Source organism: Oncorhynchus mykiss, chromosome 4 (assembly GCF_057628025.1).
Source record: "Oncorhynchus mykiss isolate SJ-2025 chromosome 4, ASM5762802v1, whole genome shotgun sequence".
NCBI lineage: Eukaryota > Metazoa > Chordata > Actinopteri > Salmoniformes > Salmonidae > Oncorhynchus > Oncorhynchus mykiss.
This window is the reverse complement of record NC_143025.1, coordinates 68260582-68332670: the sequence shown is the minus strand read 5'-3', so window position 1 is coordinate 68332670 and position 72089 is coordinate 68260582. Positions and strand designations below refer to the sequence as shown.

The following is a 72089-nucleotide window of genomic DNA, read 5'->3' as shown; positions in this document are numbered from 1 at the left end:
TTCACACTTTACAGTACCGTAGGCACAACAGGAGTCAATGCATACAAACCATGTACATGTATAGGGGCTGGATTCAAACCGTATCTCAGAAGATCCACATTAAAGTGTTAAAACCAAATGCATGCTTTTCAACCGTTCGCTGCCTGCACCCGCACGCCCGACTAGCATCACCACCCTGGATGGTTCCGACCTAGAATATGTGGACATCTATAAGTACCTAGGTGTCTGGCCAGACTGCAAACTCTCCTTCCAGACTCATATCAAACATCTCCAATCCAAAATCAAATCTAGAGTCGGCTTTCTATTTCACAACAAAGCCTCCTTCACTCACGCCGCAAAACTTACCCTAGTAAAACTGACTATCCTACCCATCCTCGACTTCGGCGATGTCATCTACAAAATAGCTTCCAATACTCTACTCAGCAAACTGGATGCAGTTTATCACAGTGCCATCCGTTTTGTTACTAAAGCACCTTATACCACCCACCACTGCGACCTGTATGCTCTAGTCGGCTGGCCCTCGCTACATGTTCGTTGCCAGACCCACTGGCTCCAGGTCATCTACAAGTCTATGCTAGGTAAAGCTCAGCCTTATCTCAGTTCACTGGTCAAAATGGCAACACCCACCCGTAGCACGCGCTCCAGCAGGTGTATCACACTGATCATCCCTAAAGCCAAAACCTCATTTGGCCGCCTTTCTTTCCAGTTCTCTGCTGCCTGCGACTGGAACGAATTGCAATAATCTCTGAAGTTGGAGACTTTTATCTCCCTCACCAACTTTAAACATCTGCTATCTGAGCAGCTAACCGATCGCTGCAGCTGTACATAGTCCACCGATATATAGCCCACCCAATTTACCTACCTCATCCCCATACTGTTTTTATTTTATTTACTTTTCTGCTCCTTTGCACACCAGTATCTCTACCTGCACATGTTCATCTGATCATTTATCACTCCAGTGTTAATCTGCTAAATTGTAATTATTCACTCCTATGGCCTATTTATTGCCTACCTCCTCATGCCTTTTGCACACAATGTATATAAATTCATTTTTTTCTGCTATGTTATTGACTTGTTTATTGTTTATTGTTTACTCCATGTGTAACTCTGTGTTGTTGTCTGTTCACACTGCTATGCTTTATCTTGGCCAGGTCGCAGTTGCAAATGAGAACGTGTTCTCAACTAGCCTACCTGGTTAAATAAAGGTTAAATAAAGGTGAAATAAAATAAATAAATAAATAAATAGAAATGTAAAGGTAATTTCCGATTGAGCCAACACATCGCGTTATGAATTGGATCTTCATCGCTATGGATTGAATAGAGCCCTAGGCCTTTGGATGGTATACACTTTATATATATACCTCTTATATAAAACCTTAAAGATCTCATCTCCAGCTGCTCATTTTTGGCTATCACTGCGTGTAGTTACTTCCCTTTGGTTTAAATCCACTCTGACACAACTAGGTTGGTTATTCTCACTAATGTGCTTGTCTTTCAGATCACTTTGAAAGATACTTTGATCTTGGAGTATTTTAAACCTGATGAGTTTACATGTTTCTACTTTGAATGTCATCTGTTTACGTAAATTCACATGGGAATTCTCCCTTTAGATCTTCAGTAACTCAGAGACCTATTTTGGATTGTCAGATTGTCATCCTCATGAACACTGCATCTGACAACTTGTTCTTACAGTATGTCGGTATTCAGGTAGAATATACAATACAGACAGCAAATGACTAGCCTATTGGTTATTTTGTATCCAGGCGTGTGGGTGCAGTGGCCTGGTGCTGTCACAGCTGTGAGTGAGCACGCTAGATGTATTATTTTCCTTACATCTCCATCAGGGTGGCAGGCAGGCAGTCGGTTGAGTGTCCTCCCCTAGGACATGGCTGTGTCACCCAGACACCTGCCACCCGTCTGGCCTTGTCCTGTCTTTTCATGTCCAACCCTCTCTGATGAACGGCTACCACAGACAGATCCGGACTGCAGGACGTGCTGCTGGAGCCAGCCTCTGAATATTAAGCACAGCCCAGAGATTTCTCCTGGCCGTAAAGATAGCCTACCAACTCTCTATTGTTCTCTTACAGACATTTACAGTTGTCGTTGGTTTAAGGGTGAGGCACGTATAGTAAATAAACATTTTGATTTGTTTGAAAAAAGGAGGAGTGGCCATCACTATAATGCCACAATCACCCACTTCACACTTTGTACTGAGTGGCTATTGTGAAATGTTATAGAGCAAGAGCAACATTAGTTATGGGTTTAGAGGGCGTGCTGTAGCATGCCACTAAGGATATAGTTACTGTACATTACAGCTCTTGGATGTCATTGATCATAACTTATTGCTGAAAAAACATTTGCATCCTCTGCCTTATTATGGGCAGCCGGCTAGGGACATTATTGTTCTCTGTTTTTACAAATTACCTTCCACTGCTCTTGAATAAAGCCTGTGTCTATGTACGCTGACGACTCAACAGTATACACATTGGCTGCAACATTAAAATAAATAACTGAGAAATGTAACATAGAGCTCCAGTCAGTTTCAGAATGGGTAACTAGCTGGTGCTAAATATCTCTAAAACTAAAAGCATAATTTGTGGGACAAATCACTCACTCTATTATTGAATAATGTGGCTATTGAGCAAGTTGAGGAGACTAAACTGCTTGGTGTAACCCTAGATAGCAAGCTGTCATGGTCAAAACATATAGACTCAATGGTTGCTAAAATGGGAAGAGGTCTGTCCATGATAGGGCGTTGCTCTGCCTTCTTGACATTTCAGTCGACCAGACAGGCCCAAATTTTTTGTCACCCGGACTACTGCCCAGCTGTGTGGTCATGTGCAGCAAAGAAGGACATAGATAAATTGCAGATGGACCAGAACAAAGAATTTATCGCACTTAGATGTACATGGGAAAGCGTCAGTAACATGCATGCCAGTCTCTCCTTTCTCAAAGTTGAGGAGAGATTGACTGCATCACTTTTGGTCTTTGTGCGAGGTATTGATGTGTTGAAGGTACCGAACTGTCTGTTGAACCAGTTGGCACACAGTTCGGACACTCATCGGTACAACACAAGACATGCAACCAGAGGTCTCCTCACAGTCCCCAGATCCAGAACAAAGGCTGGGAAACACACAGTACTAAATAGAGCCATGACTACATGGAACTCTCTGCCACCCCAGGTAACTCAAGCTAGCAATAAAAGCAGTTTTAAAAAACGGATAAAATAACAACTTACTGCACAAAGGGGACTGTGAAGAGACACAGCCATTTTATATATATTGTATTGTAATTTGCGCTGTACTATGTATTAGACCTAGATATTGTGTGTATGTACTGATATGTCGGCTATGTGTGACGTTTTAAATTGATGCATTTCAGTCCTTGACTGATATTGTTCTGTAATATGTATTATGTCAGGTTTTGTGTGGACCCCAGGAAGAATAGCTGATGCTTTTGCAGTGGCTAATGGGGATCCTAATAAACACCCACAATGACAGGAAATAATCTCTTTATGTTTTTGCTGTGCTGTGTATGCACTGTAATTGTGTATGATCAATGCATTATTTTTATTGAAGTGCCATCTTGGCCAGGTCGTAAATGATGAATGGGACTTTTCTGGATAAAGCAAATGCATGCTAGTTATAAATGATGACTCGTCAAGCCGTGCAGTTTGTTCAATGTGCAGTTAACAAGCTGTCTAAAAGCGGTCTTATTTTGCCAAATGAGTTACTTCTCTCATTTCAAATTGGTCATTTGGAATCACTAGGATGTAGTACTAGCATAATGGAAGACTGCAATTTGTCGTCAAGATTGAACTCACGTGTTCCAAGGAAGCAGTGAGTGTTTGGTTTGGGGGGTACCCTCACAGTGTGTGTGCCTGTTTTCCTCGAGAGGAATCTGTTTGGAGGAGGAGATAGTTGTCAATTTTTTGGTGTCAGGAAAATGTATCAATTAAAACCATAATGTTCTCTCTCATGTCCATATTTCCAAGATTGGGAAGGTTCATCTGAGCACTTGACAGGAAAAACTGGTGACGTTAACAAGCTCTGATGATATCCCTCAGACGGAAACCCACTTGCATGGGAAATCATTTAATGTAAATTATTTTTACTTAAAATTTGGGGCAGCAGGTAGCCTACTGTTGGACCAGTAACTTCAGTAACTGAAAGGTTGCTAGATTGAATCCCTGAGCTGACAAGGTAAAAATCTGCTGTTCTGCCCCTGAACAAGGCAGTTAACCCACTGTTCCTAGGCCGTCATTGTAAATTAGAATTTGTTCTTAACTGGCTTGCCTAGTTAAATAAAGGTTCAATAATTCAAATGTACTCTACCTATGCATGATGGCTTGACAAAAATTATATAGAGGAAGGTGTGTGCCAGGAACATTGGAATATGAACCAAAATTTGTGTTTACCAGAAAATTGTATTCTGTAAATGTCAATGAAATACACAGTAAGCATAAAGCGGTGTAGTGCACACAACAACCCATATGTCCTATATAAAGGCTGGGTAGACTGTACCCTAAGTAAAAGTCAGCACTGACCTAGAATATAATATATGAATGTAGATGCTTTTATTTTGCAATTTTTTTTGTATTTTTTTTGAGTCGAGCAGTCATTTTCATTTTTTATTTTTATTTTTTATTAACTAATATCCGCAAACAAAAGAGTAATAGTCACATGCAAACAAGCATACATACAAATTATTTAAATTGCCAGGAATCCAAAACAAAGAGATCATATTAATTAATAATACAACAAGTTCTAATTGCCTTTTTCCCCCTTCATTTTAGTTAAAGTAGTGCCATATTGTTTAAATTCATTAATAAAGTGAAAAAAGCTAGGTTTTGAATTCGACCATTTGCATTTGTGAATATGAAACTTACCTAGTATTATAAGCAGTTGAATTAAATATACTACGACTCTAGGCTAAACTGCTTCAAGAACATTCGTTGTAGACATGTCATAGAGATATACTGCCACCTGTAGGTAAAACATAGTAGTACAGCTGTGTTGAAAGCCTGTTGAAATGTGAACTGTATGCATGTAGACGAATGACTGTTCTGCATTAGTCGGCACCTCTCATGTATTTAGTTTTATCCACTTACTTTACACTTTCTGATTTTCATTTCATGAGACTTCGTCAAGCGTTTTAAATCATTTTTGCATCACTCCTAACTAGATTATAATCCCCCAAAATGACTGCAGTTTAATTACACATTTAAACAATGCATCCTTAATGTTGCTGTTCAAAACAGCCCAAGGCAAGACAATGTCTCAAGAGAAAAATCCCTCCCATGTCCCTGATAAGATAACAGCCACTGTACTTACATGAGCAGTCCTATTATATGTACAGTATTAATTCAGTCGGACTCTGGTTGGGATAAACTCTCTTTCTACAAAATAGGGAGGTGTTTTTATTGTCCAGGCTGGGTTTGGCTGCCTTCCGGATGGATGAAGTTCACTCTCTCTTTGGCCCCGAGATCCAGGCAAGCTAGCTTGGGGACTGGAGCCACATATGGTCGTCATGGGAACTCATAAACAGAACCAGATGTGAAGCAGATAACAACAGTCTCAGAGTCAGACTAATGTTATTGTTTACTGTAATCTCACATTGGTGTTGATTTGAGAGCCCAACGAAATTGATAAGCAATCAATATATGTAGACCAAGAGAGCAGTTTTGGGGGAATTATTGTAAAATCTGCAACATGTCCAAAAAAAGATTTGAACATGAAAGGTATTTCATGGAGACATGGTTACACCACGTTTGCCGGCTTCTGTTTCCTAAAAATGTGGTCCCCTGCGTATGATTACGGCAAATAGATCATATCTTTGGTTGTACATGTACTTCCTCAGATCCTGGCTAATTTATATGGTCCATATCAGCTACCCAATGTTTCCTATATAGGATAATGTATGTTCCTCTGTAAATATGTTTTAAATTTGTAACATATTTTTTTCACCTTTATATAACCAGGTAGGCAAGTTCTCATTTACAATTGCGACCTGGCCAAAATAAAGCAAAGCAGTTCGACACATACAACGACACAGAGTTACACATGGAGTAAAACAAACATACAGTCAATAATACAATAGAAAAATAAGTATATATACAATGTGAGCAAATGAGGTGAGATAAGGGAGGTAAAGGCAATAACTAGGCCATGGTGGCAAAGTAAATACAATATAGCAAGTAAAACACTGGAATGGTAGATTTGCAGTGGAAGAATGTGCAAAGTAGAAATAAAAATAATGGGGTGCAAAGGAGCTAAATAAATAAATACAGTAGGGGAAGAGGTAGTTGTTTGGGCTAAATTATAGATGGACTATGTACAGGTGCAGTAATATGTGAGCTGCTCTGATAGCTGGTGCTCAAAGCTAGTGAGGGAGGTGGCGGGCAGGTGCAGGCAGCGATCGGTTGAAGAGCATGCATTTAGTTTTACTTGTATTTAAGAGCAATTGGAGGCCACGGAAGGAGAGTTGTATGGCATTGAACTCGTCTGGAGGGTTGTTAACACAGTGTCCACAGAAGGGCCAGAGGTATACAGAATGGTGTCATCTGCGTAAAGGTGGATCAGAGATTCACCAGCAGCAAGAGCAACATCATTGATGTACACAGAGAAGAGAGTCGGCCCAAGAATCAGAGAAGTAGTTGGTGAACCAGGCGAGGCAATAATTTGAGAAACCAAGGCTATCTAGTCTGCCGATGATGATGTGGTGATTGACAGAGTCGAAAGCCTTGACCAGGTCAACGAATACGGCTGCACAGTATTGTTTCTTATCGATGGCAGTTAAGATATTGTTTAGGACCTTGAGCGTGGCTGAGGTGCACCCATTACCAGCTCTGAAACCAGATTGCATAGCGGAGAAGGTGCGGTGGGATTCGAAATGGTCGGTAATCTGTTTGTTGACTTGGCCTTCGAAGACCTTAGAAAGGCAGGGTAGGATAGATATAGGTCTGTAGCAGTTTGGGTCAAGAGTGTCCCCCACTTTGAAGAGGGGGATGACCACAGCTGCTTTCCAATCTTTGGGAATCTTAGACAACACGAAATAGAGGTTGAACAGGCTAGTAATAGGGGTTGCAACAATTTCGGCAGATAATTTTAGAAAGAAAGGGTCCAGATTGTCTTGCCTAGCTGATTTGTAGGGGTCCAGATTTTGCAGCTCTTTCAGAACATCAGCTGACTGGATTTGGGAGAAGGAGAAATGGGGAAGGCTTGGGCTAGTTGCTGTGGTACAGTGCAGTTGACCCGGGGTAGCCAGGTGGAAAGCATGGCCAGCCGTAGAAAAATACTTATTGAAATTCTCAATTATAGTGGATTTATCGGTGGTGACAATGTTTCCTATCCTCAGTGCAGTGGGCAGCTGGGAGGAGGTGTTCTTATTCTCCATGGACTTTAGAGTGTCACAGAACTTTTTTGAGTTAGTGTTGCAAGAAGCAAATTTCTGCTTGAAAAAGCTAGCCTTGGCTTTTCTAACTGCCTGTGTATATTGGTTTCTAACTTCCCTGAAAAGTTGCATATCACGGGGGCTGTTTGATGCTAATGCAGAACGCCATAGGATGTTTTTGTGTTGGTTAAGGGCAGTCAGGTCTGGAGAGAACCAAGGGCTATATCTGTTTGTGGTTCTAAATTTCTTGAATGGGGCATGCTTATTTGAGATGGTGAGGAAGGCAAAAAAAACAGGCATCCTCTACTGACGGGATGAGGTCAATATCCTTCCAGGATCCCCGGCCAGGTCGATTAGAAAGGCCTGCTCGCTGGAGTGTTTCAGGAAGCGTTTGACAGTGATGAATGGAGGTCGCTTGACCGCTGACCCATTACGGATGCAGGCAATGAGGCAGTGATCGCTGAGATCTTGGTTGAAAACAGGAGGTGTATTTAGAGGGCAAGTTGGTTAGGATGATATCTATGATGCTGTATGTTCCTCTGTAAATAGGATGCTGCACGTTCCTCTGTAAATAGGATGCTGTATGTTCCTCTGTATATGTCAATAATCAACTGACTGGCTATCTTGATGTCTATAGTATTGTCTGGTATGCAATCTAGTTTCTGCTCAGGTTATGGATGTGTCACTGCAACCTTAAAGGTACTCAATGATGTCACCATTGCGCTTGATTCTAAGCAATGTTGTGCTGCTATTTTTATTGACTTGGCCAAAGCTTTTGATACAGTAGTCCATTCCATTTATCTGGGCCAGCTAAGGCATATTGGTGTTCCTCTCAAAGAGTGCAGTGTATAAAGTCAGAAAATCTGCTGTCTCAGCCAGTGCCTGTCACCAAGGGAGTACCCCAAGTCTCAATCCTAGGCCCCACGCTCTTCTCAATTTACATCAACAACATAGCTTAGGCAGTAGGAAGCTCTCTCATCCATTTACAGTTGAAGTCGGAAGTACCTTCAGGTTTCATACACCTTAGCCAAATACACTTAAACTCAGTTTTTCACAATTCCTGACATTTAATCCTAGTTAAAAATCCCTGTCTTAGTTCAGTTAGGATCACCACTTTATTTTAAGAATGTGAAAAGTCAGAATAATAGTAGAGATAATGATTTATTTCAGCTTTTATTTCTTTCATCACATTCCCAGTGGGTCAGAAGTTTATATACACTCAATTAGTATTTGGTAATATTGCCTATTAATTGTTTAACTTGGGTCAAATGTTTCAGGTAGCCTTCCACAAGCTTCCCAAAATAAGTTGGGTGAATTTTGGCACATTCCTGGTGTAACTGAGTCAGGTTTGTAGGCCTCCTTGCTCGCTCACGCTTTTTCAGTTCTGCCCACACATTTTCTACAGGATTGAGCTCAGGGCTTTGTGATGGCCACACCAATACCATGACTTTGTTGTCCTCAAGCCATTTTGCCACAATTTTGGAAGTATGATTGGGGTCATTGTCCATTTGGAAGACCCATTTGCGACCAGGCTTTAACTGATGTCTTGAGATGTTGCTTAAATATATCCACAGAATTTTCCTTCCTCATATGATGCCATCGGTTTTGTGAAGTGCACCAGTCCCTCCTGCAGTAAAGCACCCCCACAACATGATGCTGCCACCCCGGTGCTTCACGGTTGGGATGGTGTTCTTCGGCTTGCAAGCCTCCTCCATTTTCCTCCAAACATAACGATGGTCATTATGGCCAAACAGTTATATTTTTGTTTCATCAGACCAGAGGACATTTCTCCAAAAAGTATGATCTTTGTCCCCATGTGCAGTTGCAAACCGTCTGGATTTTTTATGGCGGTTTTGGAGCAGTGGCCTCTTCCTTGCTGAGCGGCCTTTCAGGATATGTTGATATAGGACTTGTTTTACTGTGGATATAGATACTTTTGTACCTGTTTCCTCCAGCAACTTCACAGGGTCCTTTGCTGTTTTTCTGGGATTGATTTGCAATTCTCGCACCAAAGTACGTTAATCTCTAGAAGACAGAACGAGTCTCCTTCCTGAGCGGTATGACCGCTGCGTGGTCCCATGGTGTTTATACTTGTGTATTATTGTTTGTAGAGATGAACGTGGTACCTTCAGGCGTTTGGAAATTGCTCCCAGGATGAACCAGACTTGTGGGGGTCTACACATTTTTTTCTGAGGTCGTAGCTGATTTCTTTAGATTTTTTTCATGATGTCAAGCAAAGAAGCACTGAGTTTGGATGTATGCCTTGAAATACATCCACAGGTTCACCTCCAATTGACTCTATTGATGTCAGTTATCCTATCAGAAGCTTCTAAAGCCATGACATAATTTTCTGGAATTTTCCAAGCTTAATGTATGTAAACTTCTGACCCACTGGAATTGTGATACAGGGAATTGTAAGTGAAATAATCTGTCTGTGTTGCCCCCCCCTTGGGTTGTGCCGTGGCGGAGGTCTTTGTGGGCTATACTCAGCCTTTTCTCAGGATGGTAAGTTGGTGGTTGAAGATATCCCTCTAGTGGTGTGGGGGCTGTGCTTTGGCAAAGTGGGTGGGGTTATATCCTTCCTGTTTGGCCCTGTCCGGGGTGTCCTCGGAGTGGGCCACAGTGTCTCCTGACCCCTCCTGTCTCAGCCTCCAGTATTTATGCTGCAGTAGTTTATGTGTCGGGGGGCTGGGGTCAGTTTGTTATATCTGGAGTACTTCTCCTGTCCTATTCGGTGTCCTGTGTGAATCTAAGTGTGCGTTCTCTAATTCTCTCCTTCTCTCTTTCTCTCTCTCGGAGGACCTGAGCCCTAGGACCATGCCCCAGGACTACCTGACATGATGACTCCTTGCTGTCCCCAGTCCACCTGGCTGTGCTGCTGCTCCAGTTTCAACTGTTCTGCCTTATTATTATTCGACCATGCTGATCATTTATGAACATTTGAACATCTTGGCCATGTTCTGTTATAATCTCCACCCGGCACAGCCAGAAGAGGACTGGCCATCCCACATATGCTCTCTCTAATTCTCTCTTTCTTTCTCTCTCTCGGAGGACCTGAGCCCTAGGACCATGCCCCAGGAATACCTGACATGATGACTCCTTGCTGTCCCCAGTCCACCTGACTGTGCTGCTGCTCCAGTTTCAACTATTCTGCCTTATTATTATTCGACCATGCTGGTCATTTATGAACATTTGAACATCTTGACCATGTTTTGTTATAATCTCCACCCGGCACAGCCAGAAGAGGACTGGCCACCCCACATAGCCTGGTTCCTCTCTAGGTTTCTTCCTAGGTTTTGGCCTTTCTAGGGAGTTTTTCCTAGCCACCGTGCTTCTACACCTGCATTGCTTGCTGTTTGGGGTTTTAGGCTGGGTTTCTGTACAGCACTTTGAGATATCAGCTGATGTATGAAGGGCTATATAAATACATTTGATTTGATTTGATTTGATTTGTAAACAGTTGTTGGAAAAAGTAGATGTCCAAACTATAGTTTGTTAACAAGACATTTGTGGAGTGGTTGAAAAACAAGTATTAATGACTTCAACCTAAATGTATGTAAACTTCTGACTTCAACTGTATATGCAGATGACACTGTCTTATACTCAACTGTCCCCTCCCCGGATTTTGTGTTAAATGCTCTACAACAAAGCTTTCTTAGTATCCAACAAGCTTTCTCTACCCTTAACCCTGTTCTGAGCACCTCCACAACAAAAGTAATGTGGTTTGGTAAGAAGAATGCCCCTCTCCCCACAGGTGTGATTACTACCTCTGAGGGTTTAGAGCTTGAGGTAGTCACCTCATACAAGTACTTTTGAGTATGGCTAGACAGTACACTGTCCTTCTCTCAGCACATATCAAAGCTGAAGGCTAAAGTTAAATCTAGACTTGGTCTCCTCTATCGTAATCACTCCACTTTCACCCCAGTGGCCAAACTAACCCTGATTCAGGTAGACATCATTTATAGATCAGCAGGTAAGGGTGCTCTCGAGCGGCTAGATGTTCTTTACCATTCGGCCATTAGATTTGCCACCAATGCTCCTTATAGGACTCATCACTGCACTCTATACCTCTCTGTAAACTGGTCACCTCTGTATATCCGTTGCAAGACCCACTGGTTGCTTATTTATAAAAGGCCTCACTCCCCCCTATTTTAGGCCTCACTTCCCCCTATCTGAGATATCTACTGCAGCCCTCATCCTCCACATACAACACCCGTTCTGCCAGTCACATTCTGTTAAAGGTCCCCAAAGCACACACATGCCTGGGTCGCTCATCTTTTCAGTTCGCTGTAGCTAGCGACTTGGAACGAGCTGAAACAAACACTCAAACAGGAGAGTTTTATCTAAATATCTTCATTTAAAGACTCAATAATGGACACTCTTACTGACAGTTGTGGCTGCTTTGCGTGATGTATTGTTGTTTCTACCTTCTTGCCCTTTGTGCTGTTGTCTGTGCTCAATAACATTTGTACCATGTTTAGTGCTGCTACCATGTTGTGTTGTTACCATGTTGTTGTCATGTTGTGTTGCTACCATGCTGTGTTGTCATGTGTTGCTGCCTTGTTATGTTGTTGTCTTAGGTCTCTCTTTATGTAGTGTTGTCTCTCTTGTCGTGATGTGTGTTTTGTCCTATATTTATGTTATTTATTTATTTTTTATCCCAGCCTCAGTCTTTGCCTTTTGGTAGGCCATCATTGTAAATAATAATTTGTTCTTAACTGACTTGCCTAGTTAAATAAAATAATAGCAATTATGTCATACATTACAGTTGAGGAACAATGTTCCTCTGTATATAGGATGCTGTATGTTCCGCTGTATATAGGATGCTGTATGTTCCTCTGTAAATAGGATGCTGTATGTTCCTCTGTAAATAGGATGCTGTATGTTCCTCTCTATGTAGGATACTGTATGTTCCGCTGTATATAGGATGCTGTATGTTCTTCTGTAAATAGGATGCTGTATGTTCCTCTGTATATAGGATGCTGTATGTTCTTCTGTAAATAGGATGCTGTATGTTCCTCTGTATATAGGATGCTGTATGTTCCGCTGTACATAGGATGCTGTATGTTCTTCTGTAAACAGGATGCTGTATGTTCCTCTGTATCTCAACATTATTCAAACCTTATACAAACCCTCACAGATTATTCATTTCGTACCTACCAACTGTGTGTTTCGTCACGTGTTCCAGCACCTCGAACACACAGCCGTTGACGATCACTCCTCGAAAAAAAATGCTCCCTGAGAGCAAGGTATATACGTAGATTCCAACTTCCATAATGTGAATATTTTAGGTTCATTTGGGTATGGGATGGAGATATTTAATGGTTCTTTGGGAGAAGGAGAGCTGGTTTTTGGTCCCACTCGGTATTGTGGGACCCGGTTCTAGAGAAAATGCTGTGCGGTAATGAGTTAATTACTCTGTAATTAGGAAATGGTAGTACAGCGTAATGATGGGTTTGGAGTGATGGCCTCTCCCTTGGGCACAGGCTTGTAATGTTGAGTTTGTGCTCATCCTCTCCATACCCTGATATCCTCCAGTCACGCCAGATGACGTTCTCTCTCTCTGTCTCTGATAGTTACACCCCCCCCCCCCCCCCCCCCTCTTGGGCCTGGGAAGACTCCTTGGCTAGTACTTTGCCAGGCTGGCTTTTCACCATAACTCACCGCACTGACTAAGCACATGCAAAATATATTTAAGGACAACAAGATGGCCTAGAATGCCTTGAGTTTGAGTCAGGCCCTGTTAAATTGTGATTACAGCTGCCACCATTAGGAAGATTTATTTGGAAACATTGGGGGAAAGAACAACATCAATTCTGCCGTGATGGGCATGAGAAAGGGCAAGGGCATGCTGAACATACTGAGAGGTTACTTTTCCATCAGATGGAGGGAGGTTGTGGAGGACAGGGCTGTGTCTGCTCCATGCCGGGATGACCCTCTCTCCATTAATCCAGCCCTATAAATCAGTCATCAGCACCACACCATCACCATGCTGTCTGTCTCTCTCTCCCCCACAGCCACCGCTCCAGGTCACACATTAATGACACGGCTCTGAGGAAATCTGGGTAGTAAAACCTTTCCTTCTCTCCTGTGACAGGTCCATGCTGGGGGTGTTTATTTGGAAAATTGAATGTGTTTAAAAGTGAAAAGGGTGTTGCAGAAAAACTTGTATTTAGCAGACATTCTTATTCAGGGCAACTTACAGGAGCAATTAGGGTTAAGTGCTTTGCTCAAGGGCACATTGACATTAAAAAAAAAAAACCTAGATGGCTTGGGGATTCGAACCAGCGACCTTTCGGTTACTGGCCCAACGCTCTTAACCGCCTTTGCAAGACCTTATCTTCTACTCTTGTAGTCTGCTACAGTATTATGGGATGGGGTTCCTGGAGCTCTGTCAGTTGGGTCAGAAAGGAGGGAGGGGAGATCAGACCAGCGGTTAACCTCAAGAGAGGTGGCCAGAACACCACACATCTCTGGAGATAGACATAACACACAGGAAACAGTGCCAACACATAGATGGGCAAGTAATATGAGCTGCCCAGAGCGGGATGGAGGGAAAGGAGGAGAGGGAGAGGTGGGAGGAATGGCGGGATGGATGGAGGAGGAGGAGGGGGGTGCAGGCAAGAGATGAAGCAGCGGGAAAGATGGAGCTCAGTGAGACAGAGAGGACATATGGTTGAAAAATCTGTTCCTCAGGCCACTTTTGGCCGAAGTATTTCCAGCGAGCGAAGGAGGAGGGAGGGGGGTGTTAGAGAGAAAGGGAAAAAGACATGGTAGGTCTCATGTCATTGACGTGTGTTTGGGCTGGGGTACAGGGTGGACTTGGCCCGCGTCTGTTTGTTTGTTATTCTTAGAGCCACGTTGTCGTCATCCGCTCCACGTTTCTGGCGTTTTAAAATGTCACACTGTTGCAAACTGTAGACCGTCAGCATACTGACTGAGGCCACCTCCAAACAATGATCTGATCTCAATGAGAGAACTGGATAAAACAAGAATGAGAGGGTGCAATACATTGTGAATGAGGAATGGCGCTACGATTGTTAGCAATAACACAACATTTAAAACCATTTGCTTATTCTGACACATCAGTGAAACTGGGTGAAATAAAAACATTGTTTTATGCACTTGTGCCAATATCATTTTGATGTACAGTACCAGTCAAAAGTTTGGACAGCTGCTCATTCAAGGGTTTTACATATGGAATCATGTAGTAACCAAAAAAGTGTTAAACAAATCAAAATACATTTTATATTTGAGATTCTTCAAAGAAGCCACCCTTTGCTTGATGACAACTTTTCACACTCTTGGCATTCTCTCAATCATGAGGGGAATGCTTTTCCAACAGTCTTGAAGGAGTTCCCACATATTCTGAGCACTTGTTGGCTGCTTTTCCTTCACACTGCGGTCCAACTCATCCCAAACCATCTCAATTGGGTTGAGGTCGGGTGATTGTGGAGGCCAGGTCATCTGACACAGCACTCCATCACTCTCCTTCTTGGTCAAAAGGAATGGCTATTTAATAGCCCTTACACAGCCTGGAGGTGTGTTTTGGGTCATTGTATTGTTGAAAACAAATGATAGTCCCACTATGTTCAAACCAGATGGGATGGCTTATCGACCATGCTGGTTAAGTGTGCCTTGAATTCTGAATAAATCACAGACAGTGTAAGCAGCAAAGCACTCGCACACCATCACACCTCCTCCTCCATGCTTCACGGTGGGAACCACACATGCAGAAATTATCCGTTCACCTACTCTGTCTCACAAAGACACAGCGGTTAGAACCAAAAATCTCAAATTTGGACTCATCAGACCAAAGGACAGATTTCCACCGGTCTAATGTCCATTGATGTGTTTCTTGGCATAAGCAAGTCTCTTCTTATTATTGGTGTCCTTTAGTAAAGTTTTCTTTGCAGCAATTCGACCATGAAAGCCTGATTCATGAAGTCTCCTCCGAACATTTGATGTTGAGATGTGTCTGTTACTTGAACTCTTGTGAAGCTTTTATTTGGGCTGCAATCTGAGGTGCAGATAACTCTAATGAACTTATCCTCTGCAGCAGAGGTAACTCTGGGTCTTCCTTTCCTGTGGCGGTCCTCAAGAGAGCCAGTTTCATCATAGCACTTGATGGTTTTTACAAAGACACTTTGAAAGTTCTTGAAATGTTCCGTATTGACTGAGCTTCTTGTCTTAAAGTAATGATGGACTGTCGTGTCTCTTTGCTTATTTGAGTAGTTCTTGCCATAATATGGACTTTTACCAAATAGGGCTATCTTCTGTATACCACCCCTACCTTGTCACAACAAAACTGATTGGCTCAAAAGCATTAAGGAAGAAATTCCACAAATAAACTTTTAATAAGGCACACCTGTTAATTTCAATGCATTGCAGGTGACATGAAGCTGGTTGAGAGAATGCCAAGAGTGTGCAAAGCTGTCATCAAGGCAAAGGGTGGCTACTTTGAAGAATCTCAAATATAAAACATGTTTTGATCTGTTTAACTACTTGTTATTTCATAGTTTTGATGTCTTCACTGTCATTCTACAATGTAGGAAATAGTCAAAATAAAGTAAAACCCTTGAATGAGTAGGTGTGTCCAAACCTTTGACTGGTACTGTACATTATTACATAAACTCTATGGGCGAATGCTCATGGAAATGTTAAACGGCTTAATTGACATTTTGACTTGATTGATATTACAAAGCCAAACCAACGAGGGCAATTAGTGATTTTTGAATTGTATTCATTAAGGAAAAGTATCCTAAATGATAACCCGAACGACCAAATACGAGTATTTCTGTACATTTTTGGTGAATGATACAATTTAGCTTCAAAGCAATCATCCAAGAACTCCCAAGTGCTCTCCATGAATCCAAACCTCTAAATATAGTCCGAAAAGTTGTAAAACATTTTAAGTAGCAATTGAGAAACGTGTGTTTTTCTGGTTGCGTAATTGCATGATTCTACAAAGAAACAACATCACCAATCCTTTGCTTAACATATGCTTAGTACTGTTATTGTATCCCATTCATAAACGGTGGATGTGGTAAGTTTACTATGGATCCAGAAAACATCTGGACAAAAATCTGTTGTGCATAGGTTCAAATAGGTTAATCCCATGACACCGCAGAGCATTCTGCTGTGCAGACGCCAGGCAAGCAAATCATTACAGACAGTGGATTATTTGTTTCAGTATACACACAAGGTCTTTCTTGTTTTGTTGATCCTGAAAAAGAAAGTGTAAATATGCCATTGCTAAACCAATGCTTTTCATATCTATGAATTGTTTAAAAGTAATGTTTTTTTTAAATGTGTAGCTAACAAGATTGATCATGTTAGAGTTCAGTAAATCAAAACAGAAGTGTTCTAATGGTTATAACTTATGAGTAATGGCAAGCCTCTTCAGCTGACATTCAAAGATGTGTTTGTGTTACAGTTACCTAACTTGCTAAGAGTGCTCAACCAGACTAGATATGACCACGGATATGTGCTATGGCAATGTGGAGAATGCATATGTGCCAAAGTGTCATATGTGGACACCTCTTCAAATGAGTGGATTCAGCTATTTCAGCCACACTCTTTGTTGACAGGTGCATAAAATCGAGCACACAGCCATGCTGTAACGGCAGATTTCCTCCTCTTCGTCCACAAACCAACAGTGAAACCCAGGCTACCTATGGTTCTCAATCAGGGACAACGATAAACAGCTGCCTCTGATTGAGCACCATATCAGGCCAAACACAGAAATAGAAAAATCACAGAAACACAAACGTAGACTGCCCACCCCAACTCACGCCCTGACCATACTAAATAAAGTCAAAACAAAGGAAATAAAGGTCAGAACGTGACACATGCAATGGCACAGTCATAGGATGCCACGTATCCAACAAGTCAGTTCGTAAAATTTCTGCCCTGTTAGAACTGCCCCGGGTCAACTGTAAGTGCTGTTATTATGTAGTGGAAACATCTAGGAGCAACAACGGCTCAGCTGTGAAGTGGTAGGCCACACAAGCACACAGAACGGGATCGCCAAGTGCTGAAACATGTAGCGAGTAAAAATTGTCTGTCCTCGGTAGCAACACTCACTACCGAGTTCCAAACGGCCTCTGGAAGCAACGTCAGCACAATAACTGTTTGTCAGGAGCTTCATGAAATAGGTTTCCATGGCCGAGCAGCCGCACACAAGCCTAAGATCTCCATGCGCAATGCCAAGCGTCAGCTGGTGTGGTGTAAAGCTCGCCGCCATTGGACTCTGAAGCAGTGGAAACGCATTCCCTAGAGTGATGAATCACGCTTCACAATTTGGCAGTCCTAAAGATTAATCTGGGTTTGGTGGATGCCAGGAGAATGCTACCTGCATAGTGCATAGTGCCTATTGTAAAATTTGGTGGAGGAGGAATAATGGTCTGGGGCTGTTTTTCAGGGTTTGGGCTAGCCCCTTAGTTCCAGTGAAGGGAAATCTTAACGCTACAGCTAACAATGATATTGTAGATGATTCTGTGCTTCCACCTTTATGGCAACAATTTGGGTTTCAACACGACAATGCCCACGTGCACAAAGCGAGGTCCATACAGAAATTGTTTGTTGAGATCGGTGTGGAAGAACTTGACTGGCCTGCACAGAGCCCTGATCTCAACCCCATCTAACACCTTTGGGATGAATTGGAACGCCGACTGCGAGCCAGGCCTAATCGCCCAACATCAGTGACCGACCTCACTAACGTTCTTGTGGCATAATTGAAGCAAGTCCCTGCAGCAATGTTCCAACATCTAGTGGAAAGCCTTCCCAGAAGAGTGGAGGATGTTATTGCTGCAAAGGGGGGACCAACTCCATATTAATGCCCATGATTTTGGAATGAGATGTTTGACAAGCAGGTGTCCACATACTTTTGTCCATGTAGTGTACCTCTAACTTCCTTCATACTGGATGTAGAGACATAAAAATGGTATCCATGAGTTGATATGACACTTGGGGAAGTAGATAAAAGACCCAAATCCCTAAGTATCCATTTAAAAAAAGAAAACGATGCAAAATAAGAACAGCTAAAATTTACTTCAAAAACAAGGATCAAATTCAGCGCTGGAAATGCAAGAGAGGCTTGGAGAGGACTGAATTCGATGATGGCCAGGGCACAGAAACCAAGCATTCAATGTGAAGACCCCCTCAATTTTGCAAAAGAACTGAACATATTTTACTCCAGATTTGATCAAACAAATGTCCTTGCAGCCAACATTATAATAAATTGTTTCAAGCAGATTTGACAAATGTGACATCAGTGAGGAGTGCCACACTATCTTTCAGGCAATGTGACAATAGAGGAGAGGGATGTCACTTCTGTGTTCCGAGGGGTCAACCCACGCAAATCTCCTGGACCAGACGGCCTAAAGGGGAAGGTCCTGAAGGAATGCGCTTGTTTCCATCTGACTGTTCCAGCTGTTTCTGAACACAAGCTTTGTCCCGGAGGCCTGGAAGGTGTCTACTATAATTCCTGTACCTAAGATAACATATACCAAATCCCTCAATGATTTTAGACCCATTGCCCTGACCGCACTACTCAGCAAGGGCAAGGAAAGACTAGTTATCAAATAACTAACTGTGCAAATGGACCCTCTTCAGTTTGCTTATCGGCAAACCGGGGTGTAGAAGATGCATCACTGACTCTCCTGGACAAAGTCTACACCCATCTTCACAAAGCCAACACATATTTCAGGGTCTTACTCACCAGCCTTTAACACAGTGCAACCACACCTGCTACTAAAACGGCTTTGTGACCTAAATGTCAACTTGGGCCTGGTGCAGTGTATCCGAGAGTTCCTGAGGGAGCGACCCTAGAGTGTCAGTGTTAAAGGCACCCTATCTGATCACCTTGGTTGTGTCAATGACGGTGATTCTGATCTAACCATAAATTCATATATTGTGCCACTGGCCTGTGACGATCGAAGTTCAGTATGTAACCTAGTAGATTCACTTCAACCAGCTAGCTAACTTAGGTGGTCCATTGTTGCCTATGTGAGTAAGTTAGGCTAGCAAACATTTTAGCTAGGTAGCTTTTGAAAACGAAAGCTAAAAGAGTACAGAGCCATAGACCGTTTTGCCAACATAAAAGAGAGGAGGACGACATTGGCGTTTAACTAGTCTACAAGTAGATCAGTCCCCCAAAATTGTTTTACTTATACACACACACACACGCACAGACAGAAATCAGTCCCATGGATAGCCATATGACATTTAGCAACATTGATTGTAATAAATCATTTTTGGTATCTTTGTTTGGTTCAGAAATCAGTACCATGGACAGCCACATGATGTGGTGCCGGAGGAGTGGCTGCAGTTTTACAGGCTCCTAACCAATTGTGCTATTGTGTGTGTTTTTTTGAGTTATTTGTAACTTATTTTCTACATAATGTTTCTGCCACCGTCTCTTGTGACCAAAAAGAGCCTCTGGATATCAAGACAGAGATTACTCACCTCGTACTGGACCAGGATTTTTCTTTAAGGAGTCGGACGCAAAGGATTTAATTCAGACAAGGCCCAAATCCCTGTCATTCACACGAAGAAGAGACAGAGATTTTGGGGACGTAGCTCGGGGTGCCTTGTAAGGATCCGACAGCGAGTGGGTAATCCACCTCTACCATCAGTCCTATTAGCCAACGTGCAATCATTGGATAAAAAACTGTATGAGCTCCGATCAAGACTAGCCTACCAACGGGACATTAAAAACGGAAATATCTTATGTTTCACTGAGTCGTGGCTGAACGACGACATGGATAACATACAGCTGGCTGGGTTTTCGGTGCATCGGCAAGATAGAATAGCTGCCTCCGGTAAGACTAGGGGTGGCGGTCTGTGTCTATTTGTCAATAACAGCTGTTGCACGAAATCTAATATTAAGGAAAACTCAGAATTTTCCTCATATGAGGTAGAGTATCTCATGATAAGCTGTAGACCACACTATATACCAAGAGAGTTTTCATCTATAATTTTCGTAGCTGTTTATTTACCACCACAAACCGATGATGGCACTGAGACCGTACTCAATGAGCTGTATACGGCCATAAGCAAACGGCCATAAGCAAATGCTCATCCAGAGGCGGCGCTCCCAGTGGCTGGGGCCTTTAATGCAGGGAAACTTAAATCAGTTTTACCTCTTTTCTAGCAGAATGTTATATGGGCAACCAGAGGAAAAAAACTCTAGACCAGCTTTACTCCACACACAGACACATGTACAAAGCTCTCCCTCGCCTTCCATTTGGCAAATCTGACTATAACTATATCTTCCCGATGCCTGCTTACAAACAAAAACTAAAGCAGGAAGTACCAGTGACAAGCTCAATATGGAAGTGGTCAGATGACACCGATGCTAAGGTACAGGACTCCTTGGCTAGCACAGAGTGGAATATGTTTCAGGATTCTTCCGATGACATTGAGGAGTACACCACATCAGTCACTGGCTTCATCAATAAGTGCATCGATGAAGTCGTCCCCATAGTGACCGTACGTACCCCAACCAGAAACCATGAATTACAGGCAACATTCATACTGAGCTATAGGTTAGTGCTGCAGCTTTCATGGAGCGGGACTCTAACCTGGACGCTTATAAGAAATCTATGCCCTCCGACGAACCATCAAACAGGCAAAGCGTCAATACAGGACTAAGATTGAATTCTACAACACTGGGTCTGACGCTCGTCGGATGTGGCAGGGTTTGCAAACTATTACAGACTACAAAGGGAAGCACATCCACAAGCTGCCCAGTGACACAAGCCTACCAACGAGCTAAATTACTTCTATACGCGCTTCGAGGCAAGCAACACATGAGAGAACCAGCTGTTCCGGACTACTGTGTGATCACGCTCTCCGTAACCGATGTTAGTAAGACCTTTAAACAGGTCAACATTCACAAGGCTGCAGCGCCAGATGGATTACCAGGACGTGTACTCCGAGCATGTGCTCACCAACTGGCAAGTGTCTTCACTGACATTTCAACCTGTACCTGACCGAGTCTATAATACCAACATGTTTCAAGCAGACCACCATAGTCCCTGTGCTCAAGAACACCAAGGTAACCTGCCTAAATGACTACCGACCCTTAGCTCTCACGTCTATAGCCAAGTTCTTTGAAAAGCTGGTCATGGCTCACATCAACACCAGTGCCTTGCGAAAGTATTCAGCCCCCTTGAACTTTGCGACCTTTTGCCACATTTCAGGCTTCAAACATAAAGATATAAAACTGTATTTTTTTGTGAAGAATCAACAACAAGTGGGACACAATCATGAAGTGGAACGACATTTATTGGATATTTCAAACTTTTTTAACAAATCAAAAACTGAAAAATTGGGCGTGCAAAATTATTCAGCCCCCTTAAGTTAATACTTTGTAGTGCCACCTTTTGCTGCGATTACAGCTGTAAGTCGCTTGGGGTATGTCTCTATCAGTTTTGCACATCGAGAGACTGAACATTTTTCCCATTCCTCCTTGCATAACAGCTCGAGCTCAGTGAGGTTGGATGGAGAGCATTTGTGAACAGCAGTTTTCAGTTCTTTCCACAGATTCTCGATTGGATTCAGGTCTGGACTTTGACTTGGCCATTCTAACACCTGGATATGTTTATTTTTGAACCATTCCATTGTAGATTTTGCTTTATGTTTTGGATCATTGTCTTGTTGGAAGACAAATCTCCGTCCCAGTCTCAGGTCTTTTGCAGACTCCATCAGGTTTTCTTCCAGAATGGTCCTGTATTTGGCTCCATCCATCTTCCCATCAATTTTAACCATCTTCCCTGTCCCTGCTGAAGAAAAGCAGGCCCAAACCATGATGCTGCCACCACCATGTTTGACAGTGGGGATGGTGTGTTCAGCTGTGTTGCTTTTACGCCAAACATAACGTTTTGCATTGTTGCCAAAAAGTTCAATTTTGGTTTCATCTGACCAGAGCACCTTCTTCCACATGTTTGGTGTGTCTCCCAGGTGGCTTGTGGCAAACTTTAAACGACACTTTTTATGGATATCTTTAAGAAATGGCTTTCTTCTTGCCACTCTTCCATAAAGGCCAGATTTGTGCAATATACGACTGATTGTTGTCCTATGGACAGAGTCTCCCACCTCAGCTGTAGATCTCTGCAGTTCATCCAGAGTGATCATGGGCCTCTTGGCTGCATCTCTGATCAGTCTTCTCCTTGTATGAGCTGAAAGTTTAGAGGGACGGCCAGGTCTTGGTAGATTTGCAGTGGTCTGATACTCCTTCCATTTCAATATTATCGCTTGCACAGTGCTCCTTGGGATGTTTAAAGCTTGGGAAATCTTTTTGTATCCAAATCCGGCTTTAAACTTCTTCACAACAGTATCTCGGACCTGCCTGGTGTGTTCCTTGTTCTTCATGATGCTCTCTGCGCTTTTAACGGACCTCTGAGACTATCACAGTGCAGGTGCATTTATACGGAGACTTGATTACACACAGGTGGATTTTATTTATCATCATTAGTCATTTAGGTCAACATTGGATCATTCAGAGATCCTCACTGAACTTCTGGAGAGAGTTTGCTGCACTGAAAGTAAAGGGGCTGAATAATTTTGCACGCCCAATTTTTCAGTTTTTGATTTGTTAAAAAAGTTTGAAATATCCAATAAATGTCGTTCCACTTCATGATTGTGTCCCACTTGTTGTTGATTCTTCACAAAAAAAATACAGTTTTATATCTTTATGTTTGAAGCCTGAAATGTGGCAAAAGGTCGCAAAGTTCAAGGGGGCCGAATACTTTCGCAAGGCACTGTAGTCTTTAAGATGCCATTGCAGATCCATTGGTCTTTCCTAAGGTATTCACACTTACATATATCTGAGCTATCTGCTTTCAAATATATTCAACAGGACAAGTTAAAAAGTGTGTTTTTACTCAAAAATTACTTTATTAAACAAAAAAACATTTACTGGCAATTCCACTCCTCTTCTCTCTCCAACCGGTGCTTTCCAGAGGAGATAATCAGTAGTAATCACATTTGATTTCTCTCCCCGCATGGCTTCCAAACCCCACAGTGGACCATGAGAAGCAGGATGTGGTGAGGCCCCTGTAGATATGGCCACTGAGACACATTAGAATGTGGTCTCTCCCCTAGTGCTTCGTGTGATTGTGGCAAGAAGAAGTGGCACTGGCTTTGGGAACTTCATTAGTCTGAATCCTTCAACATGAAGGGCCTGGTAGCTTCAAGTAGACAGATAGAGAGGCACATGAGCACATTTCAAGTCTAACTACACCATTTGTTGTTCTATAATCATCTGTTCACATTACATAGCAGACAGGGTAGTGTGTGGGTGTTGGAAAGGAAAGGAGCGCATTAGATCCTTAAAAAGGAAAATAATTTTAGTATAAACTAAATGTGAATAATGTATAATCCTGGCTGAATCGCCGTACTGATCTCTATGTTGGACTAATCACTGATTATTTGTTATAGATATTAAAGGGACACTCCACTAACAAAAAACACTCAACCCCTCCAAAAAACATTTATTGCCATAATGGTCAGAGTTAGGTCAGCTTACACCAGTCTCACCTAAAGCAGCAACTGTAAGACTTGAAACCAAACACTGGCAAACCAGAATCACATGATTTCTAACAGGTCTTTAAAAATCGTATGGCATGTGAAACAGTAACACCTGGAGAAAAAAAATAATAATTATGCACTTACAAATATTGTCAGCTAGGTGGAGTTGTCTGACTATTGGAATTGTCTCACTACATAAAGGAGCATTGCCATTTAATTCTACTGAGATGTATTTGAGCCTGAGCAGAGTCAGCACACTCTCAGCCTGGCCATGGATGGCTCTTCAAAGGGAGTCAGTAACAGCGCTGGGTTTTCTATCCAAGTTTCCACCATAGCAAGAAAGTAAAAGTGGCAAAAATCCCTGTTGGCCATTGGTTTTGAGCTGCTCTTGAACTATTTACGTGGAACTGAACCCTTTTTGCATAAATGTACAAATCTCCATTAACAATAATTGTATGGTACTTTGAACTCTTCTCTATTTTGATGTGTTGTACAGTATGCCAACATTGTGGTGGTATGGAGGTGAGTATTTGGTAAATCCAGAAACAGAAGAGGAAGCAAGTCATCCCGCTCCCTAATTTCTAGGAAACCATACTCAAGATTAATCATGTGACCAAATATTTAGGAAGAGGTCATCATCTCATGGAGTCTGTGAAGGAGGAAGCCACATGGAAAAAGTGATAAGCAGGTTAGGCCCAAAAAATGGATTTTCACAAAGTAAAAATAATGTATTGTGTTATAGGTTTCATGATGCTTGTATGTAAACCAAATTAGATAGTTTTAAGAATGTTTTATACATCAGTTGGGGTCTCTATAAGCTACAATATGAGGTCCTAAATGTACATATGAATCCTTGTAGCTGTGAGGGCTAGTACAATATAATCCAAATGGTTGCTTTTGGGTAAATTGTGCCATTTGGCCAGACGCAAAAGTTGAGCCAATGTAGTCAATGTACCCCATACAAATGATTACATTTTGTCAGTTTTATTTGTATAGTATTTTGAAAAATGCCTTTCTCAGTTGCCCCCCCACCCCCCACCCACCCACCTCGCCCAAGGCCACAATTTAAGTGTTTTCTTCCAAAGTGTCATGTAAGGTATTATCGCTGGGATATGAGGTTAGCCCAGGGTCTGAGCCTATATTAAATGTTTTGTACAAGTGTTAGAAATGTGCCCTTATGCTTACCCTATCCTTATGCTCTATGTACCCCATACCCTTACTAAGTTATCCTGTTTGGGATAGGGGGCAGCATTTTCACATTTGGATGAAAAGTGTGCCCAGAGTAAACTGCCGGCTACTCAGTCCCAGTTGCTAATATATGCATATGATTAGTAGGTTTGGATAGAAGACATTCTGAAGTTTCTAAAACTGTTTGAATGATGTCTGTGAGTATACCAGAACTCATATGGCAGGCAAACACCTGAGATAAATCCAACCAGGAAGTGGGAAATCTGAGGTTTGTCGTTTTTCAACGCTTTGTCTATTGAATATACAATGTCTATGGGGTCAAATTGCACTTCCCAAGGCTTCCACTAGAAGTCAACAGTCTTTAGAAACTTGTTTCAGGCTTCTACTGTAAAGGAGGGGCTCATAAGGGCTCTTTGAGTCAATGGTCTGGCAGAGTGCCACAAGCTCGCGGCGCTCGTTCACGTGAGAGGTAGCTCGCGTTCCATTGCTTTTCTATAGACAAAGGAATTCTCTGGTTGAAACATTATTGAAGATTTATGTTAAAAACACCCTAAAGATTGATTCGGTACATCGTTGGACATGTTTATACGGACTGTAACGGAACTTTTGGACTTTTCGTCTGGACCTAGTGCTCGCGCCTCATGAAGATGGATTACTGGGCTGAAAGTACTAACAACAAGAAGGAATTTGGACACAAATTATTAACTTTATCGAACAAATCAAACGTTTATTTGTGGAACTGGGATTCCTGGGAGTGCATTCTGATGAAGATCATCAATGGTAAGTGAATATTTATAATGCTATTTCTGACTAATGTTGACTCCACAATATGGCGGATATTTCTTTGGCTGGTTTGGTCTAGGAGCGCCGTACTCAGATTATTGCATGGTGTGCTTTTTCCGTAAAGTTTTTTTAAAATCTGACACAGCGGTTGCATTAAGGAGAAGTCTATCTTTAATTCTGTGAATAACACTTGTATCTTTTATCAATGTTTATTTTGAGTATTTCTGGAAATTGATGTGGCTCTCTGCAAAATCACCAGATGTTTAAGAAGCAAAACATTATTGAACATAACACGCCAATGTAAACTGAGATTTTTGGATATAAATATGCACTTTATCGAACAAAACATACATGTATTGTGTAACATGATGTCCTATGAGTGTCATTTGATGAAGATCATCAAAGGTTAGTGATTTATTTCATTTTATGTTTAGTGTTTCATCTTCATTAATAAATAGAAGATGTATTCATATCACGCTGCGCCTTGGTCTCCTCCATTCAACGAACGTGACAGAGATCTTAAAGAATTTGAAGTTAGGATAGGCTAAATGTTTTAAAGTTGGTCTTATAGCTTAATTTGCCAAGGATTAGGACAATTTTAAATAGCTACTGTACTACTGTATTACTGTGGCTCTAATTCAAACCCATGTTAATGTATGCAAATTTAAAATGGTTATAATTGTAAAAAAATCTGAAAATCAAGTTGAAGCCAACATTCGGTTGTCTTGCTCATAATAACCACACATGGTTTTACCGCAACAAGTGCAACAGACCAGCACAACAGCCTTCAATTCAAATGTTGGGAAACAAACCAAAACACCAACATCTCTCATAAAAACTGATCAGAAATCAAATCACAGAAAAATTATATTGGAGCATTAGAACTTCTAAGTGTCAGCGGCCACATCATGATGATGATGCGTTTTGCATCATATGATCCATTTTGCGTCATCATCATGATCTGGCTGGTGACACTTTGCGTCTTAAAAGTCCAATATCTTGTAACTTGACTGCTGACATGCAAAAAAAAATATTTTAAGCATTTTTGTAGACTTAGAACATCAACTGTAGTTGCTTTTCTACAAAAAAGTTGATTTTGAGAGTGAAAGCATGAAGAAATTGGAGGAATTTGGTCCTTACGCTTTCTTTATCAAATCTTCTCTCTCTGGGATTTTGCAGAAAAGAACACATGGCACTTTAAAATCTGCAATAAATGTAACAGTCTCTTTGCTGTTACAGTAAATCTATTCAAAAAAATGTAAGAACACAAGGGCATGCTAATTTAAAAGATGGCTAGTCATTATTAGCTTGGTTCTGTATGGAATGCAGGCACAGTATGGGAGACAGGCTAGTTCATCATCAATGATCAATTTCTTTATAATAAAAATATGGTGCGACCAAATGATGTTCTGGTGCCACCAACTGAAAAAAATGGATTGGATAAAGTTAGTGAAGAACCTTATATATGTTGATAGCTTTCAGAGTTCAATACAGGATTGTAACATTAGCCAGCTATCTATCTTACCTAGTCCCGCTAGGCTAGCAAGGTAGCTAACTTTAGGTTACGTCTAATCGAGAATCTTTCGAGGTAACTTTCTCAGCTTTCATTGGAATGGATTCCTCATCAGTTCAACCTGAAAATACCTGATAATCTTTGGTCACCACAAGCATAATTATTGATAGCTGCAGCCCACTGGCAGTGGTAAATCTGTAGTATTTAGAACGGAAAAATACAACTTTTTTTGCGCTTGTTTGTAATTAGCACAGCCAGCCACAGAACACCACACAGGCATGATGACAAACATTAGTGAAAAACAAAAATCTTACCTAGAGAAGTTCTGAGTTTACTTTGTGTTGTTTGTTCGAAGTAAACAACACCATCATCCAAGTTTGTGGGCACTTTGATTGCCGGCGCTATGAATGTGGTTCACCATGAGCAGAGGAATACACAGGAAGTCGAAACTTCCCGACTTACCAGTGAAATTAAAATGTACTCATTGCAGCTGGTGGTTTGGATCATTGTGATGTTTATGACAAAAACTTGATGTTGTTAATATAGTAATGACTATATGCTGTGTCAGAGCCAGGGTGAACTGTCCCTTTAAGTTTGGATAATGGTCCTAAGAGATGTGAAAGAGATAAAACCTGAAGTCAAAGTTCTATTTGACATTTTACCAGATGGCCTTCGTGATTTTAAGATCAAAACTTTGTGGCAGTAAGGAGGTGAGTAGTGATCAATCTCTCAATATGAACCCTGCAAGTTTCAAATGCATATGAGGTGATTTGTAGAAACCAATTAAATTGGCTTAAATTCTAGAAACGTCTGCCAAGAAAAGGGTGTCAAATAAATATGTGGAAAACAATTTTATCCTTGAATATTTATTTGTAAGCACAGGCAAAGCTGTGGATTTTTATTATCTTAATATGAGGTTTTGGTGTTCGGCAGTGTTCAGCAGGGTTTTTTACCAGCAAAGTTCAGTAGTCAAAGTCTACGCCACTTTGTCGGTGATTGGTCAACAGTAGGGCTTCTTCAATTAAGTGTTCTCTTGAGAAATACTGCACCAAACATCTTAGTTTGATGTAACATTTTGTGACTAAACATCAAAATTAATTACAGATTACAGTCTTTTTGAGGGAGAATGGGAGGCACAGACATTCATGCCGCCTAGCTGAGCTCTGCCTGGAGTAAACCAAACCTAGTATGGGGAGGCCTTTAGCCACAACAAGAGTGGGGTTGTGCCATTTTTTATATTCAGCACCACTCTGTCAATGAAAATATATTATTCTTTCTAACAAATATATCTACATATATTTCAGGATATGAATCCCTGGAAATTATCAGAATTCATGTAAATCATTACAGTTTTGAAAAGATAGCTTGTCCAAAAAAAGTGGTCTCTTGGCACAATGTATGAGATAAGTTGAGCCGCGGAACAAGATAAGTTAAACCACCTACAAATTTCTGCACTGAATGAAATATTTCCACTAACTTTTTAAAACCATGTCTATCTTTATTTCCAAAACACAATTCAACACAATCACAATCACGTTTTTTGTCTTTTAATAATTTTAAGCATCTTTTAGCACATATTTAACACCTAATAAACACTTCGTACTTTTTTTAGAATAGGCCAGGCCCTGTTGTTATCTCATATCCCAGCGATAATGCCTGGGAAGAAAACACTTTGCTCAACTTGCCATTGGCTCAACCACTGGCTTAACTTACCCCAAGGCAACCATTTTGACTACTTTAGCCCACACAGCTACAATGATGCACTTTCATGCTAGGGTTAGGACCTCAAATTGAAACGTATAGCGATGCCAACTGATGAACCCAATCTTAAAATTATCTTCTTTGGTGTAGATACAAGGATCATGAAACCTCAATAAATTGTTAACACAATAAATTAATTTGAATTGTTACAAATAATTTTTGGGACCTAACTTGTCCATGTGGTTTCTTCCTTTACAGACTCCATGAAATGATGATCTCTTCCTGTATATTTGGTAAAATTATACATTTTGTGTATGGTTTCCTAGAAACAAGGGTTGCTCAACTAATCTTAAATTTACTGTCCCTACTGGACAGAATGCATTATGGAGAAAATTGTGTGCCTGTCACATATTTCATAAAGTAAGTTGTTTATTTTTCATGATATTCTGTGATAGTGTGTTGCGCACGCAGGAACGTATACACACACACACACGCAGGCACACCGGCACACAGGCACACACACCCATCCAACCTATACGCCTGGTAGACGTAAATCCAAGACACTCCAATTAGTATGATACAGTTTGTTACGTTTCATATAGTATGTATTCATTTGTGGCTGTCCATCATCCATTTTGTATGATATGTTACAAACTGTAATTCGTTCAATCTGTAACGAATTGCAATTTGTATAATATGTTACGAATTTGCAAAACATATATGTTGTGAATTCTAATTTGTTGTAACTTACGTTAGCTAACATTAGCTAGGCTATGGGTTAGGGTTAGGGTTAGGGTTAAGGTTAGGGTTAGGAGTTAGGTTAAAGGGTTAAGGTTATGCTTAGGGGAAGGGTTTGCTAACATGCTAAGTAGTTTCAAAGTAGCTAAAAAGTAGTAAATCGTTGCAAAATGGCTAGTTAGCTAAAATGCTAAAGTTGTTTGGGATGAGTTTCGAACACGCAACTTTGGGTTGCTAGACATTCACATTATACGCCCACCCATATGGTTAATGTTAGGGTTAGGTTAAATGGTTAAGGTTAGGGGAAGGGTTAGCTAGCATGCTAAGTATTTGCAAAGTAGAAAGCTGTTGCAAAGTTGCTAATTAGCTAAAATGCTTAAGTCCGTGATGAGATTCGACATGCAACCTTTGGGTTGCTAGAGGTTCACATTACAAGCCCACCCTACTTTCATTTGTGCCTTTCTGTAAACCTCTGTCTTATGTAATCATACCAAATGTAACATATCATACGAATTCAAGTTTCTCTGATTTACGTTTTCTATGTTACGTCTAGTCTATGAGACCATTTGCCTGGTCACTAAAGCACAGTATCTGTCTAAACTACTGGCACACTCTGCGATGGCTGTCCTGCCTTTGTGACATGTCACATATTTAAGGATTAGTCCTTCCCTTTGTAGATGACATTATTTATCAACTGTTTTCTGACATGATTCGCCTGTTTTATTTTTCCTTTAATCGCTCTCCAATAGTGTCCTTTTGTGCTTTCTGATGTTAGTCCAGGCAGTTAATCTACATTCTTTGGGCCGTTTTGTCTAGTACTCTAGTGGTGACGCTCGTGTTTTCAGTCTATTCAGGAGATCATAGATTAACTTTCCACTGCAAATTTGAAAGGTTAGCAGTCTATCTGCCCCTAGAGGAGGTAAGAAAGTGAAAATATTATATAATTAGCATTCATTTCCCTCAGCTGACCCTACCTTCCTAATCACACTTCAGGAACTGGCTCCTGTTATCTAAGTATAGATGCAGAAAGAATGAAGCTCCAGCTGTAGTATTGGTGCCAGGATAAATCAATTGGAACTGTCTGTATTGGGAACACACTTACTGCAAGTGTCCTTAGAATTAGATACATGTAGTTATTGGCTTATGGCTAGGGTTAGGGTTGAGCCAGGGTGAATCTTTGTGTTAGTATTAAGGTTAAGGTTATAAACCCTAGGGTTTAGCGGGGGTGTGGACATTTAGCTTGGCTTAGGGTTAGAATTATGGTTAGGATTTGGGTTGAGCCTGGGGTGTGGACGTGAAGCTAGGGTTAGGGTTCATAATGCACATTGTGTAGCCCTGATAGGATAAGATATCATGGACATTTTCCAAATGTGGTGTGGTTGTGTGACTGACTGTGACTGTCCTGGAGTGACTGAACATGTGGTAAGTCTGATTGCGGTTGGAGGTCAATGGAGTAATTGTACTCAGGACATTTGAGAATGTCCTCCTAAACCCAAATCTGTCATTTACTAAATCACCCAATAATCATTCTTTACAGGTGTTTGTCATCAGCTGAGTGAAATGGAGGGGGGAGTCATGCTGTTCTAATTGCTCTAATGATCATCCACAAGGTGCTCTTGTTTTTCCAGAAGTCAGTTAAGTCTGGATAATTGTAATAAGAAATGATAACGTTTTATCTGGACTTAAAACTTGAAGTCAAAGTTCTATTTGACATTTTACCAGATGGCCTTTGTGATTTTAACGATTCGGTCAAAAACATATTCAACAGAGGAGGAGAGAAAGACAAAAACGTCTCACCAAAAAAAATCTGCATTGTGTCAAACAAATTCTGAAATGATGAGAAATGGACCGTGAAGTCATGTCTCCTGAGCCAGTAGAAAGTGTAGCCAAGGGATCACACCTATGAGTCACAACACAAAATTGCCCCTCACCCATACCTCTTAAAAAATAAATGAAATGACTGTTTCTGCCCCTCCTTTGATCAAAACATACCAGCAAGCTATGCCCTTTACTTTAGAGAGACTTGTAGGGTAAATTTAGTTTTTACATTCTGCACGCACTGTTGAGATATCCCTGCAGCGCTAACCCTGGGAGCCTAAGTGAGTGAGTGGCCATGTTTACTGACAGTTGATGACAACCTGTTCATTAAATCTTCCGCAGACTTTGCGGGAGAAAAGTTGGGCTGAAAAGTCTCTGAAGTTTTTTTGTCTCCCTTTTTCCCCTTCATCCATTCCCACCCCATCTCACCTCAAGTATCTAATTGCTGTAGCCAGGGGCACAGTGAGCAAAGATGTTGTTTTGTGTTTCGCCAAGCCTTTCATTATCTCTCCTGAATGCAAAACGAAGCCTAATCTCAACTAATGAGAAGTCTAAAACTCTGCTAAATGGGAGTGAGGGTAGGAAGAAATAGCCCCTGTGGTGGGACTCAGAATACTCCAGTATACCTACTGTGATCATGTTACAGGCCCCAGAGTGCACAGGGAAACTTTCACGCATTAAAGCATTAGGTTACTCACTCACCTTCACAGTTTCTAGATATCACACACAACCTCCAACAACACAGACCACAACGATGATGTTAGTGCGTCTGGGCTTTGATCGGATCCAAATGTGATGTGCAAATGGTATAGCCAAAAGGATGGAAAATAAATAAACACTCTAACAAACAAAAAGCACGGGTTAAAGAGAGGAATACGTGAGTACTGTAAACTATTTTGAAGGCAGCAAAACTTTACCTAATACAAGACCAATACAAGACCCTGGCTTAGAGCAATTAACAAAATGTCTGGCACACAGATGTGTTAATTGAGATGCTTCAATGGACTCTTTATTCTTTAAATTAAAATGTTGGTTTGCCACAATGGGTTTCCCTTGGTTTGGCTAAGAGACACGGTGCTAGACAGCTTCCCCGTATGAAGTTGAGGATTTCCTCCAAAATCCTTTTTTTTCTAGCTCCATGGACTTGTTCTTTAGACCTCTCTATGCCAAACATATCCTCAAAATCCACTGCCTGCTGGGAATCTGACAACCAATTATTCCCCAGTTCCCTTCCCACTAAAACATCTGCTTTCCTTGTGCTCTGGTGCTGGATTCACCACAGTGCTCTATTCTAATCTCAACCGGCTTGGCCCTGTGACAACACCTTCAGCACACCTTTCGGTATGTGGTCAGAAACAATCCACTCTCAAGGCAGCTCTCTCCTGCTGTATGTTATCAGTAACAGGCAGGCCTGCAGCACATAGCAGAGATGTACACTTAGTGTAGTGTATCGCTACACACACACACACACACACACACACACACACACACACACACACACACACACACACACACACACACACACACACACACACACACACACACACACACACACACACACACACACACACACACACACACACAAGTGTAGGACTGTTGTCCATGTGTGGGACTGTGGGGGAGAGGAGAGGCAGAAGTAGTGACAGAAACTGAATCTGGGGAGGAGGAAGGGAGGGTGTGCTGGTGTCTGAGGTGCTGCTGCTCCAGACCAGTGCCTGGGACTGACTGTAGAACCTCTCCATGCTTCACTTCTCACTGGTCCCTGCTTCTGGAAATATTGTCACTACTATTTTTGAATTTGGATCTGTTTGTACTCACAGCTGTTTGGAACATTGGAACAGAATAATGGATCTCACCACTTTTTACTTCCTGACCACTACTTTGGTTTTGATACTGGAGCATGAAGGTAAAGACCTTTCTCCTACTTTTTTATTTTAGTTATGTTTTATTTAACTAGGCAAGTCAGTTATAAGAACAAATTCTTATTTACAACGATTATTGAGACCGTATGAGAAGCTTGCACGTTTTGTTTTAACTGGCATAAAGTGTGCTTTACTATCCTGCGGGGTATACTTGTTGCACCTGAGCTGTGGTTTAATAGAGATAACATGTAGTAGGTGATTGCGAGCGCTCACGTTGGTCATGCCTTTGAGCAGATGCCTGGGTCAACTCTCAGCTTTGACTGTGTGCTTTTATCCCTGTCTGTTTTGATATGTTATTCAACGGAGCAGTGTGTTAAGTTGATTTAGTGAATCTACTTGGGAACAAAAAAAAGCCTATTTTATATCATTTTTACTACGGTTGTTATGAAGGAGATGTCTGCATCCCCTGCTCAAGAGTCACACTATTCTGTATGAGATTAGAAAGAAATTGTTTGCATAAAAATGACCTCTGACGTAATCGTTGCTGCTGATGCAATGTTGTGAGCTGATCTAATTAGTGTGCTGTTGTCGAATGAGGAGAGTGTTATATATTACAAGTATAAAAACATGGTCCTGCGTGGTTCAGTTGGTAGAGCATAGTGCCTGCAATGCCATGGTTGTGATTTCAATTCACACGGGGTCCCGGTGTGAACATATATGCACTCACTACTGTAAGTCCCTCTGGATCAGAGCATCTGCTTAAAGACGAAAGTGTAAAAATAGGAAAAAACTCCAATGGATGAAATGTACATATACTTGAAACTACAGTATAAGCGAAGCAGCATCCCACTTTAGAATTTTATCATATATGTACATATAAAAGGGAGAAATGTGGAGATTCTGACCACCCAAAGGCCTTATCTATTCTTGAGGCCCGTGTTCTGGACCATAAGAGTTAGATGCCAGCTAATGTAAACCATAGTGTTCTGGATTTGTTTTCCAACCTTGCACTTAAACTTCAAGGACACCTTAACACCTCCACATTCCAGTTGGCAACTCCTTCAATTTCCCTATAGCATTTTCCCAGGTTGTTGCTTTATCAATTTACCTGGTAAGATAAGGTCAAGTAAATTAATAAAATGGCTCACAGATAAACCGTCAATCACAACTTCCACATTTCTCATTACATAACGTTTTACTTGAATCTAACATATCCTCAATAGGACTATGTTCATCAACCAAACAACATTTGATTGTGTGACCTGCTAGTATTGGTCTGCAGGACATTTTAAATGAGTGTGTTTTTGATACATGAAGAATCCTAAACCACTCTGCCGTTGTGGTAGCCAGACATCTGATGCTTATGAATCTGAGGGAAAAGTTCAATCCACCTAGCTACGTTCTCCTTGATCAAAGAAGGACAAAACTGATATGTTTAGGTCCGGACACAAATGAAGGTAAGATGTAACTATCTAGAGATACGTACTCTCTATAGATGTGTACTATTTCTATAGATATCTCGAGATTTGTAATATCAAAAGATACAATGCAACAGGTGTTCACAATGGGGCTGTTGCATTGCATCATGCAGTACTTTTCAGGAATTTGGACAACTCATTCAGCCCAATATAAAAAAATATACTGTTATTCTGGTCTGAATGTTTCTATGTCATGTGTTGCTGACCATGTGTGCTGCACATTCCCTTAGGAACCACAGACCATAAGTCAGTTCTATAACAGAGATCCCCAGGCAACACCCCACCTCAGTGTAGAGGGCTTTAGCTGCAGGAAAATGGATTCAGCTCTGGTGGTGGGCTGAATTGAATAAAATGGCTTACAGATAAGCTATCAATTACAACTTCTACATTTCTCATGACATGAAATTGATTTTTGTTGTTGTTTAATCTAACATATCTCAAATATGAGTACACGTATCAACCAAACAAAATGTTATTGTGACTTGTTATTGGTCTGCAGGACATTCTAGATGAGTGTGTTTTTGATAAACTGCATATTGGTTATCCATGAAGAATCCTAAACCACGTAGTTGTGGCAGCCAGACATCTGATGCTTATTATAAGGGGTTGATAAATAGCCTTTTTTCTTTTCTTTTCTTTTTTAATCTGAGGGAAAAGTTTGAAATATCTAGCTATGTACTCCTCGATCAAATAAGGACAAAAGGTATACATTTAGGTCAGGACACAAACAAAAGTAAGGGTTAGCTATGTAGAGATAAGTACTCTACCTCGATATCTCTAAATCAGAAGATACAATGCAACAAGTGTTCACACTGGGGCTGTTTTTACATCGTGCTTTCGAGGAATTTGGACTAGTCAACAAGCATAATATTACAAATATATTTACTGCTCTTTGGGTCTGAATATTTCTACATTATGTGTTGCTGCTGAAAATTCCCTTCAGAACCATAGAGCATACAGTTTTATAATGGAGACCCCCAGGCAACACCTCACTGGTTTAGAGGGCTTTAGCTGGAGGAAACAGGGATTCAGCTCTGGTGGTGGGATGAGATTTAACCGCACCTCAGTGATCTGAACCAGGAAAAACATGTTCCATTAACGCCAATCCTAATTGTATGGAGAAGGAAACCATGTAGACTATTTATCAAGGTCAAGACTTTATTAAGGCAAATAAAAAAATTACAAATTAAAACACAAATTAAACATGGATTATTATTGTGGATTATTATTATGGATTTTATTAGATAGTTTTTAAGAAGTATCTATGTCCTGTGTTATGGGTGTTGTTAAAGTACACTATGGTTTATTGTTTCTGATATATGATAATAAGAGTTCAACATTGGTTAGTTCAGCAATGTCTGGAATCCATTCAAGCTATTATACACAGCAAAACTGTTGCTTGTGGTAACATGCCACCCATATATTGTATTGTACCATATACAGTGCATTCAGAAAGTATTCATACCCCTTGAATTATTCCACATGTTGTTGTTGACAGTCTTCTACACACAATACCCCATAATGACAAAAAGAAAACTTGTTTTTAGATATGCTTGCACATTTATTGAAAATGAAACACAGATATACAGTTGAAGTCAGAAGTTTACATACACCTTAGCCAAATACATATAAAAACTCAGTTTTTCACAATTCCTGACATTTAATCCTCGTAAAAATTCCCTGTCTTAGGTCAGTTAGGATAACCACTTTATTTTAAGAACGTGAAATGTCTGAATAATAGGAGAGAGAATTATTTATTTCAGCTTTAATTTCTTTCATCACATTCCCAGTGGGTCAGAAGTTTACATTCACTCAATTAACATTTGGTAGCATTGCCTTTAAATTGTTTAACTTGGGTCAAACGTTTCGGGTAGCCTTTCACAAGCTTCCCACAATAAGTTGGGGGAATTTTGGCCCATTCCTCCAGACAGAGCTGGTGTAACTGAGTCAGGTTTGTAGGCCTCCTTGCTTGCACACGCATTTTCAGTTCTGCCCACAAACTTTCTATGGGATTGAGGTCAGGGCTTTGTGTTGGCCACTCCAATACCTTGACTTTGCTGTCCTTAAGCCATTTTGCCACAACTTTGGAAGAATGCTTGGCGTCATTGTCCATTTGGAAGATCCATTTGCAACCAAGCTTTAACTTCCTGACTGATGTCTTGAGATGTTGCTTCAATATAATGGTCATTATGCCCAAACAGTTCTATTTTTGTTTCATCAGACCAGAGGACATTTCTCCAAAAAGTATGATCTTTGTCCCCATGTGCAGTTGCAAACCGTAGTCTGGATTTTTTATGGCGGTTTTGGAGCAGTGGTTTCTTCCTTGCTGAGCGGCCTTTCAGGTTATGTTGATATAGTACTTGTTTTACTGTGGATATAGATAGTTTTGTACCTATTTCCTTCAGCATCTTCACAAGGTCCTTTGCTGTTGTTCTGGGATTGATTTGCACTTTTTGCACCAAAGTGCGTTCATCTCTAGGAGACAGAACGCGTCTCCTTCCTGAGCGGTATGACGGCTGCGTAGTCCCATGGTGTTTATACTTTATACTATTGTTTGTAAAGATGAACGTGGTACCTTCAGGCATTTGGAAATTGTTCCCAAGGATGAACCAGACTTGTGGAGGTCTACAATGTTTTTTCTGAGGTCTTGGCTGATTTCTTTTGATTTTCCCATGATGTCAAGCAAAGAGGCACTACGTTTGAAGGTAGGCCTTGAAATAAATCCACAGGTACACCTCCAATTGACTGAAATGATGTAAATTAGCCTATCAGAAGCTTCTAAAGCCATGACATCATGTTCTGGAATTTTCAAAGCTTTTTAAAGGCACAGTCAACTTAGTGTATGTAAACTTCTGACCAACTGGAATTGTGATACAGTGAATTATAAGTGAAATTATTTGTCTGTAAAAAAAAATGTGGGAAAAATTACTTGTGTCATGCACAAAATAAATGTCCTAACCGATAAATGTCCTAAAACTATAGTTTGTTAACAAGACATTTGTGGAGTGGTTGAAAAACAAGTTTTAATGACTTCCGACTTCAACTGTATTTAATTTAAGTATTTTGTAGAAACATCTTTGGCAGTGATTACAGCTGTCAGTCTTTCTGGTTATGTCTCTAAGAGTTCTCCACACCTGGATTGTGCAACATTTGCTCATTGTTCTTTTCAAAATTCTTCAAGCTCTGTCAAATTGGTTTTTGATCATTGCTAGAGAACCATTTCCAGATCTTGTCATAGATGTTCAAGTAGATTTAAGTCAGAACTGCAACTCGGACACTCAGGAACATTTACTGTCTTCTTGGTAAGCAGCGCCATTGTAGATTTGGCCTTGTGTGTTAGGTTATTGTCCTACTGAAAGGGGAATTCATCTCCCAATGTCTGGTGGAAAGCAGACTGAAGCAGGTTTTCCTCTCGGATTTTGCCTGTGCTTAGCTCCATTCTGTTTATTTTTCATCTTGGAAAATTCCCCAGTCCTTAACGATTACAAGAATACCCATAACATGATGCGGCCACCACTATGCTTGAAAATATGGAGAAAAATACTCAGTCATGTGTTATATTGGATTTTCACAAAAAATAACACTTTATATTCAGACCAACTCTGTCAGCTAGGTTAGTATTGTGGAGTAACTACAATGTTGTTGATCCATCCTCAGTTTTCTCCTATCACAGCCATTAAACTCTGTAACTGTTTTAAAGTCACTATTGACCTTACCTTGGTTTCCTTCCTCTCCAGCAACTGAGTTAGGAAGGACACCTGTATCTTTGTAGTGACTGGGTGTATTGATACACCATCCAAAGTGTAATGAATAACTTCACCATGCTTAAATGGATATTCACTGTCTGCTTTTGTTTATTTTTTTACCCATCTACCAATAGGTGCCCTTCTTTGCGAGGCATTGGAAAACCTCCCTGGTCTTTGTGGTTAAATCTGTGTTTGAAAATCACTGGGACCTTGCAGATAATTGTACGTGTGGGGTACAGAGACTAATGATAGTAGTTATTAAAGACTCATGTTAAATACTAGTGGTGCGCAGGTCAGTGGAATTATGTTTTGACAGGGGGTTCAGGATATATCAATAAGATATGTTTCTGTTTAGAATTGAAGACAGTTTGGTAGGCTGTTTGTTTGTCAACTTGTCTATAAATAGATGCAGTTTCTCTTCAGTCATTATGTTGCCCTAGAAGACTAAATAAACCCTTGCTCACCAATTATGTCATAAGTCGATAGAATGAATGCTTCAATCTAGCTGACATCAGTAAAGTTTTCTCTGTCATCTCTGCTTCTTTCGCGGAGCAAAGATGTTTAGGGACTGGGGAGAAAATGCAACAACAAACCAAAAAACTGGGAAGATTTTGTTTAAAAAATCCAAATGACATCAGTTTTAATGGTTGGAAGGAAATATACTAACTAAAAATGTAATGTGTTGGTCCCATTTTTCATGAGCTGAAATAAAAGATCCCAGAAATTGTCCATACACACAAAAAGCCTTTTTTCTCAAAAAAATTGAACACAAATTTATTTACATCCCTGTTGGTGAGCATTTCTCCTTTGCCAAAATAATCCATCCACCTGAAGATGTGACATATCAAGAAGCTGATTAAACAGGTGCATATTGTGCTGGGGACAATAAAAGGACACTCTAAAATGTGCGGTTTTGTTACACAACACAATGCTACACGTCTCAAGTTTTGAGGGAGCGTGCAATTAGCATTCTGACTGCAGGAATGTCCAACAGAGCTGTTGCCAGAATGTTCATTTCTGTACCATAAGCCGCCTCTAAAGTTGTTTTAGAGAATTTGGTAGTACATCAAACCGGCCTCACAACTGCAGACCACGTGTAACCACACCAGCACAGGACCTCCACATTCGGCTTCTTCACCTGCGGGATCATCTGAAAAGGGGGAGTGGGGCGCTGAGGAGTATTTTTGTCTGTAATAATTACTTTGTCGGGAAAAACTCATTTGGATTGGCTGGGCCTGGATCCACAATGGGTGGACCTGGCTCCCAAGTGGGTGTGCCTATGCCGTCCCAGGCCCACCCAAGGCCGGGCCCCTGCCAAGTCATGTGAAATCCATAGATTAGAGGCTAATGAATTGATTTCATTTGACAGATTTCCTTCTATGTACTGTAACTCAGCAAAATCGTTGAACTTTTTGCATGTTACGTTTATATTTTTGTTCAGTATGGAAAGCTGTGAAAACAACCCAGCATGTTTCTGATCAGATTTCAGTTCTTCTTGGATGCATATTTTATGTGGTTGAAATACAATCAGCTTTTATGATGCTGATAAAGGTAGCACCTTTACAGAAGGTATCTAACTGCTCATTCATGGGGGGGATATTTTCTGAAGGCACTGTACAGGATTACCGGGGATATAATCTGTGGTAGTTCTTAACGTTAGATCCAGAACTAATCTTGTAAAAACAGGGCCAGGGGCTCTGACAGTGTTGCCTCAACATTCTGCTGGAGACCGTTTCTCACTTAATGGGTTGGTATGGATTAAATAGTAATCTCATGGATGACTTTGGCAATCAACTCATGAATCGCTAAAACAATGAACTCTCACTTCTCCAAATAGGTCGCTAAATAAAATGTCATCTCAGGAGGCACGCAAGGTTTGTAGTGTAACATTTCTATAGAAAAATGCCAATACAGTATAATCCATGGTCCAGGCGTCTGTTTGGCGCGGAGTCTGTAAGACCCCAACCTATAATTTCCTTGCTAAAAGTCTAAAGCAAGAAATCCACCATTAAAACAGCTCCCTGATCAAAAGATGATTTACCTTTAGCTATTTGCATCAGTCAAAGCTACTTACATAAATCATTGGACACCTGTATGATCAGAATTTCTGTTGGGGCATTTTCCCTGAGACTTGATGATAAAGAGCTGAAGCGGACCGCTTGGGTGTACAAGGGAAATCTGGTTTCCTTCAAGTGATAAAAAGTCAAACCCAGCCAAATTATCAGAAGCTGCACTCGTGGCTTGCCCCAACAGACGCCTGAATGCACTGCATGAACTTGCAAGGAACATGCAGGGTACAATGCGGTTGGCCACTGATTCATTGGAGTGCTTTAAATCCAAATCCACATGGCATTTGGGATTCTCCACCACATGAGCTTTATAGCACATTTTATTAAACTATTGACCTTTACAGGGTGTAACAGTTTGATAAAATGTACAAAATAAAATATAAAGTGTATAAATATATTAGGATTAGATGGGGGAAACATAAGAACGTAGCTATGTGGAGACAGTGTCACTATCAGAAAAAAATCCCTGTCTATACTGGACATACAGTGGCAACCTAATCTAGACTTCATCTGGGCTATCAGACTGTAATAATACAGTTGAAGTGGGAAGTTTACATACACTTAGATTGGAGTCATTAAAACTCATTTTTCAACCACTCCACAAATTTCTTGTTAACAAACTATAGTTTTGGCAAGTCGGTTAGGACATCTACTTTGTGCATGACACAAGTAATTTTCCCAAAAATTGTTTACAGACAGATTATTTAACTTATAATTCACTATCACAATTCCAGTCGGTCAGAGGTTTATATACACTAAGTTGACTGTGCCTTTATACAGCTTGAAAATTCCAGAAAATGATACCATGGCTTTTTAGAAGCTTCTGATAGGCTAATTGACATAATTTCAGTCAATTGGAGGTGTACCTGTGGATGTATTTCAATGCCTTCCTTCAAACTCAGTGCCTCTTTGCTTGACATCATGGGAAAATCAAAATAAATCAGCCAAGACCTCAGAAAAAACATTGTAGACCTCCATAAGTCTGGGTCATCCTTGGGAGCAATTTCCAAACACCTGAAGGTACCACGTTCATCTGTACAAACAATAGTATGCAAGTATAAACACCATGGGACCACGCAGCCGTCATACGCAGCCGTCAGACGCGTTCTGTCTCCTAGAGATGAACGTACTTTGGTGCGAAAAGTGCAAATCAATCCCAGAACAACAGCAAAGGACATTGTGAAGATGCTGGAGGAAATAGGTACAAAAGTATCTATATTCAGAGTAAAACGAGTCCTATATCGACATAACCTGAAAGGCCGCTCATCAAGGAAGAAACCACTGCTCCAAAACCGCCATAAAAAAGCCGGTTGGCAACTGCACATGGGGACAAAGTTTGTACTTTTTGGAGAAATGTCCTCTGGTCTGATGAAACAAAAATTGAACTATTTGGCCATAATGACCATTGTTATGTTTGGAGGAGAAAGGGGGAGGCATGCAAGCCGAAGAAGACCATACCGACCGTGAAGCACGGGGGTAGCTGGTGCACTTCACAAAATAGAAGGTGTCATGAGGATGGAAAATTATGTGGATATATTGAAGCAACATCTCAAGACATCAGTCAGGAATTTAAAGCTTGGTCACAAATGAATCTTCCAAATGGACAAGCATACTTCCAAAGTTGTGGCAAAATGGCTTAATGACAGCAAAGTCAAGGTATTGGAGTGGCCATCACAAAGCCCTGACCTCAATCCTATAGAACATTTGTGGGCAGAACTGAAAAATGTGTGTGCAAACAAGGAGGCCTACAAACCTGACTCAGTTACACCAGCTCTGTCAGGAGGAGTGGGACAAAATTCAACCAACTTATTGTGGGAAGCGTGTGGAAGGCTGCCTGACACATTAAACAATTTGGCCAGTGGGTCAGAAGTTAAACAATTTAAAGGCAATTCTACCAAATACTAATTGAGTGTATGTAAACCTCTGACCCACTGGGAATGTGATGAAAGAAATAAAAGCTGAAATAAATAATTATCTCTACTATTATTCTGACATTTCACATTCTTCAAATAAAGTGGTGATCCTAACTGACCTAAAACAGGGAATTTTTACTAGGGTTAAATGAAAGGAATTATGAACAACAGAGTTGAAATGTATTTGGCTAAGGTGTATGTAAACTTCTGACTTCAACTATGCGTCTGACTGACATCAAACGTATAACCAGTGATGATCAGTGTCTTTCTGAGGGCTGGATAAAACGCTGTGTGTTGCCAGGTGTAGCCCAGTGGCAGTAAGATGGCCTATAGACTCTGAGAGGGCTGGAGGACACACAATAAGTGAATTGTTTTATAGACTATTGGCCCTTATGAGAAGCACATAATTGGATTGATGTGTCACGATTATAACAGCATCAGCAGTGCCAAATGAGCTACAGTACACACTGTTCTTCAGAAACTAATACAAATGGATTGACCGCAATCTCACAATTCTGTACCCTATGTCCTTGTAAAAGGTTCATTAGCGTGTGTTATATTGATATAATGCTTTATTCATGGGTTTTCTCATTGTCCCAGCATACTCAGACTCCACCTCCATCCCTGGGACTGGTTCAGAGGAGGGCCCCGTGAAGCTGCTTAACCACAGGCCCCATCGGCGGGAGAAGCGTTGTTCCTGTGAGAACCTGAAGGATAAAGAATGTGTGTACTTCTGCCACATCGGCATCGTCTGGGTAAACACTCCTGGGTGAGTCCATCGAGACACTCACACAGGAACATCACACAGCACAACTGGAATTCACCCCCTCATAAACATACCATAGCTAGAAAGATCCTGAAGGCACATCTCTGTGTTGTGAAATCAGAGATACAGCTATACATAGTTTTGGTGGATTGAAAAGGTGGAAATGCGTAACATTTGAATGATAAATTCTCATGCTGTATCAGATTTTTGTATTGCACCATGGTGTGTCGTGACAGCGCAATGAGAAGCCACAGGTTTTTTTTTTTTTTCGTTTCATTATCACATCATGGTGTAAGGAGCTGGATGATTTGTGGTACTCTGTAAATCTCAAAACCACAAAGTGTCAAGGATTTAATTTAAAATAAGAGGCAGCTACTGTTTATCATCAACTCAGAATGTCTCTTAACTCTTTTCTGCTGAAGCTTCTTGTGTAACATAAATAAAGACTTCTATTCACATTTTTCAAAAACACGTAGTGTAACTCTTCAACATTTACTACATGTAACAGTATAACCTTAGACCGTCCCCTCGCGCGAACCAGGGACCCTCTGCACACATCAACAACAGTCACCCTCGAAGCATCGTTACCCATCGCTCCACAAAAGCCCAGGCCCTTGCAGAGCAAGGGGAACCACTACTTCAAGGTCTCAGAGCAAGTGAAGTCACCGATTGAAACGCTATTTAGCACGCACAGCTAACTAAGCTAGCCGTTTCACATCGGTTACATACAGTCAACCTACAATAAGATGGATCTGAACATACTTCCTGACCCAAATATCCCACATCCAATTAGTTGGAGCAGCGGTTAGGGCATCTGTCCTCTTGTTAATTCCTCGTTTCCTCAAAAGAGCTTTCATATGTGTTCTGGAAGTACCAGGTTTCTATAAGTTTGCCACTATGCTGTACTTCCCCATGGTTAGCCAAAAACAGCTACTAAAGACTAAGGCCTATACATTTTAGGTACTGTGCTATGTTTAAACATGGAATCACAGTAGTAGCATGCAATTATGTAATGCCTTGTTGTTGCCATTATCATATCATTGGTAATACCACACATCCGCCTACCAAACATTATTAAAACAAAGGGGTGGATATCGGCAGTTAGGAACTGATATTACATTTCATATTAAAGTTCACAAATAACCATTCATTTCCAAAATTAGCATAGGGTCTTATGAAACTCATGTGTGGTTTCTATTAAATTCTGTTGACTCAAGCGATCTACTTCCAACGCCAACTCTAGCAACTACGACAGGTCATAGTTCCTAAAAATTTGAGGACATTTACTGGCAGTCATAGAGACAGGCATTCACCGTCCAAAAAACTACAACGGGGAGAAAGAGATGAGAAAATAAAGGGTCACCTTTCAACAGCTGCCAAAAACAGAGTATGGAATGCAGATGTGTTGCTGTTGCTGCTCTGACAGACTAACCGACCTACAGACTGACTGACCTACCGACCGACCTACCGACAGATAGATGGGTGCATGTGTGTGAGTGTGTACTTCAGCGTGCAAGGGATGAGTGCATGTGTGTGATGGTGTGTGGAGAACACAGGGAGGAGGTGGCCCTGTTTGATGGGGATGCTTTGAGCCGTGCATGGCATCTGGAATCAGTTGACGGTGTGCATGGTCTTGTTAACATGTTCCAGGCATGAGATGGGCATCGGGCCATAATGGCGGGCAGGCAGACATGCTCTGGTTGGCATCAGGATAAAGGTTAATTCCCAGAGCAATGAAAGAGCAGCTTCAGGAGATATAAATGTGTTATTACAGACTGCCGTCCTCTCTGTGTCCTGTAAGGCAGGTTTAGTACATTATACCCTCGAGGCTCATTAGCCCCCCGTGTTTGCCCAGCTTTTCAGGGTCATGCGGTTGTATACAGTACATGGAATCTGCTTAATTGGTTCTGTAAAAGCATTTTGTGGGTGCCAATAGTGATAGGATATTGAGCTATTATGAGCGCTTCAAGATAAAATTCCAGACATCCTGTGCTGTGCTGTGATAAAATAAAACTAAACACTGAGGTCCCTTTGTAGGTTAAGAAACACACCCATTCAATTCTAAGATATTGTTAATCCTTCCATGTACAAAATGTGCTCATCAATCCCCTAACTCTGTCTCTAGTCAGATAGTGCCATATGGAGTGGGCTCTTTCCCTGTTCGACTGAGGAGAGAGGTGGGACGGTGCTTCTGCGCGGAGAGAAATGACTTGGAGTGTCGTCACTTCTGCTCTGCCTTGCGTACACTCAAAGAGTAAGTGTTCTTGATTCACATTTCAAGTGTGTTAATATCATTGCTATGCCATGTCAAGTGTTGGGAGGAAAGGAGTTTAAATTGTCATTGTTGTCCTAATTTCCATAGAGGTGAAAATGATTTGGTCAAGAGGAAGTTTGCGACAAAGTTTAAGAAGAGACATAAGGCTGGAATCTCGGATGAAAGGAACCAACAAACACTAATTCAAGAAACCTGAAAGGAGAGAATGGACATCACCCTCGTTCCATGTGTCATCCACTTTCATTGGTCTCTTTTACAATACGATGCAAAAGAACATTGTACAATGGTGGCCTGTGTCTGAAATGTATTTATGAAATGATGCCGTAACTTTGCCTTCTTTTGTGAATATTTTTTTTAGGATTTTATTGCTGTACATAAACATTTCCACTTTACAACATACAGTACATACATCATTTTGAAATCAGATATTGTTACATTAATGCAGAAATGATCAGTATTAAGAGAGTAAATGTAAATGTCTTGTATCTCTGTCAAAAGTATCTGTCATTTTAACGTTTTGACCACTTACATCCACTGGACATGTTTTCTGTCATGAAGTTTGAAAGTGAAAGATGTACATGCCGTAGATGCAAAGCAATGCTGTTCGTTGTTCTTCACAGTGAGTTATATGCCAAGCCAGACAGGAAATAAGCTGTGTGATCTAGGACAGGTGGGTTATTGTACGATATAGCCAAAAGTAAAACATGTACAGTTGAAGTCAGAATTTTACAGACATTAGGTTGGTGTCATTAAAACTCATTTTTCAACCACTTTACAAATTTCTAGGATTAAATGTCAGGAATTGTGAAAAACTGAGTTTAAATGTATTTGATTAAGGTGTATGTAAACTTCCGACTTCAACTGTATATTGTTTCATAGATGATTTTATAGCTAATACATGACAACATACCCTAGATCCTTGCGGTTTTATTACACAGTACCTTAGTTGTCACAGTGATCACACTTCCATCAACCCCTTGAGTTTAGATCTGCCTGTGAAATGTTCCCTCTAGGCACAGCCTAAGAGGTGTGTGTGTGTGTGGTATGTACAGCATGCATGCCTTACAATGGAGTAACTCATTGGCTGAACGCCCTAGCCTGTCCAGCATTTATGGAGCAGAAGAAGAGTGGCTGTCATCCAATCATCATCCCTCTCCTTTCCTCTGCTCACCTTACAGTCAGGTCGAGCATTGCTTTGGGGATCAGAGATGGACCTTGTCCTCTCTGTGCTCCCTGCAGACCATTTCTCTGTCAGCCTGAAGAAGCCTGCAGGACCGCTGGATGGAACATGATTACACCCTCAGACCTGTCTAGTCTTCTCCCACAATGCTGTGCTCACAGCTCACAGGAAGATAACTCTGTTCCGATGGATATTGGGCCATGGTGTCTCAATGCATGATTTGTGGCTTTATGCTACTGCAATTTCCTCAACTTTGCTCTCATATTGTTTACAGTGTTGTTTGCAATGTTTTGTTATAGATTACTGCGGTACATCCAACCGTCCCATGAGGATAATCAAGTAGGACAAATTCTACACACAACAGAATTTCTACCTAATATAAAGCAGACGCCTCTCGATTTTCTCTGAATGCACCATGATGATTCCTTTTCTTTTGAACAATTTCTTGGAAAAATAGAGGTATTGCATGAACAAAATTCACACATACTGTACCTTCAGAAAATCAAACAAATGGAGAGGTGGAAACAAATGTCTCCTGTAGACAGTTCCCATCGGGCCATATATTACAGATGGGACTTCAGGGTCAGATATATAGTGTGCCCAGGGAGCTTAAGTGAAACTAGAACTCACATCTGCTTCTTATGAGACCAAAATTGGCCAAAGCTTTTCCAATACGAGATTTCTTGGATATTCCACCGTTATAAATGCAAAGGCATTAATCATTTAAAATGCAACAATTTTAAGTTAATGTTACCTTAACAAAATACAATGCTTTATAAAATCACTTGCATATTATGCTGGCAGTGCCAGGGAGTTGTTTAGCAGGTGATGCCAGTTAAGGATGGACCCTTTTTTCAATTTCTGCCTAAAATGACATGCCCAAATCTAACTGCCTGTTGCTCAGGACCTGAAGCAAGGATATGCTTCAGCTCCTGAGACAGCAGGGGTTCAAACTGTAGAATCCAGTTCCTACATTTTAACATAAAAATAGATTTTATCAAACAAAACAAAGCTACCTTTTATCTCTGGGACCCTCAGGATGACAAATCAGAGCAAGATTACTGAATACATTATTTACCTTCAGAGGTGAATATATCAAACCAGATGCCGTGATAAAATTATTTTGTTGTTGTGCACTCTGCTCAAACAATACCATGGTATTTTTTCACTGTAACAGCTACTGTAAATTGGACAGTGCAGTTAGATTAACAAAAATGTAAGCTTTCTGCCTGTATAAGATCAAATCAAATCAAATCAAATTTATTTATATAGCCCTTCGTACATCAGCTGATATCTCAAAGTGCTGTACAGAAACCCAGCCTAAAACCCCAAACAGCAAGCAATGCAGGTGTAGAAGCACGGTAGCTAGGAAAAACTCCCTAGTTAGGCCAACACCTAGGAAGAAACCTAGAGAGGAACAAGGCTATGTGGGGTGGCCAGTCCTCTTCTGGCTGTGCCGGGTGGAGATTATAACAGAACATGGCCAAGATGTTCAAATGTTCATAAATGACCAGCATGGTCCAATAATAATAAGGCAGAACAGTTGAAACTGGAGCAGCAGCACGGCCAGGTGGACTGGGGACAGCAAGGAGTCATCATGTCAGGTAGTCCTGAGGCGTGGTCCTAGGGCTCAGGTCCTCCGAGAGAGAGAAAGAAAGAGAGAAAGAGAGAATTAGAGAGAGCACACTTAAATTCACACAGGACACCGAATAGGACAGGAGAAGTACTCCAGATATAACAAACTGACCCTAGCCCCCCGACACATAAACTACTGCAGCATAAATACTAGAGGCTGAGACAGGAGGGGTCAGGAGACACTGTGGCCCCGTCCGAGGACACCTCCGGACAGGACCAAACAGGAAGGATATAAGGACATGTCTATGTCCCGGAAAGTTGGCTGTTACTTACAACGTCAATCTAGTCACATTAGCGCACGTTAGCAACAACCATCCCGGTTTAGGGACACCGATCCCATAGAGGTGCTTCAGAGACGAAAGAGAAAGGACTACTCAGGACTTTAAATGCAGGCCTTAGATACAAAAAATACATTATAACGCAGTAATACAATCTATGCGTTGTTTGCTCTATAACCTGTCAATTCATATGCCTTGAGTAAAGCCAGAGTGTCTATCGATGCGGATGACTCAACACTATACATGTCAGCTACTACAGTCACTGAAATTACTGCAACACTTAACAAAGAGCTGCAGTTAGTTTCGGAATGGGTAGCAAGGAATAAGTTAGTCCTAAATATTTCCTAAACTAAATGCATTGTATTTGGATCAAATCATTCACTAAACCCTAAACCTCCACTAGATCTCGTAATGAATAATGTGGAAATTGAGCAAGTTGAGGTGACTAAACTGCTTGGAGTAACCCTGGATAGTAAATTGGTGCGGCTGGCTTCCGTGTTGGATGCACGCTGTGTTAAGAAGCAGTGCGGCTTGGTTGGGTTGTGTATCGGAGGACGCATGACTTTCAACCTTTGTTTCTACCGAGCCCGTACTGGAGTTGTACCGATGAGACAACATAGCAGCTACTAAAAACAATTGGATACCATGAAATTGGGGAGAAAAAGGGGTAAAAAAACAAACAAAAAAAAACATATTGATATAACAGTAGCTAAGATGGGGAGAAGTCTTTACATAATAAAGCGCTGCTCTGCCTTCTTAACAACACTATCAACAAGGCAGGTTTGTCGCACCTAGACTACTGTTCAGTAGTGTGGTCATGTGCCACAAAGAGGGACTTAGAGGGAGAATTGCAGTTGGCTCAGAACAGGGCAGGACAGCTGGCCCTTAAAAGTACATGGAGAGCTAACATTAATGGCATGCATGTCAATCTCTCATGGCTCAAAGTGGAAGAGAGATTGACTTCATCATTACTTGTTTTTCTAAAAGGTGATGACAAACTGAACATACCGAGCTGTCTGTTTAAAATACTTGCGCACAGCTCGGACACCCATGCATACCCCACCACACATGCCACCAGAGGTCTCTTCACAGTCTGCAAGTCCAGAACAGACTTTGGGAGACGCACAGTACTACATAGAGCCATGACTACATGGAACTCTATTCCACATCAGGTAACGGATGCAAGCAGTAGAATCAGATTTTAAAAACTGGTAAAAATACACCTTATGGAGCAACGGGGACTGTGAAAAGACACACAGAAAGGTACAGACAGATTGCCATACCAGGCAGTGATGCTCTCGATGGTGCAGCTGTAATTCTTTTTGAGGATCTGAGGACCCATGCCAAATCTTTTCAGTCTCCTGATGGGGAATAGGCTTTGTCGTGCCCTTTTCATGACTGTCATGGTGTGTTTTGACCATGATAGTTTGTTGGTGATGTGGACACCAAGGAACTTGAAGCTCTCAACCTGCCACACTACAGCCTAGTTGATGAGAATGGGGGCGTGCTCGGTCCTCTATTCCTGTAGTCCACAATCATCTCCTTTGTCTTGATCACGTTGAGGGTGAGGTTGTTATCCTGGCATCACATGGACAGGTCTCTGACCTCCTCCTTATACAGTAGGCTGTCTCATCATTGTCAGGCCTACCACTGTTGTGTCATCGGCAAAATTAATGATGGTGTTCAATTCATGCCATGCAGTCATGAGTGAACAGGGAGCACAGGAAGGGACTGAGCATGCACCCCTAAGGGGTCCCCGTGTTGAGGATCAGTGGGGCAGATGTGTTGTTACCTACACCTTCTTGAGCCTTGTTGGTTAAGCTTTAGCTACCTGCAGATTCATATTCCAGAATTTCATGCATAGTGGCTAGCTATGACAATCCATTTGTACTGTAGCTATAGGTTGGAATTAGGGTGAATTGTTTAGCTAACTAGCTAACTACAGTGCCTTGCGAAAGTATTCGGCCCCCTTGAACTTTGCGACCTTTTGCCACATTTCAGGCTTCAAACATAAAGATATAAAACTGTATTTTTTTGTGAAGAATCAACAACAAGTGGGACACAATCATGAAGTGGAACGACATTTATTGGATATTTCAAACTTTCTTAACAAATCAAAAACTGAAAAATTGGGCGTGCAAAATTATTCAGCCCCTTTACTTTCAGTGCAGCAAACTCTCTCCAGAAGTTCAGTGAGGATCTCTGAATGATCCAATGTTGACCTAAATGACTAATGATGATAAATACAATCCACCTGTGTGTAATCAAGTCTCCGTATAAATGCACCTGCACTGTGATAGTCTCAGAGGTCCGTTAAAAGCGCAGAGAGCATCATGAAGAACAAGGAACACACCAGGCAGGTCCAAGATACTGTTGTGAAGAAGTTTAAAGCCGGATTTGGATACAAAAAGATTTCCCAAGCTTTAAACATCCCAAGGAGCACTGTGCAAGCGATAATATTGAAATGGAAGGAGTATCAGACCACTGCAAATCTACCAAGACCTGGCCGTCCCTCTAAACTTTCAGCTCATACAAGGAGAAGACTGATCAGAGATGCAGCCAAGAGGCCCATGATCACTCTGGATGAACTGCAGAGATCTACAGCTGAGGTGGGAGACTCTGTCCATAGGACAACAATCAGTCGTATATTGCACAAATCTGGCCTTTATGGAAGAGTGGCAAGAAGAAAGCCATTTCTTAAAGATATCCATAAAAAGTGTCGTTTAAAGTTTGCCACAAGCCACCTGGGAGACACACCAAACATGTGGAAGAAGGTGCTCTGGTCAGATGAAACCAAAATTGAACTTTTTGGCAACGATGCAAAACGTTATGTTTGGCGTAAAAGCAACACAGCTGAACACACCATCCCCACTGTCAAACATGGTGGTGGCAGCATCATGGTTTGGGCCTGCTTTTCTTCAGCAGGGACAGGGAAGATGGTTAAAATTGATGGGAAGATGGATGGAGCCAAATACAGGACCATTCTGGAAGAAAACCTGATGGAGTCTGCAAAAGACCTGAGACTGGGACGGAGATTTGTCTTCCAACAAGACAATGATCCAAAACATAAAGCAAAATCTACAATGGAATGGTTCAAAAATAAACATATCCAGGTGTTAGAATGGCCAAGTCAAAGTCCAGACCTGAATCCAATCGAGAATCTGTGGAAAGAACTGAAAACTGCTGTTCACAAATGCTCTCCATCCAACCTCACTGAGCTCGAGCTGTTTTGCAAGGAGGAATGGGAAAAAATGTCAGTCTCTCGATGTGCAAAACTGATAGAGACATACCCCAAGCGACTTACAGCTGTAATCGCAGCAAAAGGTGGCGCTACAAAGTATTAACTTAAGGGGGCTGAATAATTTTGCACGCCCAATTTTTCAGTTTTTGATTTGTTAAAAAAGTTTGAAACATCCAATAAATGTCGTTCCACTTCATGATTGTGTCCGACTTGTTGTTGATTCTTCACAAAAAAATACAGTTTTATATCTTTATGTTTGAAGCCTGAAATGTGGCAAAAGGTTGCAAAGTTCAAGAGGGCCGAATACTTTCGCAAGGCACTGTAAGTACATGTCTAAACAAAAGACTCGGCCTTCTATTGCATTCCATGTGTACATGTCTAGACAATAGTGACCCATCCACTTAGTTAGATTTGGCAGGGGGTGGTTATAGCATTTCTTTCACATTACCCTACAAGTGTCTGGGTAAGCATCATCTAATAATGATCAAATATTTTTATCTGGACACTTTTAAAGTCAGATTAGGGTATAGGCCAAGGACTAGATAAAGTGTATGTTTACTTAGTGTAGGCTACTACTTTCTCCACTATTTGTCTCAAAATCTTTGGTTGTTTACTACAGTACTTTACTCACTCTATTTAGCACATGGCCTCACGTGCAAATCCTTAAGGAGATGGGTGGTTTCTAATGCTTAAGAGGGAGTGAACAATGCTAAATAGGTGTAGACAAAGAAGAGCTCTCCGATAGGTGTACCAAAACATTCAAGGCGCATTTTCTCAAAAGTGGGGTTTCAAGTTTATAAGCTTTCAAAGCAGAATTACTTTCCCATTGTTCCTCAACTGTAGTGTAGGATATATCATTTTGTAACTCTGAATCTCTACTTTTATCCAATGTAAGAAAACACCATTTCAAATGTTGCTACGTAAGACCGAATCGAGGCAGTGGGTCACAAATGCTTGCTGGATTCCCTTGCATTCAAAGCTAACAGCGGCAACAATGTCATACTCTTTTGACCAGACAGAATCAGATAAATGGGCTACACATACAGAGACAGAGGGGCACTGTTTCGTTCGCTCGGATGTTCTTCAGGGGAGATACAGTTGAAATCGCCAGGTTACATACACCTAGGTTGGAGTCATTAAAACTCGTCTTTCAACCACTCCACAAATTTCTTGTTAAACTATAGTTTTGGCAAGTCTGTTAGGACATCTACTTTGTGCATGTGTAGCGTGGTTCGTTCTGCATTGTGTACTGTTAATTAGGACACTGCCACGACTGGAGGTCTGCTGGTTGAATTATTTTTATTTGCCCTGCACACGAAGAGAACACACAATATTTTAGCCCTTGGCGCAGTCATAGCTATCAGGCACCTGCACAAGCACATGGACACTCACTCAAACACTGTCCCAAGTACTCACAAGTTACAATAGATACCCTAGTTAGCGAGTTCAGTGAAACTTGTTAACATAAATCTTTATATTGTCCACATTGTAACAAACTTATGGCTGCATAACAGCACATTGTGTAACATTACCATGGTTTTAAATTGAACAATTTCGGAGCCAAGGTCAGGCAAAAGAGGGGATACGGAAATACAGATAACCCGCGATGGGCCAAACCAAAATATACAAAACTTTTACAATCACGTGTATGTACAATATTGATATGAAAAAGTGTTTGTACACCAAAGAATAACATTAGCTATGCAGCTGTAATTTAAAAAAATTAAAACACACTGAATTATTATCAAATTATTAACATCCCCTCTTGACCTGGTCTATTTGAATTGGTCCTTGTGTGCAACTTGATGCATAATCTAGGGGAACAACATCACACTGCTACACATGACACAAGTAATCTTTCCAACAATTGTTTACAGACAGATTATTTCACTTATAATTCACTGTATCACAATTCCAGTGGGTCAGAAGTTTACATACACTAAGTTGACTGTGCCTTTAAACAGCTTGGAAAATAAAATAAAATAATGTCATGGCTTAAGAAGCTTCTGATAGGCTAATTGACATAATTTGAGTCAATTGGAGGTGTACTTTGGTGCAAAAAGTGAAAATCAATCCCAGAACAACTGTCACGGCTGTTGAAGGAAGTGGACCAAGGTGCAGCGTGGTAAGCGTACATATTATTTTATTTAGAAAAGATGCCGAACAAAACAATAAACACTACAAAACAAACCGTGAAGCTAAAGGCTATGTGCCCTAAACAAAGTTAACTTCCCACAAAGACAGGTGGGAAAGGGCTACCTAAGTATGGTTCTCAATCAGAGGCAACGATAGACAGCTGTCCCAAAACATAGAAATACAAATAATAGAACATAGAATACCCACCCCAAATCACACCCTGACCAAACCAAATAGAGACATAAAAAGGATCTCTAAGGTCAGGGCATGACAACAACAGCAAAGGACCTAGTGAAGATGCTGGAGGAAATAGGTACAAAAGTATTTATATCCACAGTAAAAACAAGTCCTACATCGACATAACCTGAAAGGCCGCTCAGCAAGGAAGAAGCCACTGCTCCAAAACCGCCATAAAAAAAGATAGACTACGGTTTGTAACTGCACATGGGGACAAATATCGTACTTTTTGGATAAATGTCCTCTAGTCTGATGAAACAAAATAGAACTGTTTGGCCAGAATGACCATCGTTATGTTTGGAGGAAAAAGGAGGAGACTTGCAAACTGAAGAACACCATCCCAACTGTGAAGCACGAGGGTGGCAGCATCATGTTGTGGGGGTGCATTGCTGCAGGAGGGACTGGTGCACTTCACAAAATAGATGCCATCATGTGGGAGGAAAATTATGTGGATATATTGAAGCAACATCTCAAGACATCAGTCAGGAAGTTAAAGCTTGGTTGCAAATGGGTCTTCCAAATGGACAATGACCCCAAGCATACTTCCAAAGTTGCGGCAAAATGGCTTAAGGACAACAAAGTCAAGGTATTGGAGTGGCCATCACAAAGCCCTGACCTCAATCCTATAGAAAAAGTGTGTGCGAGCAAGGAGGCCTACAAATCTGACTCAGTAACACCAGCTCTGTCCGGAGGAACGGGCCAAAATTCACCCAACTTATTGTGGGAAGCTTGTGGAATGCTACCCAAAACATTTGACCCAAGTTTAACAATTTAAAGGCAATGCTACTAAATACTAATTGAGTGGATGTAAACTACTGACCCACTGGGAATGTGATAAAAGAAATAAAAGATGAAATAAATCATTCTCTCTACTATTATTCTGACATTTCACATTCTTAAAATACATTGATGATCCTAACTGACCTAAGACAGGGAATTTTTACTCTGATTAAATGTCCGGAATTTAAACGAGTTTAAATGTATTTGGCTAAGGTGTATGTAAACTTCTGACTTCAACTGTATATTCAGCTTCTTGCGAATTGAAGGAAATATATGAAACACAGAGAGACAAAAGATAAATTATTTTGTACCTTTTTATATATTTTTCTTGGTAAATGTTTTGGGGAAGCTTGGCTTCCTATGGAATCTATGAATACACTCCACTGCCCAAATGTCAAGTACTTATGATCATGTTGCACAGTACTGCAGCCAGATAGCAATCGCTCACCCTTAGGAACTACGGTGATGTCCTCTCTTGAGACAGCTAAGCTGATAATTATATTTTACTGTCTGGAAATTATTCCTTTCTCATTGTGATTTTACAACACCAACACAGAGCATTAAGCACATTAAGGGCTGGATAACATCCTTACTGCCCAAGTATCGCAGATGATCCATGTTAAATTGTCATGGTCATTTCCATTTGAGCCTGCGTACAGTATACAGCGTTGACTGTGAATGCAGTCTCCTCAACCACAGGAACATTCAATGACAAGTAATGCCATTCATATAGCCCTTACTAACAGGAAGCAGTAGGGTGAATTCAGAAAAACGTTTTGCCTTTCGGTCTTCTCTAACATCTTTTGATATCTATCCAAAAACTTGTTGCCTAATCACACAAAAATATCAAATGTTTATATCATATTCACACTGGGTCAGCAGGGTAATAAACTGGGTCACCATTAATATCGTCCCAATTGTATCCCAATGAAAATTCAATTCACACTTTGTTGTTATATTATCATCTTGAGGATTTCAGAAATGCATCTTGTGTTGGGATAATACTATGCTGGATAGAGGTCGAACAAGGTTACAAAAGACAGAAATGCAAAAAGTGGGACAGCTTAATCCTGACACAATTCTTCCACTTCCTGACGGGCCGCTCCCAGGTGGTGATGGTAGGAAACAACACCTCCACTTTGCTGATACTCAACACAGGGTCCCCACAAGGGTGCGTGCTCAGCCCCCTCCTGTACTCCTTGTTCACCGATGACTGCGTGGCCACGCACGCCTCCAACTTAATCATCAAGTTTCAGGAGGCTGAAGAAATTTGTCTTGGACCCTAAGACCCTCACAAATTTTTACAGATGCACAATAGAGAGCATCCAGTTGGGCTGTATCACTGCCTGGTATGGAAACTGCACCGCCTGTTACCGCAGGGCTCTCCAGAGGGTGGTGCGGTCTGCTTGCCTGCCCTCCAGGACACCTACAGCAACCAATGTCACAGGAAGGCCAAAAAGATAATCAAGGACATCAAACACCACAGCCATGGCCTGTTCACCCCGCTATCATCCAGAAGGCAAGGTAAGTACAAGTGCATCAAAGCTGTGACCGAGAGACTGAAAAACAGGGCCATCATACTGTGAAATAGCCATCACTAGCCGGCTACCAGCCGGTTATTCAACCTTGCTCGGCCTATATACATAGACATGGAATCACTGGCCACTTGTATATACTGTATTCTATTCTACTGTATTTTTGTCAATGCCACTCCGACATTGCTCGTCCTAGTATTATGTATTTCTTAATTCCATTCTTTTACTTTTAGTTTTGTTTGTATTGTTGTAAATTGTTAGATACTACTGCACTGTTGGAGCAAGGAACACAAGCACTTCGCTACACTCGCAATAACATCTGCTAAAAAATGTGTGTGACCAATAACATTTGATTGATTTGCTTTTTTTTTATCTTTCATATAACTATCTTTCATTTAACTAGGCAAGTCAGTCAGCTCAATGACGGCCTGGGAACAGTGGATTCCCAGGGGCAGAGGCAGGGGCAGAACAACAGATTTGTACCGTGTCAGCTCGGGGATTTGAACTCACAACCTTCCGGTTACTAATCCAACACTCTAACCAATAGGCTACCCTGCCGCTTTAAGGCATATGAAAATACACATGTTGCAGAAGGCATTTCTGACAAAAAACGCATTTTTATTTAAAAAAATACTTAAGTTCAAATGCGTCTCCTGTGAAGTAGTGATGCGCATTATATGCCTAGTTTCCTGAAACAAATCACATTTGCAGTTTGTTTTGGTTGTGTTTCGGATTATGTTGTGCCCAATAGTAATGAATGATAAATAATGTATTGTGTCATTTTGGAGTCACTTTTCTTGTAAATAAGAAAATAATATGTTTCTGAACACTTTTACATTATTGTGGATGCCAACATGATTACGGATAATGAATCGTGAATAATGATGAAACAGATGCACCATTACCAATAACAGGGGAGGTTAGCATTTTTTTGGGGGGGGGTATGATATTTATGCCTCAGTAACTTTCTCACTCATCATTATTCACAATTCATTCAGAATTATCCATAATCATGGTACAGTAGCATCCACAAGAGTCACAAGCTTGATGTAGTCATTGCGTGCTAGCAATATGGGACCAAATACAACTTTTGACTAAATTGAATACACTATAAATAAGGGGCCGATTTCAACCCGAGTTGTACACAATTTTCTCTCTATGCCTATTCTGACCTTGAACTTAAGTATGAGATGCACCATATTTAATAAAGGGTTGGCTTAAGATAAATGTACTGAAAACCCTATTTGAATGAAAACTACACAAGGAAATCTGTTGGCAATCAAGTGGGAGAGTTTTCAGCAGTCACATTAAAAGTATTCATCATGCGCAACGGAACCACGCCTACAACGCCTGTTATGCACCTTCATAAGGTAAGTCTGAAGACCAACTGAGAGGTGCACAGAAAAGGCTTACATAAGAAAGGCGTACATTTCCTAAGTCAGAGTCGGTCCCTAAGTGGGTTTGTCCAAACACTATTGACACCTTCAACTGGGGGGAATAAATACACAAAGCGCATTCATTTCTAAACGGTAAATCAGATATGTATGAAAATACCCTCAAATAAAAGGTGACATTCTGTACTGTTGCCTCATGTGAAACATTGGATCTCCAATCCAAAATGCGAAGAGTATAGAGCCAAACTACAAGTTTAACCTTCACCGTCCAAATAAATACATCTTGGAGTGCATGTATAGAATGTTACAACCGGTACATACAATTGTAGTAACCTTGGTGGGTAGCACATGTGACCTGCAGATCAGTGTAACCAGTAACGTTGTCTGTCTAGCCAGACTGAGTTTCTAAATGGCCCTATCATCTGGTTGTGTAATTACCCTTCCATTTCTCTGAGTTCCTTTCTTCAGTTCTGTTTTTTGGCTGCTGATACCTTGTTGACTCTGACTGCCCCTACCACATCAGTGCCATGTCTGGGGAGGAACAGACACCGTCATACTCCCACACAGCCAGTTGAAGTTGTCGGGGAATGAATTCATTCCAGATAATTGTTGTGAGTGAACCCTGTCTCCACATTGTGGAGGAGAGGAGGGGATGAGAGAAGGGTAGGCAGGGCTGCTGCAGGCCAATAAAAGTGTCTGTGCCAAGGAGCCCTGGCATCAAACAGGAGCAAAATTATGGTTGAGATTAATGGGGAAGGCTAAATGTTTCCACAGCTCTAGGTACCTATTTTAAAACCCGACAATGTTGACTGCCTTTTTGTCATTGTTGTTTGTTCTCCGTGAGCCACCCTCCAGTCTTAGGTAGGCTACTGTAAAACAAGTCAGAACAACAGGCAGATCTGGAGAGCTATAGGCCACCCATACTTATGTACATGTATGAAAGTTTAGTAGTGTATGTTACTAATATCTAAACCTTCATTTTGAATACACACATAAGGGAATTTGTCCAAATACATTTGGTTCCCTAAAATGGGGGGACTGTGTACAAAAAGTGCTGTAGTTTCTAAATAGTTCACGTGATATGGATGAAAATACCCTCAAAATAAAGCTGTCACTCTGCACTTTATCGTCAGTCATTGTATCATTTAAAATCCAAAGTGCTGGAGTACAGAACCAAAACAACAAAAAATGTATCACTGTCCTTTGGACCTCACTGTACGCAACAAACCATATATTGGATCTTCTGAGTAAACCATATTGTAAAGACTTGTTGATTGTGCAGAGAAGAGGCAGACAGTAAGAGTAAAGAAAAATATATAAAAAGGACAAAATAAATTAAATTTTCGTAGTTGTTATGTCTTGCATCAAGTTAATCTTGTACCTATGTACAGTGGCTTGCGAAAGTATTCACCCCTTGGCATTTTTCCTATTTTGTTGCCTTACAACCTGGAATTAAAATGGATTTTGGAGGGGGGTTGTATCATTTGAATTACACAACACTCCTACCGCTTTCAAGATGCAAAATATTTTTATTGTGAAACAAACAAGAAAGAAGACAAACAAACAGAAAACTTGAGCGTGCATAACTATTCACCTCCCTCCCCCCTCCAAAGTCAGTACTTTGTAGAGCCACCTTTTGCAGCAATTACAGCAGCAAGTCTCTTGGGATATGTCTCTATAAGCCTGGCACATCTAGCCACTGGGATTTTTGCCCATTCTTCAAGGCAAAACTGCTCCAGCTCCTTCAAATTGGATGGTTTCCTGCTGGTGTACAGCAATCTTTAAGTCATACCACAGATACTCATTTGGATTTAGGTCTGGGCTTTGACTAGGCCATTCCAAGACATTGAAATGTTTCCCCTTAAACCACTCAAGTGTTGCTTTAGCAGTATGCTTAGGGTCATTGTCCTCCTGGATGGTGAACCTCCGTCCCAGTCTCAAATCTCTGGAAAACTGAAACAGGTTTCCCTCAAGAATTTCCCTGTATTTAGTGCCATCCATCATTCCTTCAATTCTGACCAGTTTCCCAGTGTCTGCCCATTAAAAACATGGTGTTCTCAGGGTGATCAGAGGTGTTGGGTTTGTGCCAGACATAGCGTTTTCCTTGATGGCCAAAAATATCAATTTTAGTCTCATCTGACCAGTACCTTCTTCCATATGTTTGGGGAGTCTCCCTTTTGGTGAACACCAAACGTGTTTGCATATTTTTTTCTTTAAGCAATGGCTTTTTTCCGCCACCCTTCCATAAAGCCCAGCTATGTCTAGTGTACGGCTTCAAGTGGTCCTATGGACAGATACTCCAATCTCCGCTGTGCAGCTTTGCAGCTGCTTCAGGGTTATCTTTGGTCTCTTTGTTGCCTCTCTGATTTAATGCCCTCCTTTCCTGGTTTTGGTGGGTGGCCCTCTCTTGGCAGGTTTGTTGTGGTGCCATATTCTTTCCATTTTTTTTATAATGGATTTAATGGTGCTCCGTGGGATGTTCAAAGTCTCTGAATGTTTTTTTATAACCCAACCCTGATCTGTACTTCTCCAGAACCTTGTTCCTGACCTGTTTGGCGAGCTCCTTGGTCTTCATGGTGCCGCTTGCCTGGTGGTGCCCTTCGCTTATTGGTGTTGCAGACTCTGGGGCCTTTCAGAACAGGTGTATATATACTGAGATCATGTGACACTTAGATTGCACACAGGTGGACTTTATTTAACTAATTATGTGACTTCTGAAGGTAATTGGTGGCACCAGATCTTATTTAGGGGCTTCTTAGCAAAGGGGCTGAATACATATGCACGCACCACTTTTCAGTTTTTAATTTTTTTTTAAAAACAAGTTATTTTTTCAATTTCACTTCACCAATTAGGACTATTTTGTGTATGCCCATTACATGAAATCCAAAGAAAAATCAATTTAAATTACAGGTTGTAATGCAACAAAATAGGAAAAACGCCAAGGGGGATGAATACTTTTCTAAGGCACTGTATATGACCGTATATGACAAATATTAGGGTTATCATAAAAACAATTAGCTAGAGTCACCTTTGTACATTTCAGTTCTTTTAATTGCCTTTATTGGTGAAACATAATTCATCAATGGTGTTGAGACATACAGACAGCTTCAAGAAAATATATTATTGACAAAAGTTGTGGAAAAACTAATAACAGGGTTTGGAGAATGTTTTCAAATAGACCCAGACCATCCATATTAAATCAGTGATACATCTAAGTACAATATTGGTTTGGATCTAACCATCGTAATTTCCTAGCTCTTTGTCCTGGAAACATTATTTAATTATTAGGGAAATGTACAAATGAATCAGAGAAAATGATGTCTGGATTCTCTCTGCATTGATAGAACAATGTGCACCTCTAAATAATAGCCTATAACAAATAACATGACTTGATAAAGGTTGATAACTACTTTGTTGAATATTGGGAAATGTGTATTTTGGGATATCTTATTCAAATATGTATAAAGATGATGCCAGCAGTCATTTTACAATTCATTGTAAAGATGAGAACTCCATCTTACGATCTCAACCCACTGTGATCCCTTCCCACACGTTCTTGAAATAAAGACCCCAAAAAGACCCCCACATTACCTCTTGAAATTTGGCCCCTGAGGGAATTTCTCATTGATGCTCCGATTATTTTCCTGATGCTGGAAAAGAACAGTTGAGAACACTGACTGCTTCCAAAATATAACTGGCCCAGTTCGCCTGCCCAGGTCAAGAGCGATGCTTTGTTTGCCCACAAAGTTCCATCTTTCCAAAAACAGTATATCTATCTATCCAGGGGCATAGTCCTGATCAACTGGCATTGGGGATTCAAGAGGAATAACAAATGCAAAAAGCTCTATAGAAATAAATATAAAGACACTTTTAAACAACATTGTTCCATCGCTTCACAAACACAAACAACAATAGCTCACACAGCAACATTTAACGTAATGCAATATATTCAGTTCCCCTATTGGTGGGAAAATAAGACTACCATATTAAGCTAACTAAAGCAACACGGAAGAGCAGATTAACATGTTGCCATTTTAAAATGTTGGCATGAACGTGGATGAACAAATAATGCCAGTGTTTTGTCGTCCCTTTTAAATCATTACAGTATTTTGTGAGTTGCTGTACTGCGGAACAATTCAATGTGGAATGTTTATGAAACTTTCTTACCAAATCTAAGTTTAATGGCTGCGGGTTTAGTAACCTCTACAGCCATATATGTATTGTAAATACATGGCTCTGGTAACCTCTATCCATAGAAGGGTCAGACTAAATGACACTTTAAACACAGATCACCCACAGAGGTTGATTTAAATAGAAGTGACCAAAATGAAGTAGTAGTGAATGGACCAATACCAGACATCCATTTCTGCATGTGTTATTCAGTAGTAGAGCATCTGAAGGTTTAAAAAATATATACATGACAAATATAACATAGTCGTGATGAAGTACTTTATGCAAAACCTCCTCATGCAAGGCACTGTAAAGGAACATAACATTGCTTTCCAGCAAATAAACACACACAGGATTCACAAATAGATGACTAAAGCCAGAACTACACCTCAACCTGTTCCTTTTGAGCACACATTGACAATGCTACAGCTTTTACAAACTCCCTCATGTTTGGTAGTCTTTGGGTTTGAAATATAGGCCTAAGCCTGAATATTTGGTCCAGATTGGAGGATTTTGCTTCCCTGTTGCTCATACTGTATTTCTACAGATTGCAGAATGAGAACAGAACAGTTAAGATTGTTGATAGTTCTGTACAGGAAAGGTGACCCTACTGAAAACCCGAGGCATGTGCAACACCAACTGAGAATCAATTATAGGGGGCGTATTAGATATACCATAAATATTTACACAACACATAGCCAGTTAAAGATTAATGTCACAGTATGTAAATCCCAAACTCCATTCTCCGCTTAGCCCTTCCCTTTTCTACAGAACTATGCATTTCCCCACTTCCCTTTTCAGTACATCTCACTGACTGGACCAGCTGATTAAGTCAAATATTGTACAGTAAAAACAATACAGCCCTGCTGCTCTGGAAGCTACAACCCTGGGGTGAGACTGTGGACTGGGGGAGATCACCACTGGTTAGGGGCTAGCAGAAAAAGCAGGGAGAAGAAGAGAAGTGCTGGGTGGTCTAGAACTTGGTGCTGTGGCTGAAGCTGTCCGACATGATGATGTTCTTGTAGAAGTTGTCAGAGCGCGCCGAGCAGTAACCTTTGACCTTGTCAATGACTTGGTGCACTGGGATGATGGAGGAGGAGGAAGAGGAGGCCTCACCATCCAAGGAGACACTTTTAGGATTGGTCTGGTTGGAGTAACCTTTACCTGTCCAAAGGTGAGGATAGATAATGTCAAGGTTCAAAAACAACACACTGATCTTTGTGCTCTTTAACAATAGTGCACAGTACATTTCATTATTTTCTTTCCTTAAGCTCACAATGGCACAAAACTAATGGCAAAAGACAATTGAAAAATAAGCAAGTGAAAACCACATCACTGAACACATACACAAAATAGATATTAGGCCTAGATTCAATCAGATCGAGCGTTGACCGGCGACAGCAGACACCCGATTAGCAGATGTTTTGACTGTGTCGGAGGTGGAACTGCGTTGGAGCAGTCAAATCGGTGAGCAGCTGCTCTTGCGATCATTGTCACGAAGCCACGCCCGCCCCACTCGCGGTAGAAGTTCAGAACAAGAAAGTGTCGGCTATATAGAAATAATTTGTCTCAAATTGAAAAATCATTAAACTCATTTATAAGGATTTCTATCAGCCTTATCGAGGTTTAGATTACATTTCACATTCCAGTTTTCTAAAGGCTGCATGAGATTTATCTTTATGCAACTCCGTACAGCCAATGGCAATGTCCTCTTTAGGTATAATGCCTGGAGCCGCTTGTGGATTTGACAGCTCTAATGCAGTTCCACCTCCGACACCATCAAAACATCAGTTATGCGGATGTTGGCCAAAGCGGATCTGATTGAATTGGGCCCTAAATCTATATACGATGATTGTGTATATATGATTGTAGGTTGAATATGTGGCACTCATTTTAAACAATTCTAATGCGTAGGCTTTGCAAAGATGATTTGCCTGTGTTTTCCTGTAACACAGCATGTTTCTTTAGCTTAGAAAATGTTTAAAGTTTAGGTTTATGTCTAGTTCCGTCCCAATCTCAAATCTCTGGAAGACTGAAACAGGTTTCCCTCAAGAATTTCCCTGTATTTAGTGCTTGTTTAAATGGAGTCCCAATATTTTCTGAGCAACAATTCTCATGCATCTCTGCATTCTGGTAGAATTCATTCCTCTACATGCATGCACATTCAAACAATCTTGAAATTCAACCGCACACAATGGACAACTACACATATCTGTGTATCTTTCCAACATGCTTGAACCGCTTTCATCTGTTTTTGTCTTATTCTTGCTTCGTTTTGCCAAGTGATAATACATTTGGGTTGGTCTTTGACATTTGATAATGTCAGGGCTAAAACATCCATAGGAGGTTTTGAATAGAATGACTTGAGTGGGTCAATTAAGCACAGAACACAGGCTATGCAAAGCCTTTGGCATCTTTAGTAACAGAACCGCTGGCTGTCTCCTCACTCCTGACACGATATTTATGTCTATTTTCAGTTTGAGAGACAAACAGCTATAATCATGATCACATATTAATCACTGGTTATTCATGAAATGGCATCCTCACTTTGATCCTGTTATTTCACCAAACCAGTTATCAACTTATCTCATACACTCAGTAGTCCTCACATTGCACATGTGTTCTTGATGAGGTAATGTAAGGTCATCCTCAAAGTGTGTAAACTGAACCCACCCTATTACTCCTTAAAGAGTGTCCACAATAAAACAAAGTTTATTCTGCAATGTCAAGTAAGGTATTGTAGGACACCTCGATGGCAGCTTCACGCACGATTCTCACCCCTTCGTTTCTCACCCACTGCTTTATAGGCTCTGTCAGACTAGATTAGTCCATTAGCAGGGGGATGCCATTAATCGTTGGATCAGTCCAATATGACAACATCACAGAGTAAATTGCAGATTATCTCACCAAGGCACACATCTGGATGCAATAAGATAGTGTACTGCACTGTACGCCTGACACGGATGCACAATTATTTTCTCTTGACAAATGATCTTTCACATTACCTGAGATCTCCGTGAAATTAAGATAATTAGGTAATTAATCATCTTATTATCACAAGGTCTGTGTAGACACATGTAATAAGGCACAAACATCATGCGTGAATTGTGCATTTGGTTGTAAAGTATAGGTGAGGGTGATAGCACTATCTCCATCCAATGGGTCAGGGATGCACACAAACACACACTTCTACAATTTTCCATGTGACAGTTGAATGCTGAAATGCAAGCTGTGTGTTTTACTGTGGTATCATTGCTGCTAGCAGAAAACAGAGGCATCCTAGGGGAGCAGAATTAGTGTGGTATGAGTGAGTGAGTGAGTGACATCCAGAACCACTGAGAAGAAGGCAAAGCAGCTCATCTGCCAAACTCTCTTATTGGTCAGATGATATTACTACAACTGTATTTATATTACTTCATGTCCATGTTTAAACCAAGTTAAACATGAATGTTATTAAGTTGTTATAGCATATTATCTTTGATGGAAATCTCAAAATGTTTTTCATTGACTTTAGAGAGAACAATGGCAGAATAGAGGTCTTTGTCATTCAGGGTCTTCATGTCACCATTCAGTCTGGATTCAATCTAACTATCAAAGGAAGCATTTGGCATTGAAACTAAATGCACACATGCCAATTTTTGTGTTAATGTCAACACAATATTTCTGTTTTAAACGGTAAAATGTGTTATTGTTCTGTGAGACACACCAGTGTTAAGGAAAAGTGCACACGCCCAGCTGTTAGGTTGAATCCAGGCCTTCATGTTCAAAAGGTGAAAGGCCAATAACACAACATCACATCACACTGTAATGAAGCCTGGAGTCAGGCTAGCTTTGATGCAGTTCAGTTTACCTCAGGAGGTTTTCCTTCGTGCTATTGGTGGGCTACATCTACACACACCACAAACATAAATACATACAGGAGGTCAGCCACCATGTAGCCCAGGAATAACTATTGTACACTAAAAGCAAGAAAACACATGTTTCACACAGTCCTTGTAGACATACAGTACCAGTCAAAAGCTTGGACACACCTACTCATTCAAGGATTTGTCTTTATTTTACTATTTTCCACATTGCAAAATAATAGTGAAGACATCAAAACTATGAAATAACAAATATGGAATCATGTAGTAACCAAAAAAGTGTGAAACAAATCAAAATATATTTTATATTTGAGATTTTTCAAAGTAGCCACCCTTTATCTTGATGACAGCTTTGCACACTCTTGGTTCTTCACTATTATTCTACAATGAAAATGGTAAAATGGTTAAAAAAAAGAAAGAAAAAAAAAGGAAATGAGTAGGCGTGTCCAAACTTTTGACTGGTACTGTATATATATTTTTTTGTGAATAAATATGAAGGGGAGAAAAGGTAATGTAAAGTATCCTCATAACTACAAAAATAAACTTTGGTATGAACAAAATGTGGATCAATGAAACAGACCAACTGAAAGTAAACAAACCGCTGTGTGTGGCTCAATATTAGACCCTCCCATAGTGTCTTACCTGCATTACTGTTGCGCTTTGCAAAGGGGTTTAGAGTTGCTTTGGCCTTGGAAGTCCAGTTTGCTGTACTGGAGCCAAAAGAGCTGGAGGACAGGGACTTCCCCACCGTGTCTGAGCTGACCTTCTTGGTGTTGTTAGTGGCCGTCTTGCTCCAGTCTGCCACGCAACAAGAAACATTTCACACATACTTATTCAGGCAAAATTAACAGTGAATTGATCTTTGTTACTTCAGGGTTTTATGGAGTTTCTGTGTATCAATTTGACTGTGTATAAAGCTAAGACCTCTCAGGTTTTATACTTTAATAACCATTTTTATTTGTTACTGTGAGTCCACAGGACACTTTTACTGGACTCCTGTGCAGATATGTACTAGCTTATATTCCAGTAACTTTCACTTCAATAGGAATTCTATTAACATTAGACAAGATTCAATATAAAATGTCAACTGAAAATATTTTAACAAGATTTTTAGCTTGGAATCTTTATCACAATCACATAGGACTTTTATTAGCAATGTACAAGTACAGCAACTTCACCCCCCTCATCCTAAAACCTGTTATGATAGTAGTGTTCTGAATATCAGGCCAGATATTGTTCCTGAGAGGGAGAAATCTCTTTGTTGTCTGTTTCCGGTCAGATCTTTACCTGAGTTGTCTGCCAGGCGGAATCTGCCACAACACAAGTATCTCCTCCACTGTTTCTGGACATTCTCCTTCAGTGCACAGTGGAATATGAAGATGAATAAACCTGTTAGCCAGAAAAGAACAATGGAGGAAATGGCTGTTTAATAACAAGGAAGATGACACAGAGGACAAATAAAAGAGAGCTTGGTTCGTCTTTCAATTGCCAGATGTTGTACCAATGAGACCTCTGGTGGAACAAATAGTATACGACATGACAATGAGTAGATTACTTAATATTGTTACCCACAGGAACCTGCTGAGGGGAGGACAGCTCATAATAATGTCTTGAAAAATGCTAATGGAATGGCATTATGAATTCGATACTATTTCACCTATTCCGCTCCAGGCATTACCACGAGCTCGTCCTCCCCAATTAAGGTGCCACCAACCTCCCTTTGGTCTTAACATATAATACATTAGAGTCCTGCTTCGTACAAGAGTTTAAAGATAAACAAAAGACACCTTTGATCCAAACATTCACATATTAGTAACCAACACTACTGTGTATTTTCCTTTAAGGTGCACAGCGCACCATAGGATGGCCCTGTACCTTGCAGTGAGTTGGAGATGGAGAAGAGGTACATGAAGGCCAGGTTGACGGGTCCCCAGGCGAAGAAGGCGAAGCCCCAGGTCATGCCCAGGAGGAAGGTGAGACTGATGACGCTCCTCAGGTTCCTCAGCACCTCCTCACGCAGAGTGCGGTTACTGCGCTTCCCGTTGCGACCGCAGATCTGGATCATAACCACGATGAACATGGCCACGTTCAGGAGGAAGATGACAGAGAAGTAGCCCACACATGTTACATAGAACACCACATGGCTCCGGATCCAACAGCTGGGAAGAGAGGAGGAGGAAGAGGGGAGGAGGAAGGGGCCAGGAGAGGAGACATCAGAAAAATTGGTTGCCGTTGGTTAACTTACATAACTGCACCACATATCACACTTTCACAAAATGCTTGAAGACATGGCTAAAGGTCAATCAGATTTGTGAACATGGTCCCTAGCTGTGTGTTGCCGCTTTCCATGTTGTCTGTTGTCTGTAGCTTGTGAGGTGTGGAAACACTTTGTTGCTTTTATGAATTTTGTCTTGCTGCTTTTTGTTTTATGTTGCTCTGTCTGTATGCTACGTCTTGCTTGTCCTATGTTGCTCTGTCTGTATGCTATGTCTTGCTTGTCCTATGTTGCTATGTCTTGCTTGTTCTATGCTGATATTGTCTATATTGTAATTGTTTTTAATAACCTGCCCAGGGACTGCGGTTGAAAATTAGCCGGCTGGCTAAAACCGGCACTTTTACTGAAACGTTGATTAATGTGCACTGTCCCTGTAAAAATAAAAAATAAACTCAAACTCAAACATGTTTTAGCTGGAAGGCTGGGCCAATATCACATATATTACATACATTATGCACTATAGTACATAGTTCTGGTCCTATAACTGACATATGGGAAGACATACACTTGGATTACACAAGTCTAAGACTCCATCTACATACAGAATGTCATATTTTTTTATGCTATCTCTTGAACTTGATGCAGGACTCACAATTCAGAAGAGCCTTGTCCAGTCTCCCCCTTTCCATACTCCATTTTCCCATAGGAGTTTTTGTCAATAGCTACCACTGTAGCAACTATCGCAGCAGGCAGACCTGGAAGTGAGACATGGGGGGAAATGATATATTTTTAACATTCAGGTATATGTAGGGTTGCAAAGAGAGGGTATATTACTGGTAACTTTCAATTGTAATTTTTTATTGTATCACATGACTTTTGGGGTACTTCAGATTATAACAGGTTTCTGTACTTATCTCTGGACATCTTGTTTAAAATGTAATGACAAAGCTGTAAAACATTATTCTAGATATAAACCATCAACTAAGTGAACACCATTGGTGTTTAATATGAGGGTTTCAGCATGAAATATGCTTTATATATTATTTTTTTTACACACTTGTACTTATTTTATAATGTCAATATGTCTTTGTTGTAAATATTTTGGCACCAAATTGGTGGCAGTTGTGAAAAAAGTAAATAGTTGGAATTCTGTAAACTGGCCGTTGGGGTGGGCTTGGTGTGGGATGTGGTATTTGGGGTGGGCTTGGTGTGGTATTTGGTATTTGGGGTGGGCTTGGTGTGGGATGTGGTATTTGGGGTGGGCTTGGTGTGGTATTTGGTATTTGGGGTGGGCTTGGTGTGGGATGTGGTATTTGGGGTGGGCTTGGTGTGGTATTTGGTATTTGGGGTGGGCTTGGGGTAGGATGTGGTATTTGGGGTGGGCTTGGTGTGGGATGTGGTATTTGGGGTGGGCTTGGTGTGGGATGTGATATTTGGGGTGGGCTTGGTGTGGGATGTGGTATTTGGGGTGGGCTTGGTGTGGTATTTGGTATTTGGGGTGGGCTTGGTGTGGGATGTGGTATTTGGGGTGGGCTTGGTGTGGTATTTGGTATTTGGGGTGGGCTTGGTGTGGGATGTGGTATTTGGGGTGGGCTTGGTGTGGGATGTGGTATTTGGGGTGGGCTTGGTGTGGGATGTGGTATTTGGGGTGGGCTTGGTGTGGGATGTGGTATTTGGGGTGGGCTTGGTGTGGGATGTGGTATTTGGGGTGGGCTTGGTGTGGGATGTGTTATTTGGGGTGGGCTTGGTGTGGGATGTGGTATTTGGGGTGGGCTTGGTGTGGGATGTGGTATTTGGGGTGGGCTTGGTGTGGGGTGTGGTATTTGGGGTGGGCTTGGTGTGGGGTGTGGTATTTGGTGTGGTATTTGGTATTTGGGGTGGGCTTGGTGTGGGATGTGGTATTTGGGGTGGGCTTGGTGTGGGATGTGGTATTTGGGGTGGGCTTGGTGTGGGATTTGGTATTTGGGGTGGGTTTGGGGTAGGATGTGGAATTTGGGGTGGGCTTGGTGTGGGATGTGGTATTTGGGGTGGGCTTGGTGTGGGATGTGGTATTTGGGGTGGGCTTGGTGTGGGATGTGGTATTTGGGGTGGGCTTGGTGTGGGATGTGGCATTTGGGGTGGGCTTGGTGTGGGATGTGGCATTTGAGGTGGGTTTGGTGTGGGATGTGGCATTTGAGGTGGGCTTGGTGTGGGATGTGGTATTTGGGGTGGGCTTGGTGTGGGATGTGGTATTTGGGGTGGGCTTGGTGTGGGATGTGGTATTTGAGGTGGGCTTAGTGTGGGATGTGGTATTTGGGGTGGGCTTGGTGTGGGATGTGGTATTTGGGGTGGGCTTGGTGTGGGAATGACATTTGGGGTGGGCTTGGTTTAGGGGTTCGTGGAAGGCTTTGACCATTTATTTGGATTCCTCACATCTTAATTATTGTTAAAAAGAGGTTTGGTCCATTTTGGATATTGGATACTACATTTATTGAATAGTAGATGAATCCTACAAATTGAAATGACCAATCTGCGTTCAATTGTCTTTCAACAAAATAATGTTTCAGGAATTATAATCTTATCTGTTTCTAACTATAGAATCCGTTTCAGAATCCGTTTCTGAGATGGTGGGTATTGAAATCCTCTTTCTTGTGCTTTTTGAGGTGGAATGACTAATTTTTGATTCAATGCTTTTTTAATTAATTAAGCTATTTTCAATAATACATTACCAAAGTTACCATAGATCGCCATAGATGACCTGTTAATTAAAAACATTTGAGACAGTTCTGGTCACTTTGGCAAATTACCGGTAGTTTTGCATTCCTAGGTACAAACTAAGTTTGAAATTCAGTGTATAGCGAGATTAATGCATACCATGCATTTGCATTTTAATAGGAATTTGGTCTATGACATAGCCAGCATACTGCATAGTAATTAGTTTATCCAACTTTAGTGCCACTTACCCCAGCCGACGATGCAGAACTTGAGAATGTACCTCCGGATGTAGGTGTTGAAAACTTTGACCAGGGCGATGTACATGTGGATGGACTCAAGGCCCATCCAGGTGAAGGATGTGAGCAGGAAGAAGTGGAGGAAGACGGCCACAGCCACACACAGGCCCTCCATTTCGAAGGAGGCCAGCCAGCCATCCAATAGGAACACCATGTTGAGGAAGAGTAGTGACGTGCTCAGGTTCATCAGAATCTTGGACGGGTAGTCACGACGCAACTTCCTGTAGAGAGGACAGACACTGAATAACACTGTCTGACTACTACAGTTCTGGTTGTCTTTCTTATAATATCATGGTCAATGACTAGGATCAATAGTCCACCTGACGTAGACAGGAAGAATTCATAAGACTAGTTATAGGAGTATTTCCTGATCACATGTTGAAGTTGTCCAAAATGGCAATATACTCACTCAAAGGCGATATAAGTCAGAAGCGTTACAGCAGAGAAGATGGCCGATATGCCACATCCGATGTAGGTGATGAAGGTAAGAATCTTGGTGTTTTTCTCATCAATCTGTGCAGCAGATCCTGAGATATCCTTCACAGAGAATACAGAAAGTAAAAGTATTCACCAAACAAGCAAGTCAAGTTCGACTTGCAAGCTATACTTCCAAGTTATACTGTAAGAGTCATACTATACAAGGACAAACGGCTGGTT

At 41.0% G+C, this 72089-nt stretch overlaps 2 protein-coding genes across 36 annotated transcripts in view; one reads left to right on the top strand and one right to left on the bottom strand.

Moving 5' to 3' along the window:
* Positions 1-33314: 33314 nt before the first annotated feature.
* On the top strand, positions 33315-47371 carry LOC110520976 (uncharacterized). The gene is made up of 4 exons (XM_021598423.3): positions 33315-33575; positions 43338-43506; positions 45629-45757; positions 45866-47371. The coding sequence occupies exons 1-4, from the start codon at positions 33410-33412 to the stop codon at positions 45972-45974; spliced, it is 573 nt and encodes a 190-aa protein (XP_021454098.1). The 5' UTR covers positions 33315-33409; the 3' UTR covers positions 45975-47371.
* A 13852-nt stretch (positions 47372-61223) lies between these two features.
* LOC110522244 (adhesion G protein-coupled receptor G6) overlaps positions 61224-72089 on the bottom strand; it is a 68197-nt gene continuing 57331 nt past the window's right edge. For 27 of the 35 annotated variants that reach the window (XM_090232799.1, XM_090232811.1, XM_090232805.1 and 24 more), the window contains 7 exons: positions 71842-71969; positions 71385-71653; positions 69095-69197; positions 68103-68386; positions 67515-67616; positions 66870-67025; positions 61224-63528 (listed from right to left, as the gene is read on the bottom strand). In XM_090232799.1, coding sequence (XP_090088925.1) covers positions 63338-63528; positions 66870-67025; positions 67515-67616; positions 68103-68386; positions 69095-69197; positions 71385-71653; positions 71842-71969 — 1233 coding nt within the window. In that variant the 3' untranslated portion in view covers positions 61224-63337. Of the gene's footprint in view, positions 63529-66214; positions 66253-66869; positions 67026-67514; positions 67617-68102; positions 68387-69094; positions 69198-71384; positions 71654-71841; positions 71970-72089 lie in introns of all 35 variants that reach the window. The other 8 variants (XM_090232812.1, XM_090232826.1, XM_090232825.1 and 5 more) reach the window with 1 other exon arrangement.

Coding starts and splice junctions, on each gene's coding strand:
- LOC110520976 (XM_021598423.3), top strand. CDS start 33,410: ATGCTTCACTTCTCACTGGTCCCTGCTTCTGGAAATATTGTCACTACT. Junction 33,576..43,337: donor TTTGATACTGGAGCATGAAG/GTAAAGACCTTT, acceptor TCATTGTCCCAG/CATACTCAGACTCCACCTCC. Junction 43,507..45,628: donor GTCTGGGTAAACACTCCTGG/GTGAGTCCATCG, acceptor CTCTGTCTCTAG/TCAGATAGTGCCATATGGAG.